The sequence below is a fragment of the Ceratotherium simum genome, chromosome 13, assembly GCF_057802395.1.
Source record: "Ceratotherium simum simum isolate JZ-2026a chromosome 13, ASM5780239v1, whole genome shotgun sequence".
Taxonomy (NCBI): domain Eukaryota; kingdom Metazoa; phylum Chordata; class Mammalia; order Perissodactyla; family Rhinocerotidae; genus Ceratotherium; species Ceratotherium simum.
In genome coordinates this window covers 15278082-15350170 of record NC_141912.1, presented here as the reverse complement: position 1 = coordinate 15350170, position 72089 = coordinate 15278082, and positions in this window count along the sequence as shown.

The window sequence follows — 72089 nt, the reverse complement described above, 5'->3', positions numbered from 1 at the left end:
CAAGAGTTGAAGGAGAAATCAAGAAAGCTTAGAAATGGGTCTCTCCGTCCTGCCAGGAGGAAGTCAGAGAGAGCAGGAAGAGGTTCCAGGAGATGTACCCACGTGATGCTTGGAGGATCTGAGAGTAGAGCAGTCCCCTCCCCCACAGGTCCACAGAGAAGCCCAAGAGTCCTTTGGCTGAAGGATGGTGAAGGACAGGGTGAGTGATTACCAAACACCCCGAGACTCTGGCATCTTCCAAATAAGGGAATGGGGGGCTGTGGCACATTTCAAAAGTTCCCAGGGTCCCCAAGTGGGAGAAAAACGTTACCTGAGTGTGAGAGTGAGAGAAAACCGTAATGAGGGGCCACTGGACCTGCAGGGGGTCTTAGAGTGAAAACAAGGATGAGGTGGGGCAGGTGGCTGCCATCTGAGCAGATCTCCAGCACCAGAGAGCCAAGGGGGAATAGAGTTAGCATCAGCAGATTGCCTGGGTATATTAGAGTTCTCCAGAGAAACAGAACTAATAGGAGATACATATTGATATCCAGAAAGAGATTTACCGTAAAGTATTGGCTTGCATGATTATGGAGACTGAGAAGTCCCACAGTCTGCCATCTGCAAGCTGGAGAACGAAGAAGACTGGTAGTGTAGTTTGAAGACCTGAGAGCCAGAGAGCCAATGGTGTAAATTCCAGGCAGAGTCTGAAGGCCTGAGAACCAGGATACCGAGGGCAGCAGAAGATTGATGTCCCAGCTCAGGGACATCCTGTCCCAGCCAGGCAGAGAGAGCAAACCCTCCCTTCCTCCACCTTTTTGATCTATTCAGGCCCCCCACAGATTAGATGGTGCCCACCCACACTTGGGTGGGCAATGCACTTTACTCATTCTACCAATTCAAATGCTAATCTCTTCCAGAAACACCCCCATAGGCACATCCAGAAATAATGTTTAACCATATATCTGAGCATCCTGTGATCCAGTCAAATTGACACATAAAATTAACCATCACACTTGGTCATTATTTAGAGCAAAGCCTCTCAATCTTCAGGGCTTCTAAACTTCCCAATGCCTGGGCCACACCCCAGTCCAATTAATCAGAATCTCTGATGAGAGTATCCAGGTATTACTATGTTTTAAAAGTACCCATGTAGGGGCCGGCCCAGTAGCATAGTGGTTGGGTTCGCGTGCTCCCCTTTGGCGGCCTGGGGTTCGTGGGTTTGGACCCCAGGCATGGACCTACACACCACTCATCAAGCCATGCTGCGGCAGTGTCCCAAATGCAAAATAGAGGAAGACTGGCACAGATGTTAACTCAGTGACAATCTTCCCCAAGCAAAAAGAGGAAGATTGGCAACAGATGTTAGCTCAGGGCCAATCTTCCTCACCAAAAAAAAACCAAATAAAAAAGTAAAAGTACCCATGTAACTTCAATGTAAAGTCAAGGTTGGGAACTGCTGATTAAGTTTGTTCTGTACGCCCTTGCTACTCACTCAAAGTGTGGTCCACAGACCAGCAACATCAGCATCACCTGGGCACGTGTTAGAAATGCAGAATCTCAGGCCCCACCCAGACCCTCTGTGTTAGAATCCGAAATTTGAAAAGATCCCGGGGAGCTTGTATGCATAGTAAAGTTTGAGAAGTTGCTGTTCACAGTCAGGGGTGAGAACCAGGAGAGAGTATGTTGTCCTACAGTAGAAAGCCCACATGGGGCTCAGATCAGTGACTTTTGGCCTTTTGGAATGTTTAAAAATACAGATGGCTGGGCTCCACCCCAGACCTTTGAGGTCAGAATATTTAGCTGGGGAGCCCGGACTTTGGCATATTTCAAAAGCACCTTGGTTGGTGCTAATAGGCAGCCAGGGTTGAGAACTGCTGACTTAGGTCAAGAAGCTGATAGCTCCTTTCCTACAGACACCTCCAGGGGAGAAGGGCTGAGGAACAAGTGAGGGGGGCATTTCAATGCGAAAGTGACCAAGTTACAAGTCGGACCTGACCGAGAAGTCGCCGAAATGGATTGAGTTCGTGTGGGAGCAACTGAATTAAGTATCTGCATCCGAGAGCATAGGGCTTGGAGAAGGAGCATTGCATCAAGTTTTACAAAGATAAAGGTACATTTTTGCAAGCCTGAATCTGTGACTGTGAAATTACTCCACAAATAAAATGCTGTCACAGTGTCTAGCATATAGTATTCACTCAATGAATGGTTATTATTTTTAAGCAGCTAATATGTGACCCACTACACCTCCTTTGGTTTCTGAACCTGAAGACTGGTATCTTGCAACAATTTTGGGAACTCTATCTCTTCCCTCTCCCTCATTCTCTCTATTACATCAATGAACTGCAATTAGATTTATATCTGATCTCCTCATTCTGTTCTCCATGACTCTTATTAATCTCTCATATTTTTCATTTCTTTATCTCTCCATGCTGCATTTTGAGTAAAATCTTCAAATCTGTTTTCTGGTTCACTCTTTCTTAAATTGAGCCTAGTCTGCTGTTGGTAAGTCCTTTAAGCTTTACCTTTTAATTATTATATTTTTATTAATAAAATAAATATTTCTTTCCTTTCCCTACCTCCATTATTTTTATCGCCTCTTATTTATACTTTCAATCTCTCTTTTATATCTTCAAACAATTAAATCATACTTAATTTTTAGTCTATGTCCAATATCTAAAGTTATTCTGGGCTTGATTTTGCTGTGTGTTGTTTCTGTGTAAGTACCACCCTTGGAGCTCCTGCTGAGCGTTGTTTCTGCTGGCTCTTGCCTATGGTGGCTTACTTCTTTGTAGTGTGTGTGTATGTATTTGTGCATGTGTGTGTGCCATGCTTTGTTTGTAGAAATTCTTTGAGGATTGATAGATAATTCCTTTTGGCTTATCCAGTGTTTGTATTGGCTTCTTCTGGGCTACCATGGGCATTACCAACCCAGGACACTTTAAAATAACTTACTTGCTTGAAGTTTGTAGGACAACACAAATAGGGTGCATCTGGGCAGCAAATTTGCAAGAATCAGCTTCAGGTTACAAAGGCTTAGAGTTAGATTTTTCTCCCTTCCACCCAGAGCCAGGCTGGAAGCAGCACTTTTCCTTGCTGTCGCCATCTGTCAGCAGGTTTATTTCTGGCAGACCTTTATAGTGAGAGTAGTCCTTTGGCATCCGAGCTCTATACAGGGCTCCTATTAGAGTCTCACCTTGGGTGGGCCCTTGCCTGTGTCTTGCTGTCCCTGCCCTCCGTACAGCTGTCAAAGCAGAAGCTTCAAGTCCCCGGGGTCGGCCCCTGCTCCCAGGGTGAATGCCAGCTGAAGCGCTTCTTACGTCTCTACAGTCCTGCTTTCGCTTGAGGTCTGGCCTCTGTGTAGACGCCTTTCTTTATCATCAACTTGGTGATGCATCCTCAATGATTTTAAAAAACCTTGTCCAGCATTTTTAGTTGTTTCAGAAAGAAAGTTGTCCAGAGTAACTTCTCCACAATATTGCCAGAAACATAAGACCTCTTAGTAATTTCTGTCCTAGCAAAGTTTTCATGGGCCTTGAAGGCTCAGGAAGGGAAGCTGCAAAGTGAAGACATCTTTCAGAACAGTGAACTTTGTTCAGAGAACCGACATTTAAACCTACACCTCCTGTCACCGTTATTCAAAGTGTTGTTTTACAGGAATGACATAGACAAAACAAAATTTTGTGAAGTTCTTTACTTTTTGGAGAGTGTTGGTCATTTAAATTTCTGCAAAAACAGCAATAATCTCCGTGAGCCAGAGGGCCAAATGAAAGTGGAAGCAGTAATCCTGTCTTGATGCTGATTTAGATGTTGACACAGAGCTGAGTGTGAAATTCTGTTGCACATTACAAGGATGAAAAATCACTTAACTTTGCTGAGGCCTTTAATGAAAATTTGAAAAACCATCTAATTGAGGACAGTAATATCACTCATGAAAAATAATTGCTTCCATAGGGATCATCTTATTGGGCTACTGTCTTGCCAATGTATTTTTTAAGTCCTTATTTTCTTGGGACCAAACATGACAATGTAAAGACTTTCCATCTCAATTACTCAAACAGCCATAGAGAGGTCTGTGGCAGTGTAGGAAATGATCCATGTTTCTCATCAAGAGATTAGAATTACAGGTTCTTTAAATAAGAGAAAACACATTCTAGACCTGTGTTAGTAACATGCTACAGTTGTCTGCATAAAATAAATGGGTCATCCTACCTGAAAGCTTTCTCCTTCTGACTAATGCCACTATGGAGATTTTCAGTGACTGTAGTTTTTTTTTTTTGATGAGGAAGATTAGCCCTGAGCTAACATCTGTGCCAATCTTCCCCTATTTCGTATGTGGGTCACCACAACAGCATGGCTTGGCAAGTGATGTAAGTCCACGCCCGAGATCTGAACCCACAAAAGCAGGCTTCCAAAGCGGAGCGTGCCGGACTTAACCACTATGCCACGGGGCCGGTCCCCTCAGTGACTATAGTTTTTGACACGAGTTGTTACCTCGGTTTATTTTTTTCCACAGTTTCAAAAGTTATTAATTATATTTAGAAAATAAGGATAAGAGATAAATTTACTTTAAACTTTATTTGACAAACACCAACTGGACTGGCCTCTTTAAAGCAGACAAAGGCAGTCACAAAGAAGGCAGAGCATCATTTATTAAAAGTAACAAGCCCATCCCAGGGGTATTCACCTAACAATCCTGGACTGCGGCCCAGGTACACCTTGACCCTGTCATGGCTCTATGCTCCTCACCTGCCGTTGGCATCTGCGATGGTGTGTTCCATGTTGGCTCATCTTCCTGGCTCTGGCAGTGGCTCTGCCCCACACAGCCTTAGCATGTAATGAGGTCCCCCCCGCTGTTCCATTGCTGCACTATCTTCCTCAGGGGAAAGAGCTGATGTAAGCTCTGCCAATAAAACAAAAAATTTTATTTAGGTTAGCCATGAAATTATATAATTTCCTTTGACGTTCTGAATTCCTGAACATTCTTATCTGATTTTATGATAAGATTTGATACTAGAAATACATTCTTTGAAAGACTTTTCAGCCAGTAAAAATGAAGAGCAAGGTAAGTTTTGACTGTATGGAATAGGCAAAAGCAATTTTCAGTGTAATTTTCCCCTTTGCAAAAGGAACGAATCTTACTGAAACCCTCTCTGCCCCTCTGCTCACATTTATGCTTTATTTCTTTTATTGTAGTAAAATATACATAACATAAAATTTATGATTTTAACCTTTTTTGTGTGTGTGTGAGGAGATCAGCCCTGTGCTAACATCTGCCAATCCTCCTCTTTTTTTGCTGAGGAAGACTGGCCCTGGGCTAACATCTGTGCCCATTTTCCTCCACTTTATATGGGACGCCACCACAGCATGGCTTGCCAAGCGGTGCGTTGGTGCGCGCCCGGGATCCGAACCGGCGAACCCCGGGTCTCCACAGCGGATCGCGCACTTAACCACTTGCGCCACCAGGCCAGCCCTGATTTTAACCATTTTTAAGTGTACAGTTCAGTGGCATTAAGTATATTAATATGGTTCTGCAACCATCACAGCTCTCCATTTCCAGAACTCTTTCATCATCCTAAACTGAAACTCTGACCCATTAAACACTACCTTCCCATTATCCTCTCCCCCAAGGCCCTGGCACCCATCATTCTACTTTCTGTCTCTCTGAGTTTGACTACTCTAGGTGCCTCATAGAAATGGAATCATATAATATTTGTCCTTTAGTGTCCGGTTTCTTTTCCTTAGCATAATGTCTTCAAGGTTCATCCATGTTGTAGCACGTGTCAGAATGTCATTCCCTTTTTTTTTTTTTTTTTGTGAGGAAGATCAGCCCTGAGCTAACATCCATGCCAATTGTCCTCTTTTTGCTGAGGAAGGTTGGCCTGGGCTAACATCTGTGCCCATCTTCCTCTACTTTGTATGGGACGCCGCCACAGCATGGCCTGCCAAGCGTGCATTGGTGCGAGCCCAGGATCAGAACCCCGGGCCCCCAGCAGCGGAGCATGCACGCTTAACCACTATGCCACGGGCCGGCCCAGAATTTCATTCCTTTTTATGGCTGAATATTATTCCATTGTGTGTATATAGCACTTTTTATCCATTCGCCTGTGGATGGACAGTTGGTTGTTTCTCCTTTTTGGCTATTGTGAATGATACCATTGTGAACATTGGTGTACAGGTATCGGTTTGAGTCCCTGCTTTCAATTCTTTTGGGCATGTGCCCAGAAGTAGAATTGCTGGATCATAGGGTAATTCTATGTTTAATTTTTTGAGGAACCACCGTACTGTTTTCCACAGCGGCTCCACCATTTTACCTTCCCACCAGCAATGCACAAAAGTTCCAATTTCTCCACAACCTCACCAATAATAGGCATATTCTGTTGGTTTTTAAATTTTTTTTAAATAATAGCCATCTTAATGGAAGTGAAGCGGTATTTCCTTTAGTTTTGAGCTGCATTTCCTGATAATTAGTGATGTTGCTGCTCCTTATGTTCTTGTTGATGACGTATTTCTCTGCCTCTGTTTGCCTTGAGAAGAGACTCACTTGGCAGGGAGTGCTTTTGACTTGGGGAGCAGATAAAGCTCAATGCTCTCCTATTTCTTTCCAGGAGGATTTAATGCACCTCAATTATCCTTTGACAGATTTGACGAGGCAATTAAGTTTGTGGGCCTACCATCCCATTCCCTTAATTCCCAAAGAAAATGATGTACCAGCCATTTCCTTCCCTTTCTTCTTTCTCTTTCAGCACTGCCATTAGGGTGGGCCTCCACCTGGCTCAGCCAGCGTGAAAGACAGGTAAGAAGGGCTGACCAGCTTCTGAGGACAGGTAGGCAATTAACCCCAGAGCTCAGCTTGAATAGGCCGCGTCGCTGAGCGTGGCACACACGTGTATCACTGCAGGGGAAAGACCCCTAATGTGTCACAGGCAATACTGCACAGAGAAGACCAAACCACACCGCAGATTCATGACAAGAACCAAGGCCTGCATTTGGACTGTGCTCAGGAAAACTGATGAGTTGCAGTATAACACCAGAGCTGGAGAAATCATTTATTAGTGAAAGACGCGCAAAGCTGGTTAAAAATAGTTTTAGATGTTCAGGGAACCAGAATTCAGGTGGGAGCTTGCCACTTGCCACATGTCAGCCTTTTAGAAGTTGTTTTCAAAGATGTGTTAGAGAAGAGAGACTTCTTTCGTGTGGCGAGTTAGCTTGAGAAGAAATTACTTGACAGAGCTCCGATTTGTATTAACTGGAGGACAACGCTTACTAAACAACTAGACTCTTTCATGTGGGCCTTCGCCGGAGCTAGAATCTGCCTAAAATGACATAAAATTCACTAATTGAAAATAAAGAAGTGCAATCTGAATTACTCAACACTGTGTTTTAAAATAAGTGAAGTTTCAGCCAGTAACATACACTAACACAGTTTTCAATGTATACTGTAATTAGCACATTCAAGGCAAATAGTGCTGCTAAGGAGTGTTTTGCTTTCTTGATGAGTTAAATAACCCGCCTAAATCCTTATTCATATTTAACTTGCTAAGCCATCTGTTTCCTCCTAGATGGTACAAAGGTAAAGTTTAGCTCGGTTCTTACAGGCATTAGTAGGATTTAAATTATTGAGGTTTTACTGTGGAGACTGAATCACCAGGCTGGGTTGAAATTTCTATTGTGAAGCTCTAATTATCCCAGTTACTAGGATATTGCCTTTAGAATGTTAAATAACCCTCACTTCATGGTTTCTTTTACTGTTGTTCAGTAAAAGACTCAAAATCGACTCCACTGCATTTTGGTTTTGAAGTTAGAGTTTAAACAATCCACAGATTGACAATTTGCCCGTAAGGCCTCTCTTTCATCTTAAAGTGAGAGGTTTCCCTGAAGCTGCGCAAGAGCCTCAAATGGTGTAAATAGTAATTCAGTGTTGTTTGTGGCTCGCTTTTTCTTTCTTCTTTTTTTTTTCTTTTCTTTTCTTTCTGTTTGGTCATTTGGCACTCTCAAATAGGAAAAGACCTTGTTTAGGATCCATTCTATGAAGGATGTTGCTGACTTATTCTGCCCAGCCCAGATACCAGAATCTTGGTGATTAACAGTCAGTTTGGGTGGTCTGGTTCAGATCTTCATTACAGTGGTCCCCCTTTATTTGCGGGTTCACTTTCCACAGTTTCAGTTACCCGCAGTCAACTGCAGTCTGAAAATATTAAGTGGAAAATTCCAAAAATAAACAATTCATGAGTTTTAAATTGCTCGTTGTTCTGAGTAGTGTGATGAGATCTCAAGCCCTCCCCGGACGTGAATCATCCCTTTGTCTAGCGGATCCACACTGTATAGTTCCCCACCCTCCCACCCCCACCGTTAGTCACTTAGTAGCCATCTGGTTGTCAGATTGACTGTCTCAGTATCGCAGTGCTTGTGTTCAAGTAACCTTTATTTTACTAATTAATGGCCCCAAAGTGCAAGAGTAGTGATGCTGGCAATTTAGATATGCCAAAGAGAAGCCTTAAAGTGCTTCCTTTCAGTGAAAAGGTGAAAGTTCTCAACTTAATAAGAAAAATATCATATGCTGTGATTGCTTAGATCTATGGTAACTTTTATTACAGTATATTGTTATAATTGTTCTATTTTATTATTAGTTATTGTTGTTAATCTCTTATTGTGCCTAATTTATAAATTAAACTTTATCATAGGTATGTATATATAGGAAAAAACATAGTATATATAGGGTTTAGTACTATCTGCGGTTTCAGGCATCCACGGGGGGTCTTGGAAGTATCCCCTGTGGATAAGGGGGGACTACTGTATACCTTGAGCAGAGCAGATTCCTACTCTAGAACTACATAGAATTTTCTGAATTGGGGTTTTACAACACAAAACCCACCATATAGCACACAGGATGGGTGTAGAGTGGTCTTGATGCTTACTAACAATCCGTCATTAAAAACATGAAAACCTTTCCCAGGTGTGGCTGGGAGCCAGGCCTCTGTCCTGGTTCTGGTCTTGGTCTTCTCACCTCATGTACTCTTTCATGGTCCATCCTGGCCCAATTGTTCATACTGGTCAGTTCCCAAGATGATGTTTTCTTGGTTATCTGAAATAATATGTGTAAGAATTTTCTGTCTCTGTCTTTTTTCCTAATGTTAGACTTTAAGAAAACGAGAGATTTCACTAAGTGGGTGTTAGATAAATTCATGCAAATGCTTGAGTTGCATCCTCCAACTCTGTAAAATGTTTTAGCGATTGCCAATTACAAAATGTTTCCTCTCTGCTGTGGAGAGGGAGAGCTGGTGGATTGGTCTAGACTTCTTTGACTTTCGTTGGGAAGAGCCTAACTTTAGTAGAGGCTCTGTCTTTAAGCATCACTCCTGTTCCTCAGGAAACCTCTCCTAGAATACTTCCTCCCCGGACACCCATTTAATGCATTCTCTTACCTCCTTCAGGTCTTTGTTCAAATCTTATCGTTTCATTGGTGCTCCCCATTTAATGCTGCAACCTGCCCTCCCTCTCTCCCCTGCTGTTTATGCCAATTTGTTTTTTCTTACCTCCTTCTCATCTACTATAGCAGTCACTCATATCCCTTGTCAAGTTCCTCTCCCTAACTTGAAAAATATAAGCTCTGCAAGGACGAGAATCTTTGTCTATTTTATTCACAGACGTATCTCAAGTGCCTAGGATAGTGCTTGGCCACATAGTAGGTGCTCAATAAATGTTTTGTTGAATGAATTTAATAAATGAAACATACAAATCCTAATTGCTAATACTTATTACATACTTCCTTGTACTTCAAGTGCTGCACTAAGTATTTTTTTAATACATTACCTTGTTTGATTCTTCCAACGACCCTGTGATGTTGGTGCAATCATCATCATCATCGTCATCACTTTACATGTGGTAAAACTGATGTTTAGAGAGGTTAATTCATTAGTGAAGGTTACTCAGCTAGTAAACAGTAGACCAGAGTTGGGGCCAGACCTGCTTACTCTGCATCTGAGTTCTTACTCACTCCTCCACAAAGACCTGTAACAGGACCAGCTATATAATTTGCAGGGCCCAAGGCAAAAGGAAAATTCAGAGTCCCTTGTTTGAGCACTGTTAGAATTTCAAGATGGCAGCAGCAGAGCATTAAACCAAGTGTGGGGCGCTGTGTGACTGCACAGGCTACACGTTCATGAAGCCGGCCCAGGTCTAATAAGTGTCCGTGCATAGCTACAGCAACCAAGGGGATTGCTCTTCAGCCGCTTTGTCCCCATTTCAGGAGGGGTGACACTCACTCCAGTTTTAAATTTAGAGCTGAAGGAACATCAGAGACTGGCTCATTGCACTCATTTGACAGATGAGGAAACTGAGTCTCAGAGAGATGCTATTTATAAAGGAAAACATTTATTTTCCTTATAAATGACTTCAAAGCTAAAGTGTGTTCCAGATGCAGCCCACTTGGTGTTTAAAGAGACCAGAGCAACTAAAAGTAGGCATTTTTTACTATAATCAGGAGTCAGAGTCATTGGTAAGATTTCATATACTGATATTTGTCAATGACTTGTTAAAAAAAACAACTAAAGAGAACTCCAGGGTATCCTTATGATGATGTCACTCTCATTTGCATTCACATGCACTTTCTTAAGAAAAAAGGTGGAGTGCATCCCGCTTATAAATATCATTTATCTAGTATGTGTAGTAGAAAAAAAAATTGAGCCTACAGATTCAGATGATTGTCCCAGGCTGAAATACATCCCCCTACACTCCTCCCTACCTGAGTCCCTCTCATATTTCAGGGTCTAGTTGAAATTATACCTCCTCTATCAGGCCTTCATTTCAATGTAACCTTCATTAAATGGTACTTTGCTCAAGGCACAATCTACAGCTGTGGTACTTAAACTTTTCGGTCTCAAGACATCTTCACTCTCTTAAAAATTATTGAGGAGCCTAAAAAGCATTTGTTTATGTGGGTGATATCACTATTGACTATTTTGGGAATTAAAACTGAGAACATTTTAAAATACAGTACCACACAAGCACACATTCCATTAGCTATCAGAGAGATGATGTTGTCACCCATGTTGTAGCCCCTGGGAAACGTCACTGCACATGCAGATAGAATGAAGATAAAAAGGCAAATGATATCTTAGTGTTATTATAAAATATTATTTTTACATTTTTATTATATAAAATACATATAACAAAAATTGCCATTTTAACCATATTTAAGCATACAATTCAGTGGCATTAATTACATTCACAATATTGTGCAACCATCACCACTATCTATTTCCAAAACTTTCTCATCACCCCAAGCAGAAACTCTGTAACCATCCAGCAATAACTACCCATTTCCCATTCCCCCAGCCTCTGGTAATCTCTAATGTACTTTTTGTCTCTATAGATTTGCCTATTCTAGATATTTCATATGAGTGGAATCATGTAATATTTGTCCTTTTGTGTCTGGTTTACGTCACTTAGCATAATGTTTTCGAAGTACATCCACATGTCAGAACTTCATTCCTTTTTTATGGCAGTATAATATCCCATTTTTTATTATACCACATTTAGTTTATCCATTCATCTGTTGATGAATACTTGGGTTGTTTACACCTTTTGACTATTGTGAACAATGCTGATATGAATTTGGTATACGAGTATCTATTTGAGTTCTTGTTTTCAATTCTTTGGGGTCTGTGCCTAGGAGTGGAATTACTGGTTCATACAATAGTTGTCTGTTTAACTTTTTGAGAAACCATCAAACTGTTTCCACAGAGACTGCACCACTTACATTCCCACCAGCAACGCACGAGGGTTCCAATTTCTGTGCATCTTCACCAATACTTCTTTTCCGTTTTTTTGATAATAGCCATCCTAGTGGGTGTGAAGTGGTATCTCACTGTGATTTTGATTTACGTTTTCCTTGTGACAATGATGTTAAACATCTTTTCATGTGGAAAATACTTTTGACCTTGCAGATCTCTATTGTGGACAGTGCCAGGTCTACAGTATTCCTGCCTTTCCCCCAAATCCCATAGACTTTATGCAATAAGTAAGGTGATTGTCTTGCACCTTTATATTTCACATAACACCCTATACCACTACTTGCATGTGATAAGTGCACTCAAATATTCTTGATTAACTAATTGCTTACCCAAATCCATTCCTTCTTTTTTACAAAGAGAAATGAAAATTGATTCAGGATGATGATGTGCCCAGTGAAAAATACTAACCTCTTTAGGCTTCTTGCAGCAAGGAGTGGCCATGTGACCCAGATATGGTGGCATAATTGAAGTCTACAGAGAGGGGACTCTGGGAAAGCTATTGTCTATCTGATAAAAAGGGATAGTCTCAGCGGGCATATGCCCTTTCCCTTCTCCTGCTCCTCCTTCTTCCAGCTCGGGATATGGGCGCCATTTCTGTATGTGGAGTACTCATCCTGCAACCCTTGGGGAAAAAGCACAGTAAGGACGGTGGAGCAGGAAACTAGAAGGAGCCTGGGCCCTTGACGACGTCTTCACGTTTCTGCCCTGGTCTGCTGACATTTGGGCTTTTGATTCAGCTAGTAAAGCCTGATTTGGTTAAGCCTCTGTAGTTGGCTTTTGGTTATTTACCACCCAAAGGGATCCTAATTGACACGTTGTGGAAGCCATAAAAAGCCCTGACGGAGGGGAACCAACTGAACCTAAAGAGAGAAAAGGAGGCAGAGAAGAAAAGACTTTGGACGTCACAGAGCCAACTGCATGGCAAAACGTCTCTGTAGATAAAACGCAGGGCAGAGGCCGCCTCTCACGTCTTGTCTCATTTACTGTTTGTTCGTGGTCATGCAACCTCCCCCTGCATGTCCAAGCCTTTTCTCACTTCCCTTAGCGGCTTGGAGCATCCTGCCAGGACAGTCGGACTTCCTTTGAGAACAATTTACAACATGGTGAATTTGAGGCTAGTTGACAGAGGAACACAATCCCTGAATCATTAGCCTAAGTGTCTGTCCATGCAGAGTGGGGCTGTCCTAGCAGTGAGAAATAACCTTGTCTATCTTTGAAGGGTAAGGGCAGAAAATTGGAAATAAAGAAATTCTTTTGATATTTTTTGAACAATGAAGTCCTCAAAATATGTAGCTCCTTTAAATTGCTTGATTTATTGTGTAATAAAATACATAGGAAATAAAAGGACTTGACTTCCATGAAAAATCTATTCTTATAAATACTTAGACCCATATAGCAAACTTCAACTGCTTTGCTCATTAATTCTACGGTGTGTATATGCATTGCCACGTATTTGCTTTCTTTTCCGGTCATTTAAGATTATTGATTCCTCCTTCTCTACAGTAGAACTCAATTCTCTGAAGACTGGTTAGCAAAACATTTCCCAGCTCATGCAGTGCCATTTAAAAATGATTATGCTCAGTGTCTTCAACTTAAAGTTTCCCTTCTTGGCTTCCATATGCTAGCAGTTTGTACACCTCACTTTTATGCTTTATTTTTTAGGGCCAATTCCAAGATGTTCGGCCTGTACCATTCTCTCTGACTGCCTTTTCTTGGTGGCTAAAACAGCAACAGAGATGATGGCTAAACCAGATGAACTGCAGAGATATTTTTTTTCATAACCAAAAGTTTCTGGGGGAAATAGAATCATCGTTAAGTAGCCATGTGTCATCTTTTGGCTCAAAAGTAAAATGCTAAGTGACGCATTACTTGTTGCATAAATTTACATATTGATATATACAATCCCAACGACTTTAATAGCATCACAGATTAACAGAGACAGATGCACTCAGACACACACAGGCTGACATTCAGAGAATCCCAACCAGAGACAAACGGAGCCCGAGGAAGGGGTGGGGATGGCTCAATGAGAGCAAGGAGGATTGGGAGGAACACAGAGAGTTCTAAAGGTTAGATGGAGGACCTGGGAGGGCAGAGGGAACCCACTAGTTCTCCCTCTGTGCCCAGCAGATTGCTTAAAGTAACCTTCCCATCCCAGGCCCTCTCTCTCATGCCCTCTCCTTCAGTCTTTAGACTTGGCCTTGAATGGTGTGTGGAGGGGGCAGGAGAGATGATTTATGAGGGCTTGCAGTCAGTCATAAGATCCAGAAGTAGTCTGAGGTCCAAAGGAGTATTTCAAGTTGTTTTAATAAAAGGAGATGTGGGTTCTTAAAGAGTGTTTTTTAATTTGTTTGTTTTTGGTCTGTCTGCTATGGCCTTGAGTAGGGCATCCAAGCGCAGGACTAAGCCTCGACTGTCTGTGCATCCGGTTCCCTCTGGCACCTTGCCTGCAATGATCAGGCCTTGCCTGAAGATTCCATACTGGATTGATCTGCAAACCAAAGCACCAATTATGTCATGAAGACCAGAGTGTTTACCATTGAATAGTCTACTCTCTCCTAGGAACCCCAGTGCCTGGGAAACCTCATTAATAATTAGGACAAAGGGCAAAGAATTCCTTAAGGAATATCCTCCATATGCTTCGAGATACTACGTGGCACTAGCTCCATAATAATTACATACATGCCAAGTGGCCTCAGCTCAGTGCTGGAAATACATTCTCAAATTCTTAATCTTGGCCTCTCAAGGTTGGTTATTCCAACCATCTTTTGTTTTTTGTGTTTACATTGGTCATTGCAAAAACAACACCTCTTAATTGCAATGAATGTCTTTCATTCCATAAATGTTTATTGAGCTCTCAATATAGGCTAGGTGCTACAATAGGGGTCAAGTAGGCAGCGGAGACAAAGATGATAAGACACAGGCCCAGGGAGAGAAAATTACTTTAGAGAAATATCCAGAAAGTGCTACAAGGCTTCAAGGATGAGACATTGAATCTGTTTGCTGAGATGGAGGGAGGCTAGTTCATAGATGAGGTGGAATTTAAGCTCAAACATAACGAATGGGTATGATTTTAACAAGCAGAAATGCTCAGATGGGGTAGTAGGGAGGAAGTGGGGGAGAGAGACGGGGAGGAGGGACAGCCAAGAGGTGGCCCATGCTGAAGACAGAAGACAGGGTGGAAACAAGGTCAGCATTTTGTTCAGATATATGCCTCATGCTTAGGCTTGAAGTTTAGAGGACATTTGGGAGAGTAGTGGAAACAGAGCTGGGAAGTCTGTTGCGACTAAGGGATGGACAGTCTCAGTCCCGGGGGCTTCGACCTATGGGCACTCACAGGTTTTTGCACATGGAAGGGCTGTGATCTGTGGTTCCTGAAGATTAATTTGGTCTCAGTGTACAGAATGGACCAGAGAGAAAGCTGTTAGAGGTTGAGGAGGTCAATGTGGAGGTTGCTATAGAATTTCAGATTAGAAATAGTGAGAACCTGCCCGAACTAGGACAACAGCAGTGGGAATTAAAAAGGTTGAGGGGATGTAAGAGATATTGTGAAGATAGAATCTGTGAGTCTCGGTAATGAGTTGGATGCAGGAGGTAGAAGAAGGATGTCAAAGATGACTAATAGAGGCTAACATTTATTGAGGGCTGTGCTAAGCATTTTGTGTGTATTAACTCATTTGATCCTCCTAACAACTCCATGAACTAGATATTAGTAGCCCCATGTTACAGATGAGCAAACCAAGGCACAGAGATTATTTAACTTCTGCAGGAGTGCAGAGCTGTTGGAGGAGTCAGAATTCTAACCCACGTCTCACTAGAGTCCTGTCATGCTGCTTCCCACACTGCTCTGCTCATTTCTGACCTCGCGCCTTCCACCACGTAGTTCTCCACCAGAAATGGTTTCTCCTCTCTCCTATGCCCATGCCACAAATACGTGCTGACTGAAATGCCCTCTTGCCTGACTCACAGAAGCAAAGGGAAAGTAACCACAGTCCTGGAAGCAAATTTACTTTTATCACTGAATCAACATAGGTAGTGCTTTAAAAAAGTAGCATAAAACTCTGTCATTGCATTCATACTCAATTAAAAAAAATTCCATAACGGCAGTTGGTATCATGATTAAGGTTTTCATTTTATTTATTACTTTGTTATGGTAAAACAAAACAAAACAAATCCTGCCTGAATTATCTTCCATGTGTCAGTAGAAAGGCATTTTTCACGTCAGTACACTTCCTGTTATGTGGATATTTTGATAATCAACCTGATCTTAACTCAATGGCATTGGTCTCTTGGGCTTTGGGCTAAGTCTGGGTTGTTCTGGAATAATTAAAGATCATCTTCCTTTCTCTGGAATGGCCCATGGGCTCTCACTAGCTCTACTTAGTTCTCAGGGTTAGAACTCTTGATTCTTCCTCTTTCTTTCTGTATTACTTTTCGTGTTGAAACTATAGCCCTGAAAATTCTTGATTAGAATTCAGGTACTATGAGGATAATCATAGTGTCACTTTCTTAAACACTTGGTGTGCCAGCAGCTTTCAGAGTGACAAAATGCAGGCTTATTGTGTAATTACAGTTCTGTCCTCTGCAAGTAAGGAACTAATTTCACCTAAAAACAAAACGCTGGCATTTTTTTTTTTAACTAAAGAGCCATTTATGGCTTACTGGCAACCTGTTTCATTGCCCTAATAATTGGAATAGTCGCTGTAGTAACAGTCAACTGCTTCCATATATTATGAACAAGAGCAGAATAGGCAGAATCAGCTGAAAGAAATCATATGAGTATGTGTGTATGCACATGTGTGTGTGTATGCTTATGAATATATCCAAGAAATTATATATGTGTGCATGTGTGCATGTGTGCAATTGTGTGTTTATGCGTGTATGTATGCTTGTGTATAAATCTGAGCCCCACATACCTGAGTAGTGACAAATGTCCCCTGCTCCAGTGTGGTGAGTTATGGGGAGGTTTCTTGCTGTGGAACAATAGCCTTCACGACTTTACCCTGCACCAACATGGAAAGACCGTCAGCACTTCTGAAGATGGTCTTCTTTTCCTTTTACTCCATATTACTGTAAACCAGAGTTCCTATCATTTACCACTTTGAATCCCTTTTAATAAGAGACCAATCTTAAAACATTAATTCTTTAAGCAAAACAGGGATTGTGTTGGATATTCTCTTCCATCCCAAATATCTTGCTCCTTTTCTGTCCTGAGGGTAGGGTTAACCTTGGGTAGGTTCTTATTATCTTTTTCATTTACTTGGTATAGAATTGAAATGTTAATAAATACCTTTTAAGAGTGAGACACCGAGGGTAGGGTATTAGTTATTTAGTGCCATTAAGATGCAGTATATATGGCTTCTTAATGGATTCATCCTGTCTTTTAGGCCCTGGTATAGTTTCCTTCTAGAGCCAGTGGTTCTCCAACCTCATGTTGCATAAGAATCACTTGGGAAACTTTAAAAAACCTCTAATGCCCAGAGAGTCTGACTTAATTGGTCTGAGGTGGGGCCAGTGGATCCGTATTGTTTAAAATCTCCCCACGTGATTCTGATGAACGGAATCAGAAGAGGATTGAAAACTGCTGTTCCAGACCCTAGACTATTGGTTTTAAAATCACATTAGATCATCTGGAGGACTTTTTAAAAATACTGATGCTGAGGCCCCACTTGAGACCAAATATATCAGAATATCTGGGATGGGGCCAGCACACTGGGTATTAGAAGGTCCTCAGGTGATTATAACGTATAGGCAAGATCGAAAACCATTGGTCTAGATTATGAGTTTATGCCAATCTGCGCAACGTGGATTTTACAAAGCATCAGTAAGAAAGTAGGATAAAGGGTTCTATTGCATACCACACAGCAAAGCTTCTTAAATATTCCTTTTTTTAAAAAACATCTTTACTTTTCTCCAAAGTTCCTCTTGCTAAAGATTCTTCTCTCCTCTCTCTCTCTCTCCTAGAAATCCCCTTTTCCATCAATAGCTTCTCAAACCACTCTTCCCCATAGCTGGGTCTTCTTGTCTTCATACTGCTTCTCAAACCAAACTCAGCAAACTATCTTTTAGTCCTCATTTATACATCAGGAGCTCCAAGTTGTCCTTCCAAAATTAGGGATAAATTGTTTATGTATTAAGTTTTAGAAGATATGAGGCCAGAAGGAAAATGGAGCCCCTAGACCAAGACAGAGATAACTTGCAGATAGAGCTAAAAATACCCAGTGACAGAAGAGGACGCCTCATCCATGAAAATCCCTCCATGACGAAGCACATGAGGGTGCAGCCAGTCTTTCGACAGACTGGCTGTCGAAAAGATGCCTCTGGCATTTACTCTTTCCTTTCTGCTTCCGCTGGCATCCCCAGATCAGGCCCTCTGGAGGCTTCCCTGGACAACTCTGTTTTTTTAGGGAAAGATTCTCCCTGAGCTGACATCTGTTGCCAATCTTCTTCTTTTTTTCTTTTCCTCCCTGAAGTCCCAGTGCATGGTTGTATATTCTAGTTGTAAGTCATTCTAGGTCTTCTATGTCAGCTGCCGCCACGGCATGGCAACTGACAGACAGGTGGTGTGGTTCTGTGACTGGGAAATGAACCCAGACCGCCGAAGCAGTGAGAACACTGAACTCTAACCGCTAGACCATCAGGGCTGGCTCGCTGGACAACTCTTAATACCTTTCTAGCTAGATTTCCATTCCCATACACCTTTGGGCCCTATTCCTATCATTGTGTTAGGCAGGTACAAATCCAATGGGTTTTCCAGGTTAAATTAAACTTTAATAGCCATTCTTAAACTTTTTGCGGTCATGGATCCCTTTGAGGGTTTGATGAAAACTACAGACCCTCTTCTTCTTTTTTTTTTATGGTGAAGAAGAGTAGCCCTGAGCTAACATCTGTTGCCAATCCTCCTCTTTTTGCTGAGGAAGATGGGCCCAGGGCTAACGCCTGTGCCCATCTTCCTCTACTTTATATGGGACGACGCCACAGCATGGCTTGCCAAGCGGTGCGTTGGTCCGCGCCCAGGATCCGAAGCTGGGAACCTCGGGCAGCTGAAGCAGGGTGCGTGAACTTAACTGCTACACCACATGGCCGGCCCCCAGACCCTCTTCTTGAACACAGATTCACATAATTTTGCATAGAATTCCAGAGACTTCTTGGAACCTCCTGTAGCACATCACAGACCTGTGGTCTGTGGACTCTGCAGCAAGGATCTCTGTAGTAAAGCCTGGTTAGATCAACTGATTTGTAATGGGCATTGACTGAGTTTAAATACTTGGGTTAGAAAGAATTCACAGAAAAGGAAGCGTGGGGGATAATGACATCACAATATGAAACACTGACTATACTTGAGCTTAAATTTGTTAAGGTCTACAAAGATTGAAAAAAGTCAGGGTGGTTGAAATAGTTGAGTTATCTATATTTGGACTGATCGATTTTTTCCCTTTCTTCTTGATTGTTATGTGAAGAATGACGATGGTGATATAAAATTTGACATTTCATATCACTTAGTTTACAAAGACATTTTATATATATATATTTTATTTAATCTACACAAGAAAAGTTAGCATTGAATAAATTACATGACTTGCTGGAGGTGACACAGCAAGGAGGTGGTTGAGCAGGGACTAGAACTCTGGAATTCAGGCTCGTAGGCCAGTGCTGATCATTTGCATTTCATTATTCAGTTTGTTCTCACTTCACAGTGTCTCAGGTTTATTCCTTCTGATCCAGTCAGACTGTCATCATTGTCATTCATTCATTCATTCATTCATTCAATAACTTCTTCTGAGTGACTTGTACAGGGCAAGGAGTGTGCATCATCGCAAGTATCAATTTAAGGAACTAAATTAATGTGTGACAATAAAGTGCCACGGGCTTTAGGGCAGGCCTGATCACTTCCAGCAAAAAGGCTCAGGGAAAGCTTTACGGAGGAGGTGACATTTGATCTTAGGTGTGAGCAATAAACATGGGAACCAAGGCAGTGATCCAGGCAGCGGGAAAACCTGTGATAATCACAGGAGAATAGCCCGTGTCTATGTTGACAGAAGAGGCCTTTAGGGAGTCCTAGGAGACAAGGCAGGAGTGTAGATGAGGCCCTGCAGGCCATGCTGAGCAATGTGCTCTCAATTCAAGGGGCACTGGGAGCCACAGAGGGTTGGGAACAAGGAGTATGCATCCCACACTATGCTCTTGGATTTGTTTAACAGTAGTGTCAAATATGGGTTAGGTTGGGAAGATTCTTTTTTGCAATCTTATCTTGTTTTATATTCATTCAACATCTTGCTTAAGTTTTTTTAAAATATTTTTGTTTTTTTATTTTATTTTATTTTTGTGAGGAAGATCAGCCCAGAGCTAACATCCGATGCCAATCCTCCTCTTTTTTGCTAAGGAAGATTGGCCCTGGGTTAACATCAGTGCCCGTCTTCCTTGATTTTATATGGGACGTCACCACAGCATGGCTTGACAAGCAGTGTGTTGGTGCATGCCCGGGATCCGAACCTGGGAACCCTGGGCCACTGAAGCAGAGCTCGTGCACTTAACCACTGCACCACCGAGCCGGCCCCTTAAGTTTTCACTTTTAAGGATGCAACCTGAAAGTTAATATTTAGTCCAGGGTTTAAAAAACTGGAGTCTGTGGCCCTTTACAAAGCCCATTGACAAGCTTCAGGAGGTCAATGGATCTTCAAAAATCATATGTACCATGTTGTGTATTGTGTAAGATACGTCTTCTTTTTTTTTTCCCAAATGGAGAAGTTTCATAGCTTCCATCAGCTTCTCAGAACCATCCACAATCCAAAAAAGGGACCACTGCTTAAAACTTAATGGAAGTAGAACAATTTTGAATTGGTCCAATGTAAGAATGGCACTGAGACCGGAAAGTGTATGTGATATTCATTGGAAAGGGTTGTATTGCTTTGTTGTTGTTAGTGCCGTCTAATGGATTCTGACTCCTAGCGACCCTGTGTGTAGCAGAGCGGAACCCTGCCTGGTCGTTTTTGCACCATCCTCTCACGTTCCGGCACTATATCAGACAATGCTCTGCTGCTATTCATAGGGTTTTATGGCCATTTTTTTTGGAAGGTGGTGGCCAGGTCTTTCTTCCTAGTCTGTCTTAGTCTGGAAGCTCCACTGAAACCTGTCCACCATGGGTGACCCTGCTGGTATTTGAAATACTGGTGGCATAGCTCTCAGCATCACAGCAACACGCAGCCACCACGGTATGAAAACTGACAGATGGGAGGTGTGGTTCCCTGAATGGAAAACAAACGCGGGCCGTGGCCATGAGAGCACCAAATCTTAACCACTAGACCACCAGCTAGCTGTATTGCTAGTCCTACTGAAAAGAATTTTTGTCAAAAGGGTCATAGATTATTAACAGTGGAGAGATCTAGAAATATTAATTTCCTTACTTAAAAGTTGAAACCAGGGACCCTACTGGATAGTATGTTCCTCAAAAATACCCACATAGTTCTGGAGCTAGGAAAATCTTTACAGAAATATACAAGCCATATCTTTTCTTGCATTGACATCATCAACAAAACTAAATTTACTAAGTATTATTGTTAGATAATGGTAATATCTAATAATTAGTATTATCTAATTACTATTAGATGTATTGTTGGAGATATTAAAAACATCACGTTGCTGGTTCCTGTATCTGATTATAAAAACATAAATTCCTAAAGTTTGCAAATCTTTTTAAAATGATTTCCACAAATCATATCAATAAATTTTTTTCTGTAATTAGTTCATTCCCTGTTAAAATGGCCATCAGACCATCAGCCTTATCTGTCTCTCCTCATAATTAGACTATTGTTGAATGACTTTTAAAAAGCTTTTTTCTTTAGAAATAAACATGCCCATCTAACCTGTTTCCAGGTGAAGCAAGTGCTCTGTCCTGCCACTGATCTACCCATTTATGACACACATAAGGTCTTGAATTCTGAATTAAATTCAAAACATAGTTACCTCAAGGCCACCATCAATAGAAAGTGCTAACCATTGCCGAGGACAAGCAGAGCCTGTTGTCTTGTCTAAGAAGAGATTTCACAAGGAACCAACCTAATTTTACCAAGGAGCCCCTGGGGTGCTGGGGCCACTGAATATTATAAAATCCACTAACCAGAACTCTCAGTGGAAGATGGGTTCCAGTTCCAACTTTCTGGATATTTTAGGGTTAACGAGAAACAGATCTCCCCACAACTTTTCCTTCCTTCCTTCCTTCCTTCCTTCCTTCCTTCCTTCCTCCCTCCCTCCCTCCCTCCCTCCCTCCCTTCCTTCCTTCCTCCCTCCCTTCCTCCCTTCCTCTTCCTTCCTTTCTTCCTCCACGCTGGTCTTCCTTGTAATAAACAGCATGCATTGGCAGGACAGCTAGCTGGAGGGAGGAGGAAAAACCACCACCACACCACCTGGGACCAGTACAAAGCTAACTAGTCCTCAGGAGGATTGAACCTGAGCCGGCCTCATTAGCACCTGACTGTAACTGACTTTGCTCAACCGCCCTCACAAAAGGAAAGGAATCGAAAAAATATTATTGTGGTCAGACTGTGGCTAACATTAAAGCAGTTTCACAAGAGCCAGGTAATGATATGCCACAGGGAGAAAAAATTGTTGGCTTAAGAGCTGGCAGCAGAATTTTTTGCTTGAGAGAGAAACTGTATTTCAAAATCCATTGCTGGGCCCTTCCACTTTGGGAGGGTGCACTCCAGGCGTGATTGGGGATGGGCTTGGAGATAAAGGGGCTTGTGAGATAAAGGAACAGCTCAACTGCTTTGCAGGAGCCGTGCCCATGAAGTTGGGAGTCACAGTGGGTGAACTTGGAGGAGAGGGAAGGAAGCTGAAGAGGAGCCAGAGCCACACGGAGAGAGGGGTGGTCTGAATAGAAGAGGAGAAGGAGGGGGAGGATTGGTGGAAGGAATTTTAAGAATAAGGCTGCTCAATATTCAGCTTTAAGCAATCAGTTGTATAGTAACCCTGCTCACTGCTGTTACTCCTTGTTCCTCAATTAATCCTGACGCTCCAATAAAAATTGACTACTGAATTGCCTTTAATGAGTAGTGTTTCGGGGAAATTACATAAGCATGAAAATACTCATATATTTATCCCTATATTTTCTCCTTCCCTCCACTGAGACACGTAGCACCCGTTGCAATAGACTCAGAGATTTGAGGGGAGCAGAACATTATACAGGCATTGGCTCTTCCCATCTTTGGGTGAGCGTAAGCCATTAGGAATGAGTGACGGAGAAAAGAGACAACGGAGCCAGCAATGGCAGGAAGCAGGTGGGCAAACAGTTATAGAGGACTCGCGTGTGGACCAGCTTGTGGCAGTGTCTCAGCGGTTGGCGGGACCACAAAGGGCATGTAGGAAAAGACACAGTAGATTTGGGGGTGGGTGGGTAAGAACATGATGAATTCAAGGTGACAAGAGTTGTCCAAATTATTCAGGGAGTTGGTATTTTAGGCCTTGAGTCTGGGAGAAAGATCTGGGCTGGAGACTATGAGAATCATCACCATATTGTTCAGTGTTTCTCAAATTGTGATTCAAGGGCCATCTGTGTACAACTGCAGTCTCCCTTCCTCCAAGTCTTCTGGGAATGAGGCCCCAAATCATCGTTTTAACCCTGCTCCCCAGATGATTCTTAAGCACGCTAAGGTTTGATCACCACAGCTAGATGCTAATTGACGCAGGGGGAGAGGACAGTAGAGTTCTGAGAAGATGGCCTTGGGGAGGGCTAAGGGTAGATCAAGTGGGACAATGAATGAAATTATCCGTCGGATCGGCAATGAGGTTGGCGTTGAAGACCCGAGTAAAGACAGTTCCGGTAAGGGGGATACGGGAGCGTGAAGTTTATGCAATTTACTTGCAGGCAGGCGTGTGTGTGTGTGTAAAATTGAGAATGTGTATATGGTCTTGTACACCCCCTTTTTCACTCAGTGTGATATAATCAGCATTTCCTCACACCATTAAATATTCTTTGCAAACATGATTTTTATGGACTACAAAAGTTTGTATTTGTTAGGTCTCCGCTTTGTGGGTCATGTCCTCTTATACTTATTTTTGAGGAGATCGAAGGGTCATTTTTACAAAAGGACGTGTTCCATACCCCTTCTGACTCAAGACTCTTCTTTGTACACCCCACACACATTCCTAATCCATTCATCTGATTTATTCATTAGCATAAGCTCAGTCTTTTCGCTAGATTCACAGAAAATGTTCTTTCTTTCTTTATGAGGGTCTGGTCTATTGGATGCAGCATACAATCCCAGTCTCTTCCTGCATCATAGGAGTTAGAAAACCGAAAACGACATTTCCAATACTCCCTTGCAGCTAATGTTCTAGATAGGAAACTGGCTCTGACAGTGAGGCTGGGGATGAAGATGGGCGGTGCTGCCATTGGATGGGACTCCTGATTGCAGTGAGGCTGGTGAGATCCCAGCGTGACAGAGGCCAAGTTAACCATGAGAGCCAACGTGGATGTGGTCACTGCAACAGGCAGCAACAGGCTGCTCTTCTGCTTGGGCCTCCCGACCCAAGTGATCCAAAGGTGGTTGGTTGGGTGTCCCACATAGTATTGCTTTTGAACAAGGAACTCATTTTACTGCAGAAGAAGAGAGGCAATGAACTCATATGTGTGGGATTCACTGATCATACCAGGAGTCCTATCACCCAGGAAAAGCTGACCTTAAAAATGGTGGAATTGGGGGCTGGCCCGGTGGCATACTGGTTAAGTTTGCACGCTCCGCTTCTGGCAGCCCAGGGTTGGCAGGTTCAGATCCTGCGCACGGCTACGCACGGTTCATCAAGCCATGCTGTGGCAGGTGTCCCACATAAAGTAGGGGAAGATGGGCATGGATGTCAGCCCAGGGCCAATCTTCCTCAGCAAAAAAAAAAAAAAAAAAAGAGGAGGATTGGCAACAGATGTTAGCTCAGGGCCAATCTTCCTCACATACACACACATAAAAGGTAGAATGGCCTTTGGAAGACCCAACCATGGTGGAAGCTTACAGACTACAGCTTTTACAATTTGGAAGACTGTCTTATGAGATATTCCGTATGCTTTGAACAAGCAACCAACATATGGTGCTGTTCCTTTCATAACCAGATTTCATGAGTGCTGAACCAAGGGGTGGAAGTAGGAGAGTCATCTCTCACTATTTCACTTAATGAATGATGCACACACAAAATTTTTGCTTCCCATATTTATCAGATGCTGTTGGTGCCCTCTCACATCCCTTTGGCCTACTGTGGAGGTTGCTTGCAATAGCCACAAATGTTGGGCGTTAATGTCCCAGGAGTTCTGGATAAATAACTTTGCCTCCTCACTCCTCAGTGGGATAATTCTGATGTGTGTTCCAGAGTCTTTCAACTGGTTTTCAGTGGGATTTGGGTTTTGTGTCAAACCTAAAAAGTCTTCCCCCATTTTGAAATTATATTTAAAGCATACTTTCATGTTTTGATCACATGCTATTATCGTTTCTTTTCACTTTCACATCTTTGACAGATGTAAGTTTTTTTTAGTGCAAGATGTTGTAGAAATACAATAAAATTTTCAGATGATTATCCAGTTATCACAGCATCATTTATTAAGTAATCCATCATTTCCTCACTAATTTGAATTGCCACCTTTATCATATTCTTAATTCCTATGTGGAGTCTGGCCTACTTTTGTACTTTCTAGTCTGTCTGTTGATTCATGTGACAGTACCACTTTTTAAAATTATTGTAACTTTATAGTGTATTGCAATATCTGGAAAGACAAATGACTTTCCAGTAGCCTGATTTTTCAGAATATTCTTATTTATTAGTGTTCCATATGTTTTTTAAGAGTTATTTTGATTGGTTCCTTCCCAAAAATCCAGTTGGTATTCTTTCTGGGTGTCGATGAACTCAATAAGATTCTTGTTCTTTTTTTCTTCTTTCTTTTTCTTTTCTTTTGTCTTTTTTTGGGTATAACTTACATATAGTAGATTCATTCCTTTTGGAAAGGGATCTTGACACAAGTGGAATAAGGAGGCTGCATTCTTTAGTTCCTAACTTTGTCATTCTCTCTCTATTTGAAAGTTTTCTCTCTCTCTCTTTATTTACCACAATTTTCCATATTTTGGATTTTCCATATTTTGGGGTAAATAATCAAGGTTCAAGAAACTACAAAATGAGTGGAGACAAAAGATCATATATAAGAGCAGAAGTAGTGGCTCTATCAATGAGTAGCTGCTTAGCCTTCCCTCTCTTATCCTTAGTATTCACATCTATCAAATGGGGATAGTAGTAATAGCTCAGAGTTATTGTGAAGTTAAATGAGATGAAATCAATTAAATTAGTGGGGAAATGGCATTATGGCCCCAATTCTTCATTTCTTCAAATATTCACATTCTTTCCTCTGTCACTTTGTAGTGTCCTCCCCCTCTGCCTCTGGGTTCAGCCATACAACCTCCTTTGGCCAATAGGGTGTTAGCAAACATGGTGCAAGCAGAAGCTTGTAAGACACCTGCACGTGGGGACTTACTCTGGCTCTTGCCTCCATAGGGGAAGAGGGAGAATCCCCCTCTGCCCTTTCCCTTAAGGTTCTTATGGCTGGTCAAATCATTAACAAGACAGGTTAGCAGGAGAAAATAATACCAAGTTTAATAATATGTATACATGGGAGAAACCAGGGACACTGAGTTTCTCAACACAATAGCAGAGATTCTCGTCTTAAATACTATCTTCATCTAAAAACAAAGGAGGATGTTGGGAGTGGGTGGTGTTTTGGGATTTCAGAGGGGAAGAAGATAATTTACATGAAGAGGGAAATGTAAACGTTCATCAGACAATGCTTTGCAGGGACAGGAATTATAGTAATCAAGAGTTTGTAGATTTAAGTCTTCTTCTTCCATCCTGATAAGAGTTTTCACGGATAAGGTCATCCCCCGCCCCCTTCCCACTACACGGAGGGAGATACCTTTACAAATGTAAATATTTGGTAAACAGAACTTTGAAAAGAATGGGCTTAGTGAGGACCCTGCCAGTCTGTCCATATCCAGAGTTAAATTCCTTTAGGCAGTTAGTGGGGGAGGTCAAACATCCGTCAGAGAAAATAATCAAAGTAAAGAGATATATTTCAGGGTGGTCAATTTTGATCTCCCACACCTCCTGACACTACCTTGAAAACATGCCCGGGCTAGCCTGCTGGAGGATGGGAGACATGTGACCCAGTTAAACCCCATTACCCCAGTGGAAAGCTGACACCAATCATTCCCCAGACACGTGGGCCAAGCCTGGATGAGAAGAACCACCCAACCAAGCCCAATCTAAATCACTAATCTATAGACCGTTGAGCTAAGTGTTTATTGTTTTAAGCCACTGAGTTTTGGGGTGGTTTGTTCCTCAGCATTATCGTGTCAGTAAATAACTTATACAAAACTTGACACACAGGATGTGCTTAGAAATTGTTTAAATGGTAGCCCTTTGGGTGACTGAAATTTATTTTTGTTTAAATCACAGAGATAGTTTCTCATCTATCTACTTTTTCCTTCTTCTGTATCTTACTCTTTAAAGTGTCTAACGGTTAGATTTAATATGCTGATTTAGCAATTTAACTGTATCTCGTCTTTTTAATGGCAAAAAACTTCAGTCACATTTAGCCTAGCGGTTATTAGCATTTCATTTGGGTCTCTGAGGGGATGTAACAGAAATAGGAGAGAAAGCCCTCCCTTCAATAACACAAATCCAAAGGCTAAGAACAAATTTCAGTGATAAGGGCATATAAGTGTTGAAAGGAGACTGGGGAATTCAGTGAGTTGGAGTCAAGTAGGTTTAGTCTGTGATATTTTAAGCACAGTATTAAGACTTTCCTATAAAAACAAAATAGAATGATAGAATAAATAACCAACCTGTTTGTTTTGCTTCTTATGTGACCTCACAGATTATGTCTGGGCTATGAAATGGGAATGTGACAAATGAGTGCTGTATCTTGACACTTTTTTTCAACTTTTACTTTGTCAAACAATTTCATGGGCACTTACGTCATGATGCCGACAGTGGTGTTACAGAGATGAGTCGTAATATTTATAACATTGTAGCTTGAAAGGACAGAATGGGTGGAAGCAGCAGAGTAACATCTGCTTTAACTCTGCTGTGTCTACTTCCATTTAGAATTCTCTGGAAGTTCTCAATTTTGTTTTTTTTTACCTAAGTCAAAGAAAAGGCAACCCAATCGTTAAATTTTATCTTGTTTCCTGGGACAAATGGAGCTGACCCTGAACACAGGCCCTCGATTTCACTAGCTTTCATTTGAGAGGGTAGATCAGGCCTGGCTCTCTTCTCCCACAGCTGCTGATTAAGAACTGGTGCTGGTTTCTGGTCTGACATTTAACTGGAAGGCATGAATTACAACTCCCTAATGAATGTATTCTCAGGGTTCTCAGCCAACTATTATTTCTGAATAGAGCATGTTCATAAGTAAAAGCAAAATCATCATGCTAGGAGCAATGCCAACTGACCCTAAGGTTGCTTGAAGAAAGGCAAGATCAAGAATTCCTCTTTTCCCCAGCAGTCCACTTTGCTCCTTGTTTTCTGACACGTGTGTGTTGTTCTTGTTAATTCTTCTCCATTATAGTCTATATGGTTCAACTTTATGTTCTGGAAAAAATAAAGAAAGTCTGTGCTTCTGGCCTGATGTGTGGGGAAAACAGGCAGCTTCCTAGCTGGAATAATTTAAGGATTGACTGAAAGGTCTACATCCCCTGACCAGAGCCTGGATTTCATAGACTCAGGAAGTATTTGTTCTGGAAGGAACCTTAATCTCTTCTGGATATTTTCAAATGCCTGTTGCTCAGAAATCAGACAAAATCTTAGGTGAATATATAAATAAATAAAACTGAGAGAAACAGAATTGCTCTGGCTGAAAAGCCTGATGGTGGATGGTAGGTGGCTGTGGAGAGGAGTCTTTGGGTCACCCAGGAACAGAGTTAGAAAACAACTGATCTTGCCCAACTTTCATTTTTTAGAGACTCAGAGAAGTGAAAAGACTGGTCTGTGAACAGTTAGTTAGGTCATGATAAAACAGAAACTAGAACTCACATATTCTGACTTTTGGTGCAGTATCTTTCCAGAATTTTAAATACTTGGTGAGAAGTTTGGGTAAATATGCATTATCAACGGGAACACTTGAAGAGATGCATGAATTCTCCTAGAACATAACAGCACTGTAATGGAGTCTGTGTACTTTGGTACACTATTTTATAAGAAACTTCTGGAATTTTTCTTCTTTTCTTTTTTTAGTATGTTAATAATGAAAACAGTTTTTTAAAAAATGCAACTTAGAAATTAATAAAATAAAAATAAAATACTCGCTTGCCCCAGTCTCAAGTTCCTCCCTGGAGGTCACTGCTAACAGTCTGAATCACTCAGACATTTTTCTATGAACACATACCCACACTTATATCCACATACATGGTTATAGTGTTTGTCGTTATTTACAAAAACGTAAATAGTGTAAGTGTTGCCCTGGAACTTTAAAAAATAAAGAAGGTGACGTCCTTTCAAGTGAGTACACGCTCACTCATTTTTCAGCGGCTTTGCATGTGAGGCAGGATGTATCCTAATGCATCTATCCATAACTCTGTTGGCTAATGTTGAGATTGTTTCCAAGACTTCATCATTATGATGCTACAATTAAGATTTTTGAACATACTTGTTTGCTCCCTTTTGCAAATATTTATGGCAGACAGATCCTTGGAAGATTTGCTGAGTCATAAAGACACATTTTTGATAAATGTGGCCGAATTCCTCCACATAGAAGTGAGGCCAGTTGACTCTCCCACTTTACATTGACAACTGACAGTGCTGTGTGCAAACAATAACACTAAATACTAATCTTGCTAACCTTGCCAATCCGATAAGCAGAAAGCTCGTATATCTTTGATTAGTTAGGTTAAGCTTCTTCTCATGCGCTTATTAATCATTTGTGTTTTTCTCTGAGTGTTCTTTATTTTTTTCCCACATATAAATTAGGTTATTTGTCCTTTGCTTATTGAATGCTAGGAGCTTCTCATGCAGTCTTGATGCTAACCCTTTGACTACATATGTTGCAAGTATTTTCTTTGTGTCTGTTGTTTATCACTTAATTTTGTTTATAGAATCTTTTGTCATACAGAGATTTTAAATTAAAAAGTCAAATGTGCCCATCTTTTTCTTTATAGGGAAGCTCACATTTCTAATATTCTTTCAATATAAATCTTTCGTCCCCTAGTTGCTGCTGGGCTAACTGCAGCAGTGATACATTTTTCATTGAAAATAAATCATTCTGAATTTAAAATGCAAATTTAAACTTGCTGCTGATGCCTTGACTAACAAAATCAATCTTTATGGAGGAAAATAGAATTCTCCTCTGAAACTATATACAGATCAGAGAAGGCTCAAGAAGGCCCGGATAAACGGTGTATATTTCAAATTGGAGATTGTGATATGACTGGAAATCTCATGTTAAAAAGCCCCAGCAGATAGTTTTACAAATTCCAGTTTCTTACCAGTATGTTCATGTCTTTCAAAATGTATTGTCATGTCAGCTGTTGCTCAAAGTCTTGCTCCTAGGAGTCAAGATATTATAGGTGATTGTTGACATATAAATGATTGTTAAGACTTTATAAGCAATTAACATCTTTGGATGAGCCTATCAATTGTTTTGAGAAAGTAGAACACAGGAAGATTCAGTTTTGTTGTGTGAGACAAAGCTGGGACAGGTCACGAACTCTGCTGCTGTGGAGAAATTGGGGTCTTCATAGGAAATCTCACTGGGTGGCCTGGGAAAGCCAGCAGTGAGTCTAAAGGTACAGGGTGCGTAAAGGAAATATGAGTTGGTGGGTAGTAGGTGGTAGGGAGAAAGGGAAGGAAAAAAGAGAAGAAAAGACTAAGAAAAATTCTTGAGAACTTCGTTTGCGCTTACAGTTAATGTTATGTAGTCACTGTCTAATTTCTTTACTGCACTGTCATTACCAGACACACTGTGAGGGTCGGTATCCCACCCATAATTACATCCCGTGTGATCCACACATAATAGGCACTCCAAGACTATTTGCTCTTTATTTTCACATACATTTTGTTATGTCCACCCACAATTTACCAACAGTGGTAAACTTGGTTCTTTGTGACTGGAACAGTGATACACACTGGGATGATCAAAATTAAGAATAAACTTCAGGTTTGGGCATTACTGTGCTCAGGTACTATACAGTTGTTTGGTCTAAAAAGGGAATTGGAAGGAACACTTGCTGTTTGTACTTGGAACCCAGTGCCCTTTTTAAAGCCTAATTCAGAGCTTTGGGAAGCCAGCAAGGGCTGCTGTCCCAGTGGAGCTGATCGGTTATGACAGGGAGCAGCAGGGACTCTTTCCTTCTCCATGTCGTTGCCTCAAGACAGATGGAAATGAAGACTGTCTCAGGACTAAAAATATTGTCTAAAATCAGGGGTAACAGATAGACAAACAAATAAGCAGCACCCATCACCATTCCTTGGCAATGCATTCTAGAAGGATGCAAGGATAAATATATATATAACATGTATATAAAATTAGCGAGCCTAGGCATCTAGTGTCCTTATGTGAAAAGGAGCCATGAAGCTGAAAATGGATTCAATAGGAAATAACAGCACACTGCTAAGCTAAAATTGGTGTGGCAACTCCAGTGAGGTTATACTATTTCAGAGCATAGACCCTGGAAGCAGACCCCCAAGTTAAAATTTCAGCTCTGCCACTAGCTAGCTATGACTGTGGGCAAGTAGTTTAACCACGGAGGCCCTCAGCTTCCTGATTGGTAACAAGGAGGTAGCAATAACATCTGCCCACACTGATGCTCTGTGGCCTAAGGGAGGGATTGCGGGTCACACACTTAGCACAGTGCTGGCTTGTTGGCCATCGCTGGTCCCCGTTCACTTTGAACAGCTCAAGCTATGCAAGGTCTGAGTTTGCATTTGTGTGCCATGTTCCTGGGCTTCTGCAAAGAGTTGATTTAATGATAGAATTGTGATTTAGAACCAAAAGTGTCTTGACTGTCAAACATCTGTACTCCCCAGAAGAGCTCCCAATGAAGAAACATTCTTGAGTCCCTAACCTGGAGCTCTGAAGTAAACACACCTCAAGTCATATGTTGAACAGGACACAGGAGGAAGAGAGGAGTCAATGATTCATGACGCCTGGCAGGGGCACCAAACTGCTTTCCACACCTCACAGCTCTGGACACAAATGCTCAGATAGCTTTGATTCATGCCTTCCCTGCACAGGGAACTGCTGTGGTATAATGAGCCCCATACTGTTAGAGCTAAGTACAAAACAATTTCCTAATTTGCAGTCATTCAGGTCTGTCATCATGACTTAAATATCCCAGAGAAGGTACACAAAAGAGCAACAACCACAACCAAAAATTCAGCATCTTTTATCTACTGGTATGCTCGGTGTACACAACTTTCAGAAAAATCAAAATTGTAAAATAATTTAAGATGCAGAGAAACTTACGGGATATTTTCTTGTATTACAAAAATATTCATCACAGAATTCCTTTAAATAACAAGTTATTCTATCACATCCAAATAATATTGACTCCCCCAAATTTATTGTTCATAGCTTTCTTGAGTATTTCTGGGTTTATGTGAAAATTTTCTTCATTTTTGTTACTATCGAATCACTCAAGTTTCAGATCTTTCAGCCTACAATAAAATATGGCAAGATTCATATATAGCATATATTTACAATGTTTTATACCCTCTTTTTCAAGCCTGTGGACCAATTTCCAAATAAATAATGTGATATAAAGGCAGGGCTTCTGGTCACCTCTTTGACCCAGCCCATTTGTGCTCTCTGCATGACTGACAGATTCGTTGCCAAGTATCTCCAGCCCCTTGCAGACATGTCAAGAGAGATGGCTGTGATCACCTAATTACAGGAGAACCAGGGGGACAAAGCACACGCTGGTTATCCAGGATTCCTGTGATCAGCTATTATCAAAACCCACAGGCTTTCTCTTCTGATGAAAATGTCAACCTCAGGAAGAAATGTCTGCCACAGCTTCTTGAAACACAGACACTGTGTTTGTGGAGAAAGGTTTTTTAAAAATTTAAATCAAGATCGTTGATCATGAGCGTCAGTAAGGATCTTTCGAAGGGATATGAACTTTTATAATGTTTGCTCTCCTTCGCCTCTCTTACCTCTTCACTCCAGAAGGTCATACTAGTCAAACAATCACCAGCTCCATTTCCATTTCTGCCACATCCTCCCTATCAAAAGTGTGAACAGAATCCAGGAAATAGTTGCTCAGATTCAAAAGTAAGGCTACTCCTCTTTTCTCACTATTAGTGACATTAGCCTTCATCAGTGGACTCTGTCAAACTCATTTCCATCCTTTCTTATCTAAAACCTTCTCCACCATCTGCACATGCAGTCAGGTAACCCACATGCTGGCAGGTGTCTGACTTGCCTTCTGATGGGGGATGTGGCCTAAAACTGCAGCATCCTTTTTTCCTGGGTAGGAAACTGTTCTGGATATATCACACCAGGTGAGCAGAAGAGGCAACAAGGAAGGAGGGCTGCTCAGCAAACAATTTGATGCGAAGAATTTGTCCTCAAGAAGTGTCTCTGGAGATAAGTAAGAAAAGAAATATCCAAGATGTGAAACACTCAGGCACTGATTCAATTCCATTCTAATCATATAGGTTAAATATTTTCCCAAGCAGATCCCATCTTTGCTAGACTGGGTTTTACAGTTTACGGGAAATGCATCTCAATAGAGATCCATCCATTCTGAACTGAAAATAGACAATACCTGCGTCTGATGGCCATTTCATTTCAGTGTTCATTGCATTCATGTCATTCACATATTCGTTCATTAAAAAATTCTGTACTCATGGCTCAGATTCATTACAGCAATGATACGGAGCAAAAGCAGCAGGAAAAAGGTTTGCATCAGTGGAGTCCAGAAAGCCCAGGCACAGGCTTCTGTGTCATTTCCCTTCTGGGACTACACAGGTATGCTCTCTCGAACAGTGAAATACAGGGACACCTGTGGTATTTCTCTGCCCAGAGAAGCCCCTGTGAGTCAGGGGGGCTGGTCACATAGGCATCTCCTGCTATGCATCCAGCCATGGCAACAGAAACTCAGGACCCCAACAATAAAACCAGCTACGCAACATCAATCATGATGTTTGTGAAAAGCAACCTGACAAGCTAGTATGGCCTGTTTCATTGCTCTAGATATGTGTAACAAAGTCATCCGTCACTAACATAAAGGGCCACATTCCCAGAGGTTGGTCAAGGGTTAATCGTGGATCCAGATTCCTCTGGAGACAGCAGGACTAGGCAACCAGACCTTCTCTGTTAACTGTTTCTTAACATTCTCTCTACCTCCAATTGATTTGAGAGATTTTTAAAAAATTGTTGCTGTTGTTGTTATTGTGTACATTCATTCTTTTATTGAACAAATATTCACTTAACTTCCTACCATATGTAAGACCTTGTGCCCTGAGGGAATGTTCAATCTAGTTGGGGAAAGAGTCATTCGCATAGGCAAAAATAAGTAAGAATCATATCAATCATGATGAAAGCCACTATTATGATTTATTATAAAGTTGTATTTGAGGAAGCTCATTTTTAGAAAATGAAATGCTAAGAAGTCAGAAAGGGAGGTCATGGGAGGCTGGAGGCTCTGAGTGGAGTTGGATCTTGGTGAAGGACTTAGAGAGCAGGCAGACAGAGCAGACTGGAGAGGGGAGCGTTCTAGGGGATGTCCTGTCACGACCCATAGCTCAGAGGTGGGGCTCCACGAGGTACATGCAAGGCCATGTACGTGCAGATGGGCTACGAGATGTACGTGACCTGATTCTGGAGGATTCTGAAAGTTAAACTAAGGAGTTTGAGTTCTATCGTGTGGGACAATAATTCTTAATCCTGCTGCATGTTAAAATAACCTGAGGAGATATGAAAAATACTGAGATGCTGATTGTCTTAGTCTGTTCAAGCTGCTATAACAAAAATACCATATCGTGGGTAACTTCAACAACAAATATTTATTTCTCACAGTTCTTGAAGCTGGGAAGTCCAAGGTCAAGATTAGAAGTCTGGTGAGAGCTTCCTGGTTCATAGACAACCGTCTTCTCGCTGTGTCCTCACAGCTCTCTGGTGTCTCCTTTTTAAGGGCACTAATCCTGATCATTAGGACTCCATTCTCATCACCTAATCACCTTCCAAAATCTCCACCTCCGAATACCATCCCATTGGTGGTTAAGGTTTCAGGATATGAATTTGGGGGAGGGGGCACAAACATTCAGTCCATAGCACTGATTCAAGTGGTCTGGGCACTGTTATTTAAAAATTCTTTCCGGGTGACCCTAACATGCAATTAGAACTGAGAACTGCTGTTATAAGTGCCGAGGAGCCATCGGTGGTTCTTGAGCAGTGGAGAAACATGATAGAACTGATGCTCCAGGGAGCTGACGCCCTGGATGGGGGGTGGCCTGGAGGGAGGATGCCAGTTAGGAGTCTCTCTCAAGTGTACAGTCGCAAGGATGTAATGAGGGTCTGTACTGCTGTTTGTGTTGGATTTCAGCCTAAATTGTGGCGAGGAACACAATTCTCTGAGTTTTGAGGTCCAGGGGTGGTCCTGGACCCTGCTTCTTGAACAGCGACCTGCCTCCCAAACCTGCACAGCACAGAAAACCGGGAGGCTGGGAAGCAACAAGCCTTACCAACGATGCTTTCTTTATGCAGCAATGCTGATAAAACTTTTAGTAACTACTAGTGAGGCTTCAGGAAGAACAAGTTGACCAATGTCCTGAACTTTTCCAGTATAGACCCAGCCTAATCATCAGTTTCCTCCCTCCAAATTCACTCTAAACCTGAGTGCACAGAGGAAAATTCTCAGCCAAGTGAAACAGAGTTAATTCCAGAACCATGTCAGCCTCTACCCCACTCATTCTTTGGGCTGTTCATCAGCTCAGAGGATGCCACACGATCCTCCAAGCACTAAAATTCATCCAGCAGCTTTCTAATGTCAGCTCCAGAGGCTCCAGTGGGATTGGAATGGCACAGTCACCAATTCAGAGAATTCATCCTTAAGATTCTGTTCCTCTGAAGCCACTTCCGGTACCAGATATGGTTTACGTGCACACGCTGAACACATTCCAATGGCTTCCTATGGCACAGATAATCAAAACCAAAGTTTTTATCTCAGCTTACAAGGTCCTTCAAAATCTGGCTCTCTGGCCCCTACATCCTCTCTGGCCTCATTCTGGCACACTGCCCTCATACCACACCTCCTCTGAAATCCACACTCCGCTGGAAGTAGCTAACATTCTCTCTTTGGTTCATTTTTTGCCTGCCAAATTTCTACTCATTGTTCATGATTCTGTTTAGCTATCCCTTCTTTCAGGAAGCCTTCTCTGATTCCTTGAAATTAGATCAAGTAAGTTGATGCTCCAATAGTACCCTGTGCCTTTGTAACACTTGGAACACTACCGTGAACTTTTCTGTCTGACGTGAGCTGCTGTCTCCTAGGAGGGTAGGGACCATGTCTGTCTTTTTCACATTGTATCCTTGGTACCTAGCCTAGTGCCTGGCTAATGGTAGGCAATGATAAATATTTGTAGAAGAAAATGTAATACGCCCTTACTAGTTATGTTAAAGCATCCGCAAGCACTCTACAGGGATCACTGAATTTAGGAGAAAGATACTTAAGTGGCACAATGTAAATTGAACTCAAAACTTTATTCTTTGTTCCAATGGAAATGAATTATAGAAATGGTGAAATTGGTGCTCATTGGTAAAATTACTGTTCTTCAAAATAAATGGATTGGCTAAGTATTGAGGAGACCTTCCTCTCTCACATAAATAAGGCCTGAGGGGATCAACGTGGGAGAGGTAGGCAGTGTCACATAGTTCCTCGTCTGACATATAAGAGCAGAAGAACATTAGGCAAAGTTTCATCATTATTTTTGCTATAGGAACAGCTCAGAAATATTGAGGGGGAAAAAAGTCACACGTAATAACATGAAAAGGCAATGGGCTGGATTTAAAAGAAGTGACAGAAAAATAATAGAGATGAAAAATGGCCATGCTATACCAAATCCTTGGAGAATGGCCTTTATCATTCATTACTACTGCTATGGGACTTGTGCACATACTTTTAAAATCTGAATAAAATATTTAGTTTTACAGGGAGAAAGATTCTTTCATTTTTTTCTCCCTATGCTATACCAAAAGAGCTTGTGTCAACTGAACACTGGATTAAAATGAAAACTGGATTAAAATGAAACATCAAACAATTACCCGCCCAGAACACTGTGGTCATTTGTCATTTATTAAAACATCAACATTAACTATTTCAAAATTTTAAAATACCTTGTCTGAAATAAGTCATTCTATCTGTGCAGAGGAAATGCATTTTGATATGGAAAAATAAAATGATACCTTTTTTTATTTATAGGAAAATGAAAAGATTTCCAATAAAATGAACTAAAAACTAATATGCAGTATTTAACATGATTTATATAGGCTTGTATTATAGCATGCACATTTTTAGATGAAGTCATTGCTTATACTACTTATTCTTGACTCTTCTAGAACATAAATAATAACATTAGACCATATACTTAATGAACACTAAGTTACGCATTCAGCTGCTGAAACAGGAGTCAGTCTCCACAATGAGCCAGCAATGTGGCTTGATTGATGAATACTTCCCTTAAATAAAATATTTTGCTTTTTTTTAACTTTGTGAGCTAATAGGTTTAAAGGACACCTAGTTGAGACCGAGATGTCTAATCCACTAGACCAGAATACTTGCATCCTATGTGTGATCCATATATGATGTTAGGACCTGCACCTCTGAAGCATCTCTGCAGTTGCAAGGTTTCAATCACATTGGACACAATTTCTGCGCCTGTCTTTAATGGGTGGTGTAAACATTCCCACCTGAGCTAGAGAGCAATAACAGGGACCACGAGCAGGATTGTGATTTGAGAGAAGACTCAGAGCCAGAGACTGGGTAGACAGTTCAAAACCATCACTGGTGGTTGGTTTTGAACATGTCCAAGGGGCTAGGTAGGAAATAAAGTATGAGGCCAACAGGGGCAGGGAGAAACCAAGAGAGCCAGAGAATGATGAGCAGAGAGTGCATAAGGGCTTGGCTTGGAAGAATGCTGGAAGAGTGCGGTGGTGGCAGGGCAGTATTCAAAGGATTGTTACATGATCTGTAATTTACCTTAAAACACTTCTTCATGGAAGGGCTGATATTTTTCACTATTGTGGTATTGATGTTTACCAAAAAGAACCACACGTGACCCAGTTGGCCTACAACAGGGCACCAGCACGTATTCATGTGGCCTGGTTGATTCATTAAAGGGCTGGGACGTCAGAATCTTCGACCAAGCTTCTTGAAAGGGAAATCCAGATAGACTCACTTTCTCCCTTTATCATTTTCCTTTTAACTTAATAAAAGTTTTATTGTGAACTAGAACACAAAAACAGAGGAGCATATAGAAATGTACAGTTCAATAAATTATCCTAAAACACACACCCGTGGAACCACCATGTAGGTCCAGGAGTGGAATGTTCTCAGCCTCACAGAAGCCCACCTTATGCCTAACAAAGATATCCACTATCCTGACTTTCATGGCAACCACTTCCCTCCTTTTCTCTATGGTTTTACCATTTAAGATGAATCCCTAATAAATAGAGTTTTGTTTTTTTAACAGCTTTATTGAGGTATAATTGATATACAAAGAACTGCACATTTTAAATGTGCACAATTTGATGAGTTTGAACATCTGCAAACACCCGTGCACCATCATCAAGGTAACAGACATAGCCAACAATTCCTGGAGTTTCCTTGCGTCCCTTTGTTTTTGTTTGTTTGGTGGTAAGAACACTTAACATGAGATCTACCCTCTTAACTTTTGAAGTATGTAATACTGGATTGTTAGCTATAGGCTCCATGTTGTACAGCAGATCTCTAGAACTTATTCATTTAGCATAACTGAAACTTTATACCCCTTGAACAACTCTCCATTTCCCCTACCCCAGCCCCTGTATCCTCTGCTTCTATGAGTTTGACCGTTTTAGAAACCTCATATAAGTGGAATTAAGCAGTATTTGTCCTTCTGTGACTGGCTAATTTCACTGCATAATGTCCTCCAGGTTCATCCATGTTGTCACAAATGGCTGGATTTCCTTCTAAGGCTGACTAATATTCCACTGTATGTATATACCACATTTTCTTTATCCATTCATAAAACTAGAGTTTAAATTTGTCTCTTTTTCTGAACTTCGTATAAATGGAATCACGCATTATGCAGTATTTTGTGTCTGGCTTTTTGGATTCTTTTGTTCAATGTTTTGTTTATTTATGTATTCTGGATATGAGTTAGTTGTCAATTACATGTATTTCAAATACTTCTCTAACTCTGTGGCTTGTCTTTCTGCTCTGTTAATAGTGACTTTTGGTAAGCACATATTCTTAATTTTAAAGTGTTAAAATTTATCTATGTTCTCTTATGTTCCATTAAAAAATTGAGAGGATTATGGTTTGACTTTATAATAAATGATTTAAGGAGAATTAATATATTTACAATAATTGTCTTTCAACCCTTTAACAGCACATAACCCTCCACTTATCTATATCTTTAATATCTCCCAATAACATTTTATAGTGTTTTGCACATCTTTTGAATTCAAGGCAGTGGAATACATAGAGTATTTGACACTTGGACAGCATCTATGACACCTTATGTGACAAGATTCTAAAGTAATTACATAATTATCTGTAATAATAATTTTCCTGATTTTTTGTTTAGTTTTAAAATAAACTAACAATTAAAAATAATAAATTTAAAATTTAAAAATATTATTCAAATTTAATAGTTCATGTATTAGGTAAACTTTTAACTTACCAAACAAAATTATACTTTGCAGTTTGCACTCTGTTTTATTGTTCTAAATTTTAAACATGACTAAAAACTCTAAGAGGTCACATAGAATAATAGATTTGAAGTAACTCAAGTTCTATGTCTTTGTCTTGACTGTCGCTGGGCTATCACGTTCTTTATTTTGAATCTTCTGCTTAAATTCAGGAACAGGTAGCATCCTAGAGCCAGGAAGCATGACCTGTGCCCAAAGTGAGCTCAGACAATGGAGCAGGAATGGACTTACTCTCAAAATGAAATGCATCTAGCTGAACACGTGTGCAGTTTCTTTCCTCTTCCTTACTGAGTTGTAGAAATACTATATGTATTCTGAATGTAGCACGTATCTCGTCCACCTTCATCGCTTGCCCTTTCACTCTCTCAATTGCGTATTTTGATGAATACACGCTCCTGTTTTAAATGTAGTCCAACTTAATCATTTTCTTACAATTGTACTATTTGCATTCTGTTTAAGAAATCTCTGTATACAGCATCTTCTAAAAACGTTATTGTTGCACTTTTACTTTAGTTAATAATTTTATTTACTTAATTTTTTCCCCCAAATCCCTAGTAGATAGTTGTACATCATAGTTTCACATCCTTCCAGCTGCTGCACGTGGGGCGCGGCCCCAGCACGGCCGGAGAAGCGGCGCGCCAGTGCGCATCCGGGATGCAAACCCGGGCCGCCAGCAGCCGAGCGCGCGCACCCAACCGCTAAGCCACGGGCCGGCCCTACTTTAGTTAATAATCTACCTGGAATGATAGATTTTTGTCTATGACATGAGGTAGGGGTCACTTTTCTTTCCATGTGGACATTGATTGACCCAGCACCATTTATTGAAAAGATCATCCCTGCTCCACTCTTCTGCAGTGTCAGCTTTGTCAAAAATCAAGTGACAATATACATGGGAACCGTTTCAGGACTCTTCTGTTCCATTGGGTTGTCCATTGTTGTAACAATTCCACACTGTCTTTGTCATTTTATATTAAGTTTTGATGTCTGGTAGTGCAAGCACTACCCCTTTCTTCTGCGTTAGGCTTTCCTTGACTGCTTGTGGCCTTTGATATGTACAAATAAATTTTAGAATCAGTGTGTTAGTTTTTTTCAAAAACAAAAGGAAATCAAACAAACCCTGTTAGGCTTTTGATTGGGATTGCTTTGAATCTTCTTTCTTTTCATGAATTTTCTTTCATGAAAAGAGCAAGTGAAATTTTATCTCCAGATTTGGGAAGAAAGACATATATTTTATTTTTCCAGAATCCTGAGAACAGTACAGCAATAATAAATGGAAATCCAACAGTCTCTTCTTATAAATATTTATTTTTTAGCAAAATAGTTTATTCACACAGATAATATCTCAGTTTTGAAAGGTTTCTAGTAAGCTACTTAAATAAATTGTTTTCCCAAAATGAATAAGATGCTTTATTATTCTGAACAGCAGGACGTTTCCTATTGCTTTGAACGTGGAGGGAAACCAACAACTCAGCATCCATTAAGTCAAGTGTGACTCCTGGAGCGAGGAAAGAGGCTTTGTGAACAATTAATTTTTCAGTTTTTATCCTTGTCAAAGCATATAAGGCAAATCATATCATTTAATAAGCATTAATTATAGTACATTTGTTTAAATTTATTAAAAATAATGTTGTTTATATAATCAATTACTATATGATATAATTACGGTGCACAAAAATTATTGAATTGTCAGAAGAACTGGATGTGTTTCTGGCAAGTCATGAATGCTCTCCAGGCCTCAGTTTTTCACCTGTAAAATGGGAGGGTTGAGATGATCTCTGAAGTCCCTTCAAGAACCAACATCCCACACAACTGTCTACCTTACATCTCCCTTCATAGTGCGAAAAACAACAGTACCATTATTATACCAAAGATACATTTTATCATTCAAGGTCCAGCCTTTTATTATTTCAAGAAAATGTCTATGTTTTCTATATTAAAAAATATTTACCCAACAGTGGAATAGCTGGATCATATGGTAGTTCTATCGTTGATTTTTTGAGGAATCTCCAACAACAATAAACAAACACATAGGGACAGAGATTGGATTGGTGGTTACCAGAGGGGAAGGGGGGAGGGTGGAGGGTGAAAGGGATAATTCAGTACATGTGTGTGGTGATGGGTTGTAATTAGTATGTTGGTGGTGAACATGATGTAGTCCATGCAGAAATAGAAGTACAATGATGTACACCTGAAATTTTTGCAATGTTATAAACCAATGTTACTGCAATAAAAAAAAAAAAAAAAAAAAAAAAAAAAATTTAAAGGAATCATCAAAAAAACCTCTTACCAACATAGAAAAATCCACGTACTATAAAAATCATAAAAAGTGTAGCATAGTACAAACTTCCAGTTATAAGAAGAATCAGTTCTAGGGATCTAAAGTACAGCATGGTGACTAGAGTTAACAATACTGTATTGTATATTGTGCTAGAGAGTAGATCTTAAAAGTTCTCACCACAAAAAAGAAAATGGTAACTGTGAGGTAATGGAGGTGTTAACTAACCTTATTGCAGAAATCATTTTCAATATATACATGTATCGAGTCATCACATTGTATACCTTAAACTTGCGCAATGTTATATGTCAATTACATCTCGATAAAGCTGGGAAAAAAGAGTGTAGCAGAATGTTGAAACTGAATAGATGGCTTTTATGTAATGTGACACATAGTCTTGGGGATCACTGGAATAGAAATCAAGATTGGAGAAAACAAGAGGCATCCATGTTCAGACTGTGGTGAAACTTAAGTGCACTGTCGGCGAGGCTAAAGTACCCTTGAAACCTTGCCCTCTAATTCACCTTCCCAGGCAGCTACTGTTTTCCAATTGGGAGACATCAAATATATTTAATAACACCCAGCCCATCTCCCCAAATTATTTTTAATTCTGGCTTTCTCTAGGTACCCAGACATGGATCCTATACGTTTTTAGCTTTTCATGATTTTTCCCCCAAGTCTGCGAGTATATTAGTTATGCCTATGGCAAATGGCTATATTCTCAGCAAAATTAACCCCCTCATTTTTCAGGTCTCTGAGTACAAGGTCAAGAGCAAGATCACTAAATCCATTGAACTTAAAATGTCAATTGAGTTACAGCTCTGTAGTTGACACAGGAAGATGGAATAAGGCCAACCAACCATCCTTAAATGTAGTGAAGACCAGCTTTTTGTTACAGCCAAGAAACTCTGACTTCGTGTAAATGTCAGCTTACTGATTAGAAGACATCTTCCCCTCTGGCCTTCCAGATATGTATTCTAGAAAAAGATCACAGCAATGAACCTCACCTCTTAGTTCGCCAGGGACCTAGGAGTGTTTTGCTCCTAGGAAAGCCATAGGGACCCCACGAAAGGAGGGTGTGGGTGGGGTCAACAAGAGTGGAGCAGCTGAGCATCGGTTTTCTCCTTCCACCTAATTTTAAAGCCAAATCACTAATTCGTAGTTGAGATGTTTTCTCCTAGAACTCTAATTAAATATTTATAATTGACTCTTGGCTGGGGTTCAATATTTTTAGAACTGAGAAAAGAAATGTATGCCTTGTCTATCACACTATACCATAAGACCAGAGGTGGCAGAAAGGATGAATTTTACATCACTTTGATTTTTACTTCCACAGGATACTCGAGAGGGAAAAACAAAAACAAAAGAAAATAGATGTTTGTGCTCACACTTAAATTTGGGGAAAAAAATTACTTATAATTAAATGAAGTTCAAGTAATAATCTGATTACCAAAACCAAGACAAAAGATGTGCTGATCTTTTTACAATTTTTAATTTATTCAGATTACATCTAATATATGTATAATCTGTTAGTTGACTTGATTGGAAGAGTTTTTAAGAGCAGGAGTCACTTTTAGTTGCACAATTTTTCCAGTTGCATTAGTTTAAGGTTTTTTTTGGGGGGGGGGTAAGTTTAAAGAAAGGTTTTATTACACTTGAGAATTGAATGGTCCTAGCAGTAGGTCCCCAAATCTCTCATTTTAGGACCATTTAGTTTCCAGATATGAAAAGCAACATTTTAGTTGAAATAAAATGCTGTTATTTATTTTGTGCCTTACAAAGTATGAGTAATTATGAGAATATGGACTTAGAACCTTAGAGAAATTAGAGTGTGTTCAAAATTAGTTTTATATATTTGTTTACTTGAAATATATATATGAGTTATATATATAAGTAAATATGTATATATAGTGGCTTAAAGATGACAAAGGAATTTCATAAATAATATATCATCTGTGTCGGGCAATATTCAAGTACTTTTGGAAATATTATTTCATTTTTTTCTTCTGTCAAGTAGGTATTATTATCCCTTTTTGCTGAATGACTAAACTGAGGCTGGGAGAGATGAAGCCAATTTTTCAGATCTCCCAGCTAGTGCATAGCAGGTCTGGATCTCAAACTCAAGCTTTCAAATTCTAAGTGGTGTGACATAAATGTAGTCAACTCTCCATTTTCTTCCTAGTTTTCTTCTGCCCTTCTTTTGTGGGTATGGTGGAGGAACTTGGGACAAATTATCTATAGACAGATAATCATATTTTCTCTGCCCAATGACAGAGCAAATCAGAAGGCAGAAGGAAGGCGAAGAGGTAGGGAGAGTGCACGGGATATGTGGCAGGGGAAATACGATGAAATGGAGCATTCTTCTCAGTGCATTCGGGTCCCTTTTTAGCTTGGAGCTAGCCTTTTTAAGTAAACATACTTGTTTTATATTTGATCATGAGATTGATTATTTTTATTTAAAGTTCTGATGTGAAATTTGGAAATTGGGATTTGAAACCAAGAGAAAGCTGCATTAGTGTTATTTATGAGCTTTCCTGAAACATGATGTTCAAATTTCCATGGTTAACTGGTAAGAATGAAAGGGAAGTCAACTGCATCGATGTAGGCAACTCTGTGTGTGTGTGTGTGTGTGTGTGTGTGTGGAGTGACTGAGTGTGGCGTGTGTGTAGTGTGGTGTGTCTGTGTGTCTTATGTGAGTGAGGTGTGTGTGTCTCTGTGTGTGTGTGGTGTGTGTGTGTGTGCCTATGTCTATGTGTCTTGTAGGAGAGTGGTGTGTGTTGCATGTGAGTGAGTGTGATGTGTGTTAGTGTGTGGAGTGTGTGTGGTGTGGTGTGTACATGCGTGTGTCTGTGTGTGTGTGAGTGTGTGTCTGTGGTGTGATATGTACGTGTGTGTCTGGTGTGTTGGGGGTACGTGGGCCAGAGGGAAGGAGGTGGTCGGATGATGACTGTAGGAATTGGATAGCGGTGACTCCAGATCCGAAAAGCCAGGCAGTCAAATTAGGGAGGACAGATGACGTGCAAGAGAGAGGACAGAGCAAGATCAGTAGGGGACAACCTGGGAGAGGCCCTCAGTTTCTTTTGTTGCCTTCTCTTCCTGGATAGGAATGGTCTCATGGAGGCATTAGACGGAAGCCAACCTGAGGAGCCCCATTGATCCTGGTGAACAGTGGGGGTGGTGGAAGTCACACTCAGCTTGTCCTCACAGCTTATATCTGCCAGGCCATCAGAAATTCACATGCTCTTAATGGTAAAGAGAGCCCTGGGACAGTTTCCTAGAGTCTAGTCAAATATAAGCCATGAAAAATGCAGGCAAGGTAAAAAGCATGACCACAGTGGCTAGATAATGTCCCCAGTCTGTGCCAGATCCTTTGGTTATCCATGTACTTGGCCTGCAAGGTAGGAGTCATTATTCTTTGTGATAGATGAGAACTAAGTCTCAAAGGCGTTAAATGACTTGGCCACGGCCCCAGGGCTGTTTAGAGCTTGAGCAGGAGCTGAGAGGACCCAGGCCTGCAGGCTAGCTCATTCACTTTCACTCCCAGCTTACTCAGAACTCATTGCAGAGGTTTGCAGATGAGAAATCATACCCAAATCGGGTCTCCCAAAAGTAGAGTTGTGAGAACACGTGTGTCAGTGTAGACAGAAGAAAGAGTTAAATATCCCATTTCTAGAAAAGTGTTTTGCTGGACCGAAGATGCACACTTCATCTGGTTCTTCTATGGCCTGCATAAAGGATCAGCAAATCGGAGGGGAAAGTTATAGAGGAAAGTGGAGGGAATAGGATCAAGGAGGAGTTCTCCTTCACCCTAAAATTATATTGTGCTGGTGGCTGGTTCTGAAGGGAAATCTGCTTTGGTCAAGTTTAGCTGACTAAGTGGGCCTGTATCAAAAAGGATGTAGCCTTTTGCTGATTCTCAAGAGGGCTCTGGCTACCCTCAGGAGGGTACATGTGATGAAGGCTAAGGCCTGGGGCAGCCCATCAAAGCTGAACTACGTTCTGTCCAGGAGCCAGTTTATAAGCGAGGACACTAACCCAGCAGGCCCATGTGTGGCCCATGCTGAAAATGTTGGCCACGGCTCCACCTGGCCTCCCAGGTACATGTGTTCAGGTATCTCTTCTAAACAGTAACTGAGGGGTAGTGGAGAACAATCCAAATGGAGGAATGAGGAGCACCGGAGGACCTCAAAGATGCAAGTGCCCCCTTGAGACAAGGAAACATCTATTATTCTCACTCGATTGCATCTCCTGGTTGAGGTTCCGTACTATAAGCCTTTTCTTGGCAAGTCTTCCATGAGCGGCATTGACCAAACGGTATTCTATTCTGTATTCAAACCTCACCATTCAAAGTGTGGTCCTCAGACCAGCAGCATCAGCAGCACCTGGGAGTTTGTTAAAATGCACAGTCTCAGCCCCATCCCAGACCCACTGAACCAGAATCTTCATTTTAACAAGCTCCCAGGTCTTACATCTGTATCTTAAAATTTGAGAAGGTTGGGTCTACTGGTCACTGGTGCTCTGCACAGTGTTGGTAACGGTACAGGAAGAGAAAAAAAAAACAAGGGTTTGGTGATTACACACATATACAATAGTTGCCATCAGAAAAGAAATCTCTCAAACTTTGTTTAACCCAACACTTTTAATAAAACCCAAATGTACTTAATACTGAACTTTTTTTTTTCTTTTTTTTTTTTAGTGAAAGATGTATCAATATCTCATGGGACACTACTGTTGGTTCCTGATAGAGAGCTCCTGCTAAAAGTTGATGGAGGTGGGAGTGGATGGTGAAGAACTTTATTGAGTACAACTCTGATGAATAGGAACAAAGAAGAAGTTTATTGGACGCCTTTCAGAAGTGAATTAGAAGAAAGAAAGTAGAAATCATTACAGTATGAAGGTTAACAACAAGACTGTGGATCTGCCACTGACCAGGTGGGTGATTTTAGGCAAGGGTTTTCATCTCTATGAACATTAGTTTTCTTCTTTGTGAAATAGGGATAATCATAGACCCAGCTTCAAATGTGATGTTTAATTCTAATGCTCATGAGAAATCAGCACGCAGTAAGTGCCCAATAAATCTCAGTTGTTATCATTATTAGTATTCTTGTTATCCACGGAGTAAAATAGTAAGAACATTGTAAGATTATATAACTTAGAACTTTCCAATGTTTTTAGCTTTTGTTTTCCCATTTCTGTTTCCTGAAGGGATTAGCAACAAAACTCTTAAAATGTGCAGTCTGTGTGTTAGTCCTCAGATTCAGCAAGAACTTGGAAAACTTGTGGAAACGCCTTCCCTTTTGGCGGTCAGTCTTGGGAGGAACAGAACTTGAAGGGGTAGGGTGGCTGCTTGCCACTACCGGGACGAGGGGAAAGCAGACTGGGTCCCTGGAGCCAGGGCAAGGAAGAGAGAGGTTGTATGAAGAGAAGCCTCAAGCGTGAGAGGTGGCCGTGGTGTAACAGCCATGGAAAGCTCTTTGAAATTCCCTGATGCCTTTTTAAAATTTTAGTGCATCTTAAAAATACTTCAATTAAGAGAGCTGAGTCTAGACTGTGGCATGAATTCTTCTCTCACATAGTTTATAGGTAGTGGGAGTCCCAGCTTTAGCTTCAGCTTTGTAGAATCACTTGGATTAAGAAATGTCTGAGCATCTATGACGGATTGGTGGAGAGGCCCCATCAGAAGCCTATTTGCATGTGGGACTGAGGAAAGAATTCATGAACTCAACCTAACTCAATAAACTTGACCTACTTGTAAAGTCTCAATCTGAGAGGGATCTCCCCAGGCAGGGGCCAATGGAGATGGTCTGAATCTTAGGGAGAGAGGGATTTTGGGTGAAAACTGAAAATTCAGTAATGCATCATGGTGAAAGGCTTTGGTAACCCCAACAGAGTGAAAGATAAGTCATCATGCCTCATAATAACATAAAATAGCACACACATAGTCAATGCATTTCTACAAGAGGCTGATTACAAGTAAACTCAGAGTCCGGAGAATGGAAAAGACATAATTTATCCCACCAAGTCACCTCTCAGTGCATTCAGAGTCAGCCTCAGCATGCTCCTGGGAGGCCCTTCACATTCCTTGCCAATCGTTTTTTCCTTTTCTGTCCCACTTCTCTCCTCCCAATGTCCTGGCACTATCTGCAGGTACCTCACGTCATGAAGGTTGTGAAGACCCATTCCTAGTTCCATTCTAAGGATGACAATGGCTTCTTAGAGTCACATGTGGTACTTCAGATTCTTTAGAGTGGTGCTTCATCCACAGCACAGGACCACCTGATTTCTTGCTAAAATGCAGATTCTGATTAGGTAGGTAGGTCTGGGGTGGGGCCTGAGATTCTGCATTCCTAGCAAGTCCCCACGTGATGCCAAAGTTGCTGGTCTGTAATACACACCTTGAGCAAAAATGATCAAAAAGACCAGAAAAATTTTCCCTTGCTGACATTGATTGCCATTCACAGTATAAACTCAGGTCACCAGGGGATGGAAGGAAACAAAAGAGATGAAGAAGACTGAGAAGACCATCCTGCCATACGCAGGGAGACACACAGCAGACTTGAAATAACTATTGTGTTGTTCTACTGTAACAGTGCATCCCTCTCACCTCCCCAAGCAGTAGGAAAATGATGAAACCCACAACCAGCAGTGGTGGAGAAAGCCTGTCCTGGTCTGGGCCTGGGTCCTATGCTTCCACGGTCCCTCTAGGGCTAGTTCATCCGCTGATCTGCAGCTTGTCTCATAGTGGCTCCTATCAGCCTAACCAAGCTTGTGTTAGTCAACAAATTACAAAGATTTCTCTTTCCATGTTTGCAATTATTGAGATTGCAACCTTTGAAATAAAGTCTTTCACCAACTGTATTTCCATTGCTTTATTATTTTTGTTCATAACCGTTATAAACTGAGCAATTTATTCCATCGCTAAAGGTACAACTCCCCTTTAGTGTAAAAACACTCACCAAAAGAAAAGAGAAAACCTGATATAAACTAATGCCACAAAAGGCCCATGGGTGACCACATAAGCCCTCCTGTTTTAATGCATCAGGATGGTCTCTGGCCTTTCGTTAGAAGCCTTTTACTCTGGGGTTATTTCCTATATCTCACCATAAAAATGCTCCACCCCAAAGCAATTAGAGTTTCAAAATCTGTCTATTTGTCGCCTCATTAGGCTGTTGCTGTTTAACCGTCCAGTACTTCACTTGTTTGGTTCACTCACATGTAAGTTATTTCAACATGGAGCATGTGAAGTGATGGGAGGAACCCCAGATGCTGGGAAATAAGATATTGGATTTTCGTCTTTTAATTTGCATATAATCACTTGAGCATGAGGTGAGGAACAGTTGATGACATTTCCTCGATAATAGATATTTAGGAGCTAACAGAGTGAGAATGGAAAAGAAAATTGGCTGAACTCTGTAAAAGTACTATTGATTATAGTTATTTAAGATCAATTACCATGCAGCTCAATAGCAAATAGGCCTACACTTACATACATGTGCGCATATCATTAAGTGTTAGGTTTTGTGTACATTTTATTTGATTCATGCAGTTTGCTATGTGCAACTGCCAAGTCGTGAGCCTAAAGTAGTGAGAATCACGCCACAAACCACATGGGACACAGTTCTATGCCCAATGTCCCGTTCCTTTTGGCAGTCTTTTCAATTATTTGTACCACTTGCATTGACGGTTATTGTCTATTGCCCTTGGGAATATGGCCTGAATGCCCACATCGACATCCCATTTCACCATATGACTCCACCATTGTTTTCGTTTCTTCCTGTCTAAGGCTATGCTCTTGGAGCCTTTGCACAGTGGTTCCTTCCCTCTTTCTGGAATGTTCCTGCCCCTGCTCCTGGCTTCCTGCTAACTCATTCTTCAGGTCTTTGCTTTAGATACCCTCCTCTTCTCTCCCTTTCCTCCTTAAGACTGAATTAGATGCTCCTCTTATATGCTCTTTACACTTGATAATTCCTCTATTTTAAAATTTTTACACTCTATTGACATTACTTGTTTGCATATCTGTGCTCCCTTCTAGACATGAGCTCCTTGGGAGAAGGGAGTTAGTTTTATTCATTGTTGTATCCTCTGTGCTTAGCACAGTGCAAGACACTTAATAAGACCCAATAAATATTTGTTAAATGAATAAACAAATGAGCAAGCCCTTCTCTCCTCTTCAGCCTCCAGCACGTTGCTTTTTCCTGCCTCAGAGGAGAATGGCAGCCTGGTTGGAATAAGTAGTTTTCAAGACTACTGTGATTAATGTCCAAGACTGTGCTAAAATTTGGCTTATCATTTTTTTTTCTTTATAAATCAACATCAGTCTGGCTATATCCATAGTCTTCATTTCATTGGCACAATGATATCCTTCACTCTCGCTTCATTGTGAGTTTTTAAGTATAAGAGAAAACTAAAATGCTTTCACTTTATTTTTAACATGCCAGGGTAGATTAGAATGCTATAAAGACATACTAGAAATTAATTTCATAATTAAAGAACAGAGTTAGTTAAAAGCTCCAGAATTTCCTTTTATTCCCCTGATGCCCTGGTAGAGCATCATCATAGTATTTGGTCTATAGTAACTTCCCAGTAAATGTAAGCTGTTATCTTTATAATGTCTTCCTTTATCTTCTTCCCCAATACACTTCTTCCCCTTTAAGAGCTAATGTTAGGAAAATAGACGTCAACTGTAAAGAGGATAGCTGACAGAGCACTAAGACTGAATTCATTTCTGAAAAAGCGTTAGAGGCTCTGCCCCTCTTATATGCCCTAAGCTTCGGTTCTTCTTCTTAAGCTTCAGCTCAATTCAACAAGTGGTTGTTATACATCTTCTCTGTGCCCAGAACTGCATTAGGCTAATCTAGTGCAGCTACTGGGGTGATTATAAAAATCTATGATGCTGCCAGTTCTTAAGCAGCTTCAAAGCCAATCTGTAGTTAGTCCCTCAGGGACTGGTACCAAGTGTTCCCATAAACTCATGTTCTTACCACTGGTTTCCATGCCCTTAAACATGCTCTAAAACCCCATCTCTGATCAACTCCCTCTCTTTTGCTCTAAAATAGAATGCATGTACCACTTGGAATAGACATTCACAGTCTGTACAGTAAAGTCCATGATGGAGTAAAGAAGAACCTACCACATACACACAATAATACGTACACACTATTAAAGAAAATTTGCAAAGTATAACCCGATCTCATGAATCAACAAAAACCACAGCAGATTCTGAGAAGCCTGACTTGGTCTGTCCCATTGCAGTGGAACAATTACATTCACTTTGTTCTTCTGCAGCCTATTTTAAAAATCAAATGTATATTGAAAGGTAAGGCTTAAACTCACACAGCAAATAAATCATAAGGCATGCCTGGAATTCATTTCTCTAACTTCTCCTGCTGGGGTTAGCTATTGTGGAGGTGGCCAGATGGGAATTAACTTCGCTAAATATTTTGCAATACTTTTGCACAGTGAGGTGAACTAAGGACACAATTTTAATTTGGGTGTCAGATTTCTTTGTGGATTTTATAAGCCCTTTAAAGTTATATAAATATCAGCATCCATTTGCATGGGTACAAAATAGGATCTGCTGTAGAAGGGAAAAGAACATTAGGTTTCTACTTGGTAAGCTTCTACAAGAACTTACTGAATTTATGCATGTTTCAGCTCCTAGTTTATATGCACTGAAGGGGGTGATGTGGCGAGGGGGAATAGTGTACATACAAATTGGCCATTTGTATGAGACGTTCGTAAGTCCGGGACCGCCTCATTTGTGCTTGTGGACACATAGCTTATCTTTTGCATGTTGATGGAAATGTGAGTTTGGTAGATGCTCTTTATAATAGATAAGATCGTGACTGGAAAAAATAGAAAAATGGGGATTCTGGGTTTCAGGAGAGGAGACAATTGAGGGGGAAAGCAGGAAATGTAAACCTAAGAAAAAAATGTATAAGAGGAAATGATAAATTCAACCAAAAGTAAAAACCATAGTGGTAACAATAGTTAATAGATGTTACACTAGTCTGCAGATTGTTATTTGGTTAAAGATAAAACAGAGAAGTATCTTCTGGAACTTGATGCTGGTTGGGGACCTAAAAGTGAGACGAATGAAGAAGCTATAGCTAAAAAATGCAGGAGAGAAGAAATAACTCAAGTTTAAGGGACAGGTATATGTGTGGGGCAGGGTCATTAGATTTGGGTAAATCCTCTCAAAAAAAATGTCATCAAGACCTGGGACTAAGAAAAGGTACCTAATCAGCCTGGGGTGTAACCATTTAGACCAGGATGAGTCAGACTTATGTCTGGGATGCATGGCTGGGTGGAGTGTTTCTCATCATAATTCCTACCAAGGGGGGCATACGAGCAGCTTGGCAAGACAGGAAATATGTGGCAGCCTGAGCTGCTTGCTGAGGATACAATGAAGAATAGGAGTTTCCTGCCCATTACAGGCTCAGAGAGTGGTGGGAGAGACATAAGTACTTAAATAACCACAATATAAAATAAGTACTATAACATGCAAAGAGTAGCAAAGAGTTACACCAACCTCTTCAGGTACCTACCTTTCTGATTTCTAATATCCTTCCTCTTCCCAAAGAGGAAAAGATTGCATACTACACCCTCCCAACTGAAGGGCAACTCATCCAATTTGCACTCTTTTTCCAGCCACATTCATATTTTTATGCCTTTCATTTAAAGTTGTAGAATAAAAGGACTCTTGTCATTTAAAGGGGGTTTTAGCCATCTGCAAATAGGTAGGAAAGGCTGGGGGAAGTAAGAGAGTATCAGATGGGCCTTCTTGAGATCTTTAAAATTTTACCATTTGTTGTCAGGCAACATTCAACCTACCTGCTTCCTTGTTGGCAGAGCTCCAAATTTGGTTTGGACTCTATTCCTCCCTCATGTAAATCAGGGGAGGTTGATCCCAACCCAGCCCAGCTCCAGGGGCAAATCCTAACCCATCTAAGCCAACCAGGGTGGTCCTACTCCTCTTGCCTGTGGGCTGTTTAGACTGAGCTTCTGGTCCACCGTGACCAATGAGTTGGGAGAGAAGACCTTCTGGGGGACTTCTGGGACACGTTTCCTCACTCTTAATAGAGACACCCGTGAAAACGTGGTTTTCCTCTGGAGGTGGTTATGTCTGTGCACGATGCAGGAAGAAGCACGATGCACGAGGCAGCCGTCTTTGACCACGGGGAGAGAAAGCCCGAAAACAGGAATGATACACCTGGGTTGGCAGAATCGAGTTTGGATTCTTAATGACCATTTTTTAAACCAATGAATTTAACAATCTGTATCTTTTCTTTTGCGGAATACACACAAAAGAAATAGTGGCTTATAGTTTAAGCCACTGTCAGTTGCTTTTGCTTTTGTTTCTTGCAGAAAAAGCATTTTGACTGAGACACATGCAATTATCTAGAAATGCCTCTGAAGATCATGCTACTTTATACTGTGGGTGCCTGGTGAGGTTATGTAGGAGGCGTGGTTGTTTCCTCCTCTTCCCACTCCAGATAATTCCTCTAGTCCCTGGAAGCGGTCAAAGGCTTATTCTTACAGCTCCTAATCCATGCCAAAATTGTTGCCCGGGCTTTTGCTGATGAATCCTGGAAGCAAGAACCAACTTGTGTGAGCACTGTCTTTTCATCTGCCTGCTCCTCATTGAGATCAAGCCTTCACGTTCCATCCACCTGGACTCCTAGTGCTAAAGATGCAGGGCTCATTCCCCTGTGCTCTCTGTCCTCTCCCAGGCACCCTTGGTCAGAGATCCCTCTCCAGTCTGCTGCAATACATTAATAAGTCTGTGCTCCCCTCCCCAGATACAGCCCATCAGCAGCCGGAACACTCAGGAAAAGAGAAGGGGGAGTACGTGCATATGCTTTAAAAATCCACAGAAAGGTGAGAGGGAAGGGATGGAAGCATGAGAGGGAGACCTGACAGGGTGAGAATGAATGGAATTGAGAGTCTAGAAGGTTGTAAACGAGGGAAGCCCAAACTACACGGGATACATTTCAGGGCCTTCATCCTTAAACACAAGTGGTTGTGATGACTAAACCATATTAGGGAAAATGGTCAATATTTGCCTAGTTTCAGATAAGAAGAGTAACAAAGTGAGCAGATAAAGACTTTTATTTGGCTGTAGAAAAGTAATACAAATTATAGTAACTGATGCAAACAGCATATTATTTGTGCCTGTTACCTGCTGCATTACAGCAACTACGCATACATTAAATATAGTGTAAGCTTTATTTGATATCCTGTGTCCCCAACCTTCCTACGGTTACTCTGTGTCACTGTCATCAGCTAATGTAGTACACGGTGTTGACTCACAACCTCACGAAGTTAGAGAGGACACTGCCTGTAATTTACCTACATGCTTCCCACCATTTCTCGTGTTCCTTCATAACCCATTGTGGTACTTATTTAAATTTTCAACCAGTATTACCTTTAGTTATATATAACTCCAATAATTTAATTTTTGTTGTACATAATGTTCTTTCCTACTTCTTCAAAGGCTGCTTACTCTTTATTTGACAATCACTGAAATAGCACTTACTAAATGCCAGGCATTTTTTTCTAAGTGCTTCTCAAATATTAATTCAAGTCATTTTTATAACAACCCTATGAGGTAGTGAGGCAGACACTAGTGCCCGGCTCATGTGCCCTCATTCCACCCCAATTACCCCTGTGGTCACAGCGTAAAGGGCAGTGTAAGCACGTGTACAGTTCCACGTGGACTGACGATGAGGACCACCTGTGGATGACAAACCTCCTGGCTTCCCCATCCTCCACAGCACCTCCCTCGCTCTCAGGAATGACCCACTCTTCAATGCCCCTCCGTGAGCTTCTCTCCTCTCACTCTTTCATGTGCTCTCACTCCTTCACTTATGCTTCCTGGGATCGCCTCTCAAAAAAATTACCTGCAGGGGCTGGCCCAGTGGTGTAGTGGTTAACTTCAGTGCACTCCACATTGGCAGCCTGGGTTCGAGGGCTCAAATCCCGGGTGCGGACCTATACCATTCATCAAGCCACGCTGTGGCGGCAACCCACATATAAAATAGAGGAAGATGGGCACAGATGCTAGCTAAGGGCCACTCTTCCTCAAGCAAAAAGAGGAAGATTCATAATAGGTGTTAGCTCAGAGCCAATCTTCCTCACCAAAAAAAAATAAATAAATAAAATACCTGCACCTAAGTCCTTCACTCAGGGTCTGCTTTGGGACATACACAAACTACGACACTAAGGTCTATTATCATCCTCATTTTAAAGGTGAATAAAGTGAGGCGTAGAGTGGTTTAATAATTTGCTCAAGGTCATCCAGTTAGTAAGTGGGCTGAATTCAGGCGTCAGAGTCTGTGTTCTTAACTACCACCCTATTCTGCCTGTAAAAATTGTACTCTGTAATTTGGTGAATGTGTCTATCTTCCACTTATCCATATCATTCTCAGTAATATAAATGAGGGGATGTGGAGGAAGGTTGGCAAACTACAGCCCTCAGCCAAAACTTGTGCATAGCCTGTTTTTGCAAATAAAGTTTTATTGGAACACAACTGCATCCATTTGTTTACATTTACAGTCTATGGCTGCTTTTGACCTACAACAGCAGAACTGAGTAGTTGTGATAGAGACCGTATGGCCTGCAAAGTCTAAAATGTTTACTATCTGGCCATTCATCAAAAAGGTTGCCAACTCATCCTACTTCTCCTTAAGATGGGATCTTTCCCAGCTGGAATCTCTTTAGCAGCTATCATTGGGGCTCCCAGAACATGGCTTGACTTTGGGTTCAGTGGCTTCGGGGACTCTGAATGTCTAGTCAATAAGCATGTTTCTTGTGATGCTCTTCTAGATGAGCCCAGGGATCAGTTGCATACCCAAACACTAAGCCTGTGGCTTACTCTTCTCCCAGCTGCCAATCAAATGGCTTGTGACTGTTTCACCTTTTCCCAATCTTGTGTTTTTAAGTGATACAAGATATCCCTTTCCCATTAACAAGTGTACAGTATTGGCCACACTTAAATAAGTGGGTTAGGCCCAAAGGAAGCTTCTGCCAGAGATATAATCATGCAAAAGAGAAGCTTGACTAATTCTGTGCAGGCAAGAGTGATCTCATTTTATTTTAGACGATTCAATGGGAACATCATGATTATTTTGGTAGAGTTGTTATGCTAAATGGTTGTTTGGGAATTTCCGTGTCTGCAGCAATTCTACTGGGCCTGGCACCACAATATTTGCTGTATTCATTTACACACAGGTGTCGAAAGCACGTTTACAGACATTCACATCAAAGGCACCCATTTGCTACCCTAGGCAATCAAAAAGATATCTCATTATGCACCATTTATGCCAATCTGCCAATGTGGAACTTTTCTTTTTTCCTCTCTCAGGAAACCATAGTAACACTGTAAATCATTGAGGGTGTTGATATCTGTTTAGCCACACTTTGATAGTAATATCTGCCTTTCCAGTCAATGCTTTGAGAACATTCTGGAACATACCTGTTTTAGCTCAGGCTGCTGTAACAAAACATAGACTGAGTGGCTTATAAACAACAGAAATTTATTTCTCACAGTTCTGGAGACTGGAAGTCTGAAATCAGGGTGCCAGCATGGTTAGGTTCTGGTGAGGGCCCTCTTCTGGGGCACAGACTGGACTTCTCATAATATCCTCACATGATGGAGAGCAGAGAGAGGAAGCAAACTCTCATGACTCTTAGAAGGATGCTAATCCCATTTGTGAGGGCTCCAGCCTCAGGGCCCCACCTGCTAAAACCATCCCATTTGGAGGCAGGGTTTCAACATATGAATTTGGGAGGGGGCATTAACCTTCAGTCCATAACAATACCATTTTATAAAGCAGCAAAAGATGCCACCTGGGAATGAATGGAAGTATATCAAGAAGATAGAAGGATCTTCCACGGCGACTTTTCCTTTTCAGCCAGGTTCATGTGGTAACTGTTTATATATTCTAGACTTACAGACAATGTCTTCAGATAGTGTTATGAGTACTTCTTGATCTAAACTCCTCTATCTTCTCAAGAAGGTTTTTGCAGGTCAAATAGGTTGAAGCAGGAAACTGCACATACACAACTCAACTCTTGCAACACCTGAGAACAAAATTTATCCAAATATGCACCTGTTTTGCCCAAGATCAACTACAATTTCATAGAGGTCATTTATGAAACTCAGTGCCTTCCAGTTGTCCCCAAACATCAGGCAATCACCTGCGCCTTCTCAACTTTCAACCATAATTAACTGATGATGAAGAATCGCTGGTTCAAACAAATGAATCTTTCATAGCGAGGTCCTCTCTTCGTTGCACTGTGACTAAGAGAGAATGCATTATCCTGAAACCATAAAGGAAATAAGTGGTTACCATTTTATAAAATATCTTGAGCTTACAAAACTTCTTCGTTCACAGCCTGAGCTTGCTGGGAATTGTCAGAAGCAAATGTTCTCAGAGAATTTGTTGTTTGCTAATCAAAGGACACTGATATTCCTCCCATTAGGAATTTTTGGTGGTAACCAAGATTGACACTAAAGTCAGTCATCTAGTGACAATGGTTCGGAATCATTACCTGCCGTGCTTACCAGTGTGTTCACTCAGGTAGATGCTGGGGAGTGCAAAGAATGTGCTAGTCACAGAGTTTCTGATTGTTTGGAGCTTACAGGGGAGCTGGTCACATAGGTGAGCCGTAGTCAGGACAGTGGTTCTCAGCGGAGTGGGGAGGAGAGCAGGAGAAGAGGGAGAGGAGGAGTGTGTCCAAATCACCAGAGGTTTTCAAACTGAACAAGGCTCCTCTCTCCTCTGTGTCCCCTGTGGACTCGGATACACTTTTCCCCACACCCCACCTCCGAGCCGAGCCGAGGCCTGAGGCTGGAGGTACTGCATTTCCACTGCTCTTCCTCGCTCAGCCCTGGACACGCTGCGCAGGTCTGGGTCGTGACTGTCCTTCCTGGGAGCCACCGGCAGCCTGTGGCCAGAGCTTGTCAATCATTTGTAAGAGCTGATATCCCCCAGATATCCAAGGTACTTGCTGTTCCGAAGTTTCAAAAAGACAAAGTTTGCCCACTCGCTTTCCTTCTTCCATTTGTATTCAGACCCACAGAGCCTTCCCCGAGTGACTCTCTTCTTACTCCGTTTTCTTGGCTCTGCTTTCTGCCCTAGCCCTTCCAGCTCTTCTCCTGTTTACATTAGTCATGGCTTTTATTTCTCACTTAGTAATTTATTTTTAATTTTGTTCATGCTTTTACACTCACTTAACCCAGGTCTTATCTTGAAAACTGACTGCTCTGGAGTGACCAGAGAAGGAAGAAGTAGCAAGTTATCAGTATGCATTTTTTAGAGAAAGTTTTTAAATTACTATATTTTTATTTTCAACAACTGTAACCAAGCTTGCCATTAGACAATGGTTTTCAACCTTGGTTGCACCTTGGCACCATCTGGACGCTTTGAAAAATACTGATGCCTGGGCTCACCTCCAGAGATTGTTTTAATTGGCCTGGGGTGAGACTTGGGCATTGGGAGTTTTAAAAACTCCCCAGGTGATTCTAAAGTGCAGCCGAGATGGAGAGTCACTGCCACAGGCAACTGTGGAGCAAGGCTGTCTTTGGAAGTTTAGAATCCCTCCGCCTCCTCTTTCAGCATAGCTGTCTTCCTTTATAATTCCCAGAAAAGCTGGGCTCAAGTGCTTGCCACACCACTGCATAACCCTGGGTGAGTCCCTCCAGCCTCAGTTTCTTCATCAGTAAATGCTATGAGCCCCACCCTGGCGAGGCTGTGAGGTGGCACCACCCAGCAACGCTGCAGACCAGGCCCCTAGGTTAGAACCCCTGTTCTGTACTGCAGTGTGTGGAGTCAGGGTTCGGGGAAACCAAATGAAACTGCACCAACTAATGGTGCCTGTGGTCGTACAAGTATCCCCTGCCTGTCACCAATATGCTCCTGCTGTATGCATTGAGGAGAAGGTACCTGTGAGGACCCCAGACCATTTTCTTTTCATCTTCGAGCTCTGAGGACCTCTGTGCCTCCCACTGGGTACTAGGCAAGTGACCAAAAAGCCTTCACTGACCTCTACCATGTGTCCCAGCAAAGCTTTCGACTTTACAGCACAGGCCTTGAGGTGGTCCAACGGAATTCTGTCCCCTGCTGCTCACTACATTCAGCCACGGAATTGGAAAGGAACCAGAACGCATAAAGGAAGTCAGCCAGGAAAGCGGCAGAAGCTCGCCTTCCTTCTCTACTTAAGAACATTCGAGTTGGTGCCTTTTCCATCATGAAACAGAGGGTCATGAATGTGAACAAGAGACTGGAACATATGAACCCCAACCCCTATTTCGTGGATGAGAAAACAGAGGCCGTTCTAACTAGACCCAGTGGTCTCCTTCCCTGAAGTCGCACTGTCCCTCCACTTGTAGTAAGGGACACTTGGTTTAGCAGGTCCTTTACTGAGAAGTAAAGTGTGCTTAAAAGAAGAGAAAGAAAAGAAGGAAAGAGGAGAAGAGAGGAGAGAAAAGACATCATAACCCATGCACATACTGTTACATGACACTCGACGCTCAGTTCCTTCTCGGGGCATTCGCCCTTGCTTCTCTCTCTGGAATTCTCCTCATCCTCGGCACATGGAATTCTTCTCTGCTCAGATATCATCCTTTCACTCCTTACCCCCTTGCCCTGCTCCTTTTCTCCCTCATAATGATCACTACTTACAATTATATTATTCATTGATCTGTTGCTTGTTTACTAGACCACGAGCACCCTGAGGGGTGGATTTTGCTTGTCTTGTTTATAGCTCTGCTCCAGCGCCTAGAACAGTGCCTGGCCAAAAAGATATGAGCAAGGTGAATGAATAAATAAATGAATGAGTGAGTGAGTGAAACCTTGGGAAGTAGAGTTGTCAGCTTTCTCAGGTGTGAGACAAAATGGCTCCCATGCCACAGACTCTGCTCAGCACCTCATTCCCTGTCCCGGCTCTATTCTTCTCCGTGGTATTTACCATCTTCTGACTGACTGTTATTTATGTACTTTCTATCTTCCCCACTAGAACACAAACTCCATGAAGGGAAGGACTTTTGTTTTTGTCTAGAGTAGCCCCTGCTTTCTCCCAAAGCAAGAACAGTCTCTGGCAACATAGTGGGAATTCAATAAATATCTGTTGGTAAATAAATGGATACGTCACGCAGGAGAAGGTAAAGCCCATCACTCTTTGGCAAAGGTGGTACTTTTCAAGTGTGTTTCCTTTGTCATCAGCCTTTATTTTTTTACTCTCTCCTCTCCTTGGTGAGATCGCTGCCTCCCTCCGTGGTCCCCCATGGCCTGTTGACTTCTTCCTCTCTTCCCAACCAAACTCAGCAGGTCTCCACATCAGCCTCTAACAACCGCCCCTATGTTACTTCTTGGGTATCTTTTGCTCTTGCTGTTTCGATCCCTCCTCCCCCAATGCCTCTACTCTCGCTGTCCACCAAAGGCTGATGTATCCCTCAGAGCCAGCTCTTTCCTGAAGCTTTTCTAACCCGCAGCCAGAAGTACGTCTTTTCTTCTCTGAATCTCTACAGCACCCGGTCCCTCTCAAGTGGTACTTAGGACGTATTAGAAGAGACGGCCAGCACTTTGGGGATTATGTTGGTGAGAGTATAACCCAAGAATGTGCTCCCCAAGACCCAGAGGGGTGTCTCAGTGGCAGGGAGTTAGCTGGTAGCTTACTCTTAGGTTGACACAAGATCCTTTAAGCATCACCAATATCCTTCTCCCTACACAGTTGAGGCCACTTTCAACTCTGGGCCACAGCGCCTCCTGTCCTTAAGCCTTGGAGAATTCTAAGACTTGCTACAAGTAGGGTTAGGAGCACAGATCCCAGAACTTCCTCTAAACACTGCAGCTCATGTCCCTTTCCTCCAACCCCTGATCTCCACCTCAGCCTCTCCATCCCTGAGCGAGGGTCTCGGGACCAGAGGACATTATTGGTTTTCTTCTTTCAGACTCCTCCAGTCTTCTCTCCCTCCTCCAGAAGCCCATATTCCGGCAATCTCTCACAGCCTACAGGCAACTCAGGGCCACTCATAACAAATAGCCTCCTTCCTCGGTTCATCAAACTACCCTTATATTGGTTCGCTTCACTTCCTGGTAGCCAACTTACAGTGTAAGCTGTAGATTTCTATAGATTCAAAAGCCTAAGGCTTAAGAGAGGAGTTGCCCCCCTTAAAACAGACCATGGAATTAGGGGTTTCTAAAAGGAGGCTTTTAAATACCTCCCCAAGGCACTTTCTCCTCTGCTTGTCCACCCCCAATTTTTATGGGAAGCAGGAGGCAGTCAGGCATGTGGGTGGACATTCTATTTTCTCAGGAGAAGCCGTATTGGGAGTGGGAAACAGTGATGAGTGACAAGATTTTGATAGATGAAATATTTTCAGACTTAGAGATTATTCAAGGCAAACAGACTTTTCTTATACTTCTTCAGAGGCAAATCTAATATCTCCACATAGTTATTTCCACTTTTTATGCCCTAGCCTATTTTTACCCCTATATGTAGTCTCCCACTCACTCACAAGCTGTACTGTCAGGGGGCACATTTTTCAGAGAAACAACAATATAAATGTCATAAGGCCTATGTGCCATCTCATAATATCCCATTTGATTAATATAGCAAAATTCAATATTATTCATTTATTCACTACTTAATTTATTTATTCTTTTACTCAATAAATATGAATTGAGCAATGACTGTGTGCCAAGCACCGTGCTGGGCAGTGGGGTACAGCGGTAAACAAGAGGGACTCAGGCCCTGCTATCATGGATCTTACATGGAGGTGAAGGGAGTCAGATAATAAATGAGTAAATATGCAAGAAAATTGTAGATTAGAATAAATGCAATAACTTGGAGGGGGCTCTACTTTAGATGAGATAGTTAGGGAAAGCCTCTTGATATTTGAGCCACACCTTGAGAATGAGGATGATCAGGCTTAAAGAGAGCTGAGGCAAGGGAGTCTCCAGACAGAGGGTACAGCAGGTGCAAAGGCCCTGAGGCAGGAGATGACTTGGTACATGGTTTGAAGGACAGAAAGGAGGCCAGTGTGACTGGAGCCTGGTGAGCCAGTTGCCCTGGGGGAAGGAAAGGCAGGGCTATGCAATTGCTTTCTCATTTCCAGGCATCTGAGGAGCCTTCCTGTTTTCAGCACAACTCCCTTGAGTTGCTTGAATGGATGGAATATTCATTAATCCAGGAGTGCCTGTAGTGCCTTCCAACACCAATGTGAACCCTTCCTGGTAAAATCATAAAATTTTGCTCGAGGTGTCTAAAAATCTTTGCCTCATGAAACTTCCTCACAGCCAAAGTAACTTTTTTCTCAACTTGGGAGACCTGAGTTTATTGCAGGTACATTATTGGGTTCTACAAAGTACAAAGTAGAATCTGAAGTTATAACACACGAAGCTTTTGCACTTGGATTGTGTGAACTCTAAATATGCTGATCTTGGAGGAGTAATGATCATGTTTGCACAAGTAACCTTGTGCTTGAGATAATCACCAGGACAACAGCCATGCCACTTATTGCATGAAGAGGGAGCCTATTTTTCTTTCTTTTGTATCTCTTGAATCTTTTCTCATGCAATAAAATGTTTGTGAAAAACACTAAAGCAATATAAAATTTGACTCACCAGTGATGCCCTGTATTTCCGATTAGTAAGAGAAAATTCATGTAAACAATTGGCATAGTCCCTGACAAATGCTCGATTAATGTTAGTTGTTATTATTGGATAGAAAGGATAAACTTAAATCTAAAGAGTTTAGGTATTCAGAGGACAAAGCCCTCTTACGTTTTATCTGAACAAAATCTCACGTCATTTTGTTTAAGAAGGAAGCCACAACCTTCAAATTGTGCATAAATACATTTCCTTTCACAGCTCGAAATGTCCCCGGATTTGCAAAACAAGGCACTTAGGATGCCATCACTGAACGTGGCTTTGTTTACTTGTTTGGTTTCCTCTCCTTCTTGTAGGTTAAAGTTATTGTCCTATTGGTTGACTAAAATTTCTTTTAAAGCCTGCTTGGGTCAATCTATCCCACTCTGGACTTTTCTGAAAAAAATCTCAACCTAATTCAGAGTGGAAAGTTTTCAGGCTTCACAAAACTGTTTCGGTGAAAGGAAAAACAAAGATAACAAGCCTGCCTTAGGTGTCTGGCTCAGAGTAAAACTTCTCTGCTATGCCTGGCTTTCTCTCTGACTTCGTGTCTATAACTGTGGTGTAATAGGAACCGCCATTGAACTTGCTTTCCTGCTCTGTGGTAAAATGTCTCAGATGCTGTGGGGGCTTCTGGAGGCTTGGACTAGAGGCCTGCAGGTAGGCTGTCAGGATTGGCAACTTAATGAACCTGTGATTCTTCAATCAGATAATAAACTGTTATACCATGTGGAACTATGACCCAGAAACTCAAACATGCTGTGAGGTGCTGAGTGAGACTGACGGTCTTGTCACGCTACGTTCATCTGCTGTTTGGGTTGGGAGGTAAAGGGCAGAGCAGGTGTCCCCTTATGCAGGACAGAACTGTGTGGGCTTTCCTTATCACATCATATTGTGATTATTCATGTACACACCCATCTCCCTCTCAAGTACATTGGGGTAGGGGTCCTATGTTATCCACCTTTGTGCCTCCAGAGTGTATCATGGTATCTGTGCTCAATAAATACATGTTGAGTGAATGAATTTAATTTTTTAAAAACTCTCAGATATTAGGACCAGCTTGGCTGTCTCAGAGGACTGGGTCAGTGGATTGGTGAGAGTGAACTCTTAGACCACCCAATCACATAGATGTTCCTGTTTACTGTGACAAAAACAAAGAATGCATTCACAGCAAAGCACGCCAGGGGATAAAAGTCAGGGGGAGCATAAGCATTCCATAGCCCTGGACATGGCCCCTTGCAAACCAGGATGGCCACCTAACACCAGTACTTCTTAGCATTTTTTTCACACAAAGACATGCATAGAAAATGATAAAATTTGTACAGCAAACTGGGACAGACCACTAAGGCTGCTCACGGCAAAAGGAGACTGGCCTGAGGGCTCTAGGTGCCCCGGGCCCCGCTTGCCTGCAAGGAGGTTGCAGAGCTCCTCCCAGAAGCGCGTCTGGCAAGCGTGGTGCCTGGGAAAGGCTGGCGACTAGGATGCCCTGCTGTGATTGTTGCAAAAAGTAGTCGTTAGCCAACTATTACTCCTAAATATAAAATCCATGTTCCTGTTATAGTTTCTGCTTATGCTACCGGTGCCATCTTGCTATATTTGCCCAGTCACATAATAATGTTAACTTGTCCACCAGTATGTGGACAAGTATGATCAGTTCAGGACTTAAGAGGGCTGGGCATGGCTGACTGGCTGGGGACTAAATGCAGGTTATACAAAAACCCCTAAAGGTATTCACATTACCTTATATTTGTACAGCACTTTATAGTTATGAAAAGCTTCAATGTATTGCACATCGATTGATAAAAAGGTATAGTTGAGAACCAGCAGAGTAAAAAAATAAACTAAATCTCTGAATAAAATATATCTCATAAAGTCGCATCACTTTCATATCCCTTCCTCTTAAACTCTCAGATGTTCATTCAAAATCAATTTACTTCTAGTTTACAAATAGTTTTAACAAAACTAGTATTCTGGATCTGACTTACCAACCACTAACAGAGATAAGGAGGGAGGAAAGAGTGCTAGAGATGGACATATGACAGCAGTGAGAAGTGACAACAGGTAGCAAGAGAAGGTATAGACACACAGAAATCTAGGACTAATAATGAGGCAAACAGCCCCATGTACCCGAAGTGATCTTGAGGGCATCATTTTATTAACGTGGACTGTATAATAGTTGATATTAATAGGCATCAATTGAGATCCCGAGTCAGGAAGAGGTTAAACTGTGTTCTTCATACTCTGTTTAAGAATGTATGGAAGAGTGTGATCTATTTGAGAGAGTTTTCCATTTAAAGTCTTAAAAAATCACTACTTGAAGATATAAATCCTGAGCTATGTAGAAAAGTCAGCTATCAGCTCCTTTCTAAAGGGCTCCAGAGAATCAAAATCTTACAGCATATGGTTTTATATTTTGCAATATTTGTTGAATAGAGTTTTAAGTTCTGTGCCCTTTATTTTAATTGCCAATATAGAAAATGATTTCTATTTTTTCTTTCTTTTCATAAGCCCACTACATTTAGTTGCTATTTATTTAAATAGACCTTGATTGACTTTGAGCGGCCCTCAGCTAGATATTTTTCTTAAGTCTCCTCACCCCTGTTCCAGATAACGAAACTGCAATATCCTGGCTATTTTTAGCATCCATTGGGAAGTTAGAAGCAGCATTCTGATCTTTGTCTAACATAACTCAATACTTACCACAGAAACAATGGGCTCCTGTACGTCAATTAGATTTTCTATAGCTTGGACACACTTATCTGACTGACTAATCATTTTTCCCTTTGAGAAAAATCAAAGCTTTCCTGTATTCCCACTAAAGAGAAGTCAAGTATGCAGATCTCTTAAAAACAAAGAAGGATGTATGAATACACAGTTTTGTGGATGGCCTCAAAATTTGTCAGCAGTTATAGCAGAACTTTAGCAAATTCTATTCAAATATTCCAATAGGTAAGACTCCCCATCGGGTGCTATGCCCATAATTATCCTAGAGCGGTGGTATCCAACTTTTCCCAAGGATGTGAAGGGGGAGGCAGAATAAAATTGTGTGAGGCTGTGGGAGATGCTGAGCAGAGCAGCCAGGCCTGTCTTGGAGATCAACTAGTCAGATTTAGGCACAACTGAAAGATAGTGATGGTCCAGGGTGAGATCTTCTCTGGGGACCCTGGGTAAGCCAATTATTTCCTCCTTGGAAGATTCTTGCTTGATTAGGTTTCTATCCAATTGTTTATCCACAAATATGAATAATGCCTGATTAAATAGTATTTGATTATATTTGTCCACTAGCGAAAAATAATTATTAAAAAGATTTGTAAGAAATCTCCCAGTAACTCTATTCACTCCCATGAGACCCTCCTGGGAATAACACCTTTCTCTTTCTCCTGTTCCATTCAGGTGATATGAAATAAAGTCCAATGCTATTATTATTTTTTTAATAAGCTGGTTGATACACAATTTTGTAGGAAGTTCAAATTTCCCATGCCATAAACTCAGGAGTGCCAAACATGGAGCGTTCTTTGTTTTACCATAATGGAACCGAGTTTTTGTCCTGAACCGATATTTCCTGATGGCAGAAACGACTTGGACTTGGCAATTCAGAGTTCTCTGAGTCACGTCAGCTTTAAACTCTGTCAATTCAGAACACGCCCCTCCCTCTCCTTGGGGCACCATGTAAATTCTGGGAAGGGAAAAGGCCAGGCATTGAGGGGGTCAGCTGGCCCCATCCGCTGACCTGGGCACATGCTGCTTACATCCTCTAGTCCTAAATGCACTGCCCTCAAGTCTTCTGTCACTCGACCACATCCTTTACTCCAGGACCCTTGAGGAAACATCGCAGCCCCTGTGCCCCATAGGCCTGCAGGAGCTTATGTGAGACCACCTCAGGCCCTTCTCACTAGGTGTCCCATGCTGTCATCTCCGTTCTCCCATGTCACAGCAGAGCAGGACACGCTGCAGGTGCCTGCCACCACTCAGAGTTCCAAGGGAAATTCAGAGCGCAAAATCCCCAAACCCATCCGAGGATTCCATGGCAGCGTGCCTTCCAGACTGGACCAAAGGCAGCAGGTGCAGGCCCCCATCACTGCTTCTCTGTGACCCACCTCCCTGACTCTGCTTCCTGTCCCCAGACAGAATCAAAACTTAAGGGCTGACAACACTGGCTCTTATGCCCTTAGGATCAAGCATTTCCCCCATATCTGTTGCTTATGGTAGAAACATTTGCTTTTGATACCCAGGAGCCAGGCATTGAGACACGAAAGCCCTTTCTGACACCTATTATATCTGCTAGGAGCTCAAAAGGCTATTTTGAACCTCAAAAGCTGAAAAGTGATATTCTAAGTTGTTCTGCTGTGGCCTTCCTTCCTTGAAGCTATAAACCCAGACTGCCTGAAAATATGACCCTCTCTAATCCTGGGGGGGACAAGCAGGATTACCCCATAAATAACCCAGCAGAAGATGCTGTAGCTGAATCCAGCCCCCACACACCTGAGCCTTCAGGGATCCTGGCTGTCCCAGCCTCCCCCTAATAGCTGCCCCACGAGCCCTGACTCTCAGGCTCCAGCAGTCAGTGTGTCCACGGGGGCAGGGGTGGCAGCCCTCTGCTTCATGTTTTGTCCTGCATGCTGCTCCTCAGCACTCCGAGAGAACAGGAGCACATGTCCACCTGGGGACACATCTGCCCACAAGTTCCAGCCTGTGTCAAGTCATGCCACTGAGGCCCCCAGACCCCTCTGCCTGATAACTTCATCATACCACTGCTTCTACACTAAGAGGTAATCTCTCCATCAACACTGTAACCTGAGGATCATCGGTCCATAATTATAAGAAGGCCATTTTAACCAGTGGGCTTATAAGCCAGACCTAGGAGCCAAAATTGAGCTCTAGCTTGGACTGAGAGGCATCAAAGGGTTCATGCAGCCCTTCAAGGGACTGTATTACACGTGATGCCGGGGACTGCTGGCTCCTCTCCATCCTTCTAATAGAACCCTGCTTTTTCAACGGGCACAAGGCTATCAGGAATCAAGACTATATTTCCCTACCTCTCCTGCAACCAGGTGTAACCAAGTAATCAAATGCTGGTCAATGGGATCATAGTACAAAAGCCGTGCAGCAACTGCAGTAAAACCTCCTTAAAAGATAGTCGGCACACACGCTGTGCTCCTTCTACACCATCCCCTCCTTCTCCCACTACCTGGAATGAGGTTGTGATAGCTTTTGCACCATGAAGAGAGTCCTACCCTAGGGATGGATGGTAGAGCAATTTACCAAAGGGATCCTTGTTTCCCTAAAGGCTTTGTTGAGCTCCTGTAGATTCACTAGGCTGCTTACCTCCGGACTTTTTATGTGAAAGAATAAAACCTTGCATGTTTAAGCCACTGCTCATTTGGATTGTCTGTCTTGCAGCCCAACCAATTTCTGATATATCTAAATTGTAACTAGGTCCAATTCTGTTTGGGCTCGGGGTAAGGGTGGTAGAAGAGAGTGTCAGAGAGCAATCTGAAGTTGTCACTTACAAGTAGTGGTATTCATGAATGACTATTGAACTTGGCAGCAGCTTCAAGAACCAGCCTGGGTGCAGAAAGGTTTCTATTCTGCAGCTCTTGAATGTGTTTGATGGTGTCTCCTTCCTTTCTAGCAGTGAAAGGAATGGATATAATATAAAGGGTCTGTCTATTGTGCTTCAAGATGTCAAGTGCCCTTTGCTTGTGACTTGTGGGGATTCACTGTGGTTGCCATAGAGACCAAGTGAATCCAAGTTCAACCACGATAGCTAGGCCTTTTTATTCAAAGGGACATATTTTGAAGACGAAGCCAATATGTAAGACAGTAAGGTGACTCATCATTCACTAGCTCCGCGAAGCATGCTGAAGCCTTCCTTCAGGATCTTAATGGATGTTATCCCAAGAAGCCGATATTTGTGAGTGAATCATGAAATGACTAATTAAATACATTTTTCCTACCCACTCAGCACCTGCCCTCAAAGAATTCTCTTCTTCCAGAATTTTAAGGAGGAAAATTAAGTCATCAACTCACCTTCTCTACCATACCAAATAAATACATATTTTCTAGCCGTTTTTCTCTCTCCCACACACTTGGGAGTTGCTCTCTGACCCAGCAGGTTGTCATGGAAATAGCACTGGACTTGGAGTTAGGAGACCTGGAGCCTATTCTTGGCTCTCGCCTTCATTAGCTGTCTGGCTTTGGGTAGGACTGCTCTGGGCCTCAGTCTCTTGATGTGCAACATGAGAGGTAATGTGATATGACCTCTAAGATTCCTTCCAAATCTAAGAACCTGAAATCCCTCCTGATTTTAATTCTCCTCTCAACCATGGCAAGCACCTTAATCAGGTTTCTCCGTTTCTATCTCCTCCAACCAGAAGGCAAGCTGCTACAGCAGGTATTCAATGCATGTTTATTTGATGAATGAATGAATGAATGAATCTGGCTTCAAGATTGATTTACCCAAACATTATAGTTTTTTTTTTTTTCTTTTTCTTAATCAGTTGGACTCAGAAATTGATTGTCCCACCTGGAATCCGTATCTACTGGTAGTGACTTTGGAAGGAAGACCAGGGGCCACCTTTGTTTCCTGTCGGCATCTCCAGCCACTCTTTGTCCCTCAATTACAGACGCCTTTCTCTCTCAGGAACTGGGAGGTGCTTCTGTGTCTCTGCCTCTTCCTGAGACAAAATTATATGAATAAAAAAATAATCCCAGGGGCCGGCCCGGTGGCGCAGGCGGTTAAGTGCGCACGTTCCGCTGCGGCGGCCCGGGGTTCGCCGGTTCGGATCTCGGGTGCACACCGACGCACCGCTTGTTAGGCCATGCTGTGGCGGCGTCCCATGTAAAGTGGAGGAAGATGGGCATGGATGTTAGCCCAGCGCCAGTCTTCCTCAGCAAAAAAGAGGAGGATTGGCATTGGATGTTAGCTCAGGGCTGGTCCTCCTTACAAAAAAAAAAAAAAAAAATAATAATCCCAGGTTTGGTGCCCAATAAGCCCCAGGTTGAGCTCAAAGGTTTAAAAATCTCCTGAAGACGCTTTTCAAAGCTCATGTCTTTTCCTGTTGCAGACACTGAATCACTTTTCTTAGTCAAAGGTCAAAAGAAAACGAAGACATCTAAACTCCTTCATAGCCATTTCTGGAGAATTCCAGAGAGGAAGAGAAACCACACTGCAGGGGAAGAAGGAAGCAGACAATGGAGGCCAGAAGTGACTGGGTTTAAATTCTGTGTCCCTGGGCAAGTGTTCTCCGGGCCTCCCACTCCTCACAGCTCACCACACTGGAAATGCCTCTCCACGCCCTCTAGGAGATCTTTCTGTTTCCAGACTTTTCAGAGTCTGGGAGACTGGAACCTAAACTGTTAGGTGCACCATAAAGGAGAGTGCACTTCCTTCCTGAGTCCCTCTCCCCTCTAGGCTACAGGCCACATGACCTCATGGTCACCTCTTGTTCCTGAGATTTGTAGACCTTCCACAAAGTGGGGGTGGGTGGGACTAATTTTGTCTAGGCCAGTTAGTACACTGCAATATTTCACTTAAGCGTTATGGTACCAGTGTGAAAGGCATGGCTACAGTTACTTTACAGATGAGGACACAGACTCAGAGAGATCAAGTTGCTTTCTTTTCCTTTTTTTATTGAGATATAATTTATATATAACGTTGTGTAAGTTTAACGTGTACAACGTGTTGATTCGTTACATTTATATATGACAATGTGATTACCACCATAGCGTTAGCTAACATCTCTATCACGTTGCATAATTATTTGTTTTTTGTGGTGAGAACAATTAAGATCTAGTCTCTTAGCAACTTTGAAGTTTATAATACAGTATCGTTGACTATAATCACTATGCTGTGCATTAGATTTCCAGAATTTATTTATCTACTAGTTACAAGCAACATCTCTCTTTTTCCCCCACCCCCAGCCCCCAGCCCCTGGTAACCACCATTCTACTCTCTGTTTTTACTAGTTTGGCTTTTTTAGATTCTACATATAGGTGATATCTTACAGTATTTGTCTTTCTCTGTCTGACTTATTGCTCTCAGCGTAGTGCCCTCAAGTTTCATCTGTGTTCTTGCAAATGGCAAGATTTCCTTCCTTCTCGTGGCTGAATGATATTCCATCATATGCATATACCACGACGTCTTTATCCATTCATCTGTCGACTGACACTTAGAAGTTTCTTTCTTAAACTCACGTCCCAGAAAGTGGCAAGGGGTGGTTTCAATCCAAGTCTGCCTGTCTCCAGAGCCAGCAGTCTTTACCATCCTTCTTTCCAGTCAATTCCAGAGCTGGCTGTGAGCCCATCATTGGGCAACTGGGCTTAGCACTCATTCTCCATATTTATTAACATTTCCAGAGGTTGCTGTGTGCCAGAGTTGTTGTGTTGTGGTTATCATTTTCATGGAGAAAATTTCAACTCAAGAATCTCTCTGATGTTTGATGGTTGTTTAATGACCTAGTTAACATGTCCTTTTTTTTATTTTTTGCTTAATTTATATTTTTCACTGTATAACACATTTTTATGGTTCAAAATTAAAACTCTATAAAAAGTCTTTCTCAGAGATGTCTCACTTCCATTCTTATCCCCTCTACCCTAGTCCCCTCCCCACATCTGTTATAGGTGACCATAGTTTCTGGTTTATCCTTCCAATATCTCTACAAAGGAACCAGAACATACATAGATACATATATGCGTGCATGCATGCATATGTAATATATTTATATATGCATATTTATATTCTTATTTCCTCTGGTTTCATGCACAAATATACCATAGCACGTCACTGATTTGCACCTTTTTTTTTGCTTGGCAATGTATCCTGGAGAACTCTCCATGTCTATTGAACCTTTCCTCATTCTTTTTATATGGCTGCCAAGTACACCATTGTATACTAGTCCCTTTTTATTAATCAGTCCTCATTGATGGACATTTGTATTTCCAATCCTTTGCTATTACAAATAATTATGCAATTAATGACTTTGTGCAAACTTATTTCATATTGGTGGAGATGTATTCTGAGGGATTCCCAAGAAGCTGGGTCAAAGGGTAAATGCACATGTAATTTTGTTAGATGATGCTAAAATCCTCTGCATAGAGGTTGTACCATTTGCACTCCCACCTACAATGTGTGAAGCGCAGATGCTCCAAGCGCAGTCAACAGAATGTATTGTTCAAATTTTGGAGTTCTCACCAATCTTATAGGTGAGAAATATCTCAGTAAAATTTTAATCTGAATTTCTTTTATTATAAGTCTGGTTGAACGTTTTTCCTATATTTAAAAGCCACTTTCTTTCTTTACCTGTGAATTGTCTGTGTATTTTGTCCTTATTTTTTTTATCAGTTTTTCTTTTGTTGTCATTGTTATTGATGATGATGATTTAAGAGTGCTTTAACTTTTGGTGAGCCTAGTCCCTTATTGGTTTGAGTTGCAAATATTTTCCCGGTTTGTTTT